Source organism: Vitis riparia, chromosome 12, assembly GCF_004353265.1.
Source record: "Vitis riparia cultivar Riparia Gloire de Montpellier isolate 1030 chromosome 12, EGFV_Vit.rip_1.0, whole genome shotgun sequence".
In the NCBI taxonomy this organism is placed as follows: Eukaryota; Viridiplantae; Streptophyta; class Magnoliopsida; order Vitales; family Vitaceae; genus Vitis; species Vitis riparia.
This window is the reverse complement of record NC_048442.1, coordinates 4,625,368-4,679,115: the sequence shown is the minus strand read 5'-3', so window position 1 is coordinate 4,679,115 and position 53,748 is coordinate 4,625,368. Positions and strand designations below refer to the sequence as shown.

General features: G+C 33.0%; 5 protein-coding genes across 13 annotated transcripts; 3 read left to right on the top strand and 2 right to left on the bottom strand.

Annotated features, from left to right (window-relative positions):
- Positions 1 to 6,076: 6,076 nt before the first annotated feature.
- Positions 6,077 to 7,072, bottom strand: LOC117925903 (mitogen-activated protein kinase kinase kinase 17-like). Its single transcript, XM_034845013.1, has one exon. The coding sequence runs from the start codon at positions 7,070 to 7,072 to the stop codon at positions 6,077 to 6,079; it is 996 nt and encodes a 331-aa protein (XP_034700904.1).
- A 5,284-nt stretch (positions 7,073 to 12,356) lies between these two features.
- LOC117926958 (magnesium transporter MRS2-4) lies at positions 12,357 to 23,032 on the top strand. Of its 2 annotated transcripts, XM_034846299.1 has the most exons (5): positions 12,357 to 12,937; positions 15,279 to 15,724; positions 19,537 to 19,818; positions 22,435 to 22,576; positions 22,679 to 23,032. In XM_034846299.1, exons 1-5 carry the CDS (start codon positions 12,583 to 12,585, stop codon positions 22,711 to 22,713), a joined length of 1,260 nt encoding a protein of 419 aa, XP_034702190.1. In that variant the 5' UTR covers positions 12,357 to 12,582; the 3' UTR covers positions 22,714 to 23,032. The 2 variants fall into 2 exon arrangements, with proteins under 2 accessions (XP_034702190.1, XP_034702189.1); XM_034846298.1 differs by having other exon boundaries at positions 22,435 to 23,032.
- Positions 23,033 to 26,134: 3,102 nt separating this feature from the next.
- Positions 26,135 to 26,956, top strand: LOC117925902 (mitogen-activated protein kinase kinase kinase 17-like). The gene has a single exon (XM_034845011.1). It carries the CDS (start codon positions 26,135 to 26,137, stop codon positions 26,954 to 26,956), a length of 822 nt encoding a protein of 273 aa, XP_034700902.1.
- A 3,017-nt stretch (positions 26,957 to 29,973) lies between these two features.
- On the top strand, positions 29,974 to 30,804 carry LOC117925901 (mitogen-activated protein kinase kinase kinase 17-like). Its single transcript, XM_034845010.1, has one exon. The coding sequence runs from the start codon at positions 29,974 to 29,976 to the stop codon at positions 30,802 to 30,804; it is 831 nt and encodes a 276-aa protein (XP_034700901.1).
- Positions 30,805 to 45,927: 15,123 nt separating this feature from the next.
- LOC117927279 (MDIS1-interacting receptor like kinase 2-like) lies at positions 45,928 to 50,126 on the bottom strand. Of its 8 annotated transcripts, none has more exons than XM_034846744.1 (7): positions 47,537 to 50,126; positions 47,342 to 47,449; positions 46,705 to 47,236; positions 46,499 to 46,608; positions 46,288 to 46,390; positions 46,088 to 46,206; positions 45,928 to 46,018 (listed from the first exon to the last, which is right to left on the bottom strand). In XM_034846744.1, the coding sequence occupies exons 1-3, from the start codon at positions 50,103 to 50,105 to the stop codon at positions 46,839 to 46,841; spliced, it is 3,075 nt and encodes a 1,024-aa protein (XP_034702635.1). In that variant the 5' UTR covers positions 50,106 to 50,126; the 3' UTR covers positions 45,928 to 46,018; positions 46,088 to 46,206; positions 46,288 to 46,390; positions 46,499 to 46,608; positions 46,705 to 46,838. The 8 variants fall into 8 exon arrangements, with proteins under 8 accessions (XP_034702635.1, XP_034702636.1, XP_034702637.1 ...); XM_034846745.1 differs by having other exon boundaries at positions 47,342 to 47,443; XM_034846746.1 differs by having other exon boundaries at positions 47,342 to 47,650; positions 47,750 to 50,126.
- Between the last annotated feature and the right edge of the window lie 3,622 nt (positions 50,127 to 53,748).

Below are 53,748 nucleotides of genomic sequence, written 5' to 3'. Positions count from 1 at the left end.
GGCTGACCGAAACAATTCGCCTGATATTTCAGTCAAAGCTATGGAAGATAAACAATTTGTGCCATTCATTTCTTGCCCGATATTGGCTTCTGCTTCATTTTCAGCAAGTTAGCCTTACACAAAAAAGCCACATGTCGATCATCACAACTCACTAAGAGATTCTGATGGTGCTTCAAATCCCCTGGATGCCCATCAAGACCTTGAGAATTACCAAGCATTAGAGGCGTTAAATCTTCCCTCATACGACATAGATAAGGTGGGGATTGATTCCTCACCTTCCGATGATCACGTGATTGATGACAAACCTGCTCATCACCAGCTATAAAGACTGCTCTCTAGGAGACTGTATTTTTCAGATTGAATAGAAGAATGAAGCCATCATCTTGCCTATCTATGGATAACACAAACGTTCTCTCGGACAAACGCCATGACCTTAATGCTTTAAATGAACATTTGTTAAAAGAGACTACAGAACATCGTTCAGAAATGGCTGAAAGCAGGGAACTAGACATGCCCTCTAACCCAACAAGTCATATCTCACACTATGCTTACTCCCAATCACTTGATCCAAGAAATGATATCACAATGGTGCAAGAGCCATGGGATTGAATTGACAGACCCGGATCAGTACAATAATGAGGACTAGATAATGGATGCAGATCGAAGGCATTTTATTGATTTGTTTGAGAAGATGTCTTCTTCAGCTCTTGAGTAGAAAGAAGTTGCAAAGGAGCTTTGATTGTTGACAAAGAGAACGCCATCATTCAGGGCACTTTTTGGCAAGTCTCTTGATGTCATCCCTCAATTGCTTAATCCATTCTCACAAAACAAAAGTGGAATTCACCTTGACCTCTAAGAAGGCTTGATCACGACGCTCTTGAATCTATCAATCCATGACAACAACAAAAAAAGGCTTTGTGGCACCTTTGGGACCCATTTTCTCTTTCTAGCATGGCATGCATCGCCACCTTTAGTGGGCCACTCTTAAAATCTACATGTCTCACCCTTATATTTTCATGCATGCCTTCAAAAATGGATTTTCCAAAATCTTACTTTCAAATAGTTTTAATTCTTCGATTTTTCTCTCTTGATTTTAAATAAATCCAATTTTAATAAATCAATTCTTACATTTTTTTTTTCTTTTCTACTAGGCATGAATCTTTATTTATTTGTTTATTTTTAATTTTTTTTTATTTTCTTGATTTTAAATACTTTCCATTTTTTATAAAATTGGCTGCCATATTTATTTCCAACAAGCATCTTTCATAAATTCTCCTTGATTTTTAATAATTTTTTTATTTTCAAATAATTTCAAATAATGGAATTTATGGGATTGATTCATGCAAAATAAATCGGGTTTTGGTGGGGCCCGACATATGAGATTTTCTCATTAATTTATTGATTGATTGTTATGCTGGATTGGCTTGCCTTACTTTATGACATGCATGCGATTATTCTATATTTGTGCACTAACTTGGTCTCTTATGATAGCGCTCAGCTTGTGACTAAGGTACACCTCGTACTCAATTGTGTTTATCGATTTATTTGTCATATGCGTGTCTTGCTTTTACACCTTATCAGAGTAAGCTTTTAAAGAGTAAACCGATGTCTTTTTAAAAAGCCTAGCATCTAGGATTGAAACTAGGTCCCTTCTTCGAGTCTGCTAGAGGAGCTAAAAAAAAAAAAGGAATGTAGAGAAGAATACCCAGATAATATAGTTTTCCCAACTGGCCAACGATCCTTCCTGTGTGCTAATCTTGGATAAGACACTCAGAAGAAGAAAAGATGACATTGAGGAATGAGGGAAAGAACTAATAGAGAAAGGCTAAGTTTAGTACTTCTCGGGACTTCTCATTCTGCAAACATGGCAAATCAGGTATATGGATCTGATGCTTCTTCTTCCATTCCCAGTGATTGGATTCATCGATTCCGGAGCTACCAGTCACATACCTTACATTAAGTGATTTCATTGTCGATGTTCATGCAGCAGATGGAGGGAGGGAAGGATTCATAGATGGCATCCATCGAATTAGTACTAATCCATTTTGAAAGGCTAGAAGGGCTAATAGGGCATTAAGGGCTAGAGCTTCAAGCAAAAAGGGCTTGTGCAAAAGAGGGGAATATCTGGCTTAAATAAACTGACACTAGGAATGGGCAGCTTTAGTCTCTGTTTGTGGTGACATAAGTCCCTCTCTACAACTCACGAATTAAGAATTCTCACAACAACAAAACAAGGTCTACTCGACATGAATTAGGTGTTAATGAAACCTTTCAGAGGAATCTATCACAAAATTCTCAACTTGTCTAGTATTCATGTTTAACCAATCAATTGTCATACTTGTTTCATCTTATTAGTAGAGACCCGATTTTAGGGACTTAGAGAGGTGCTACGGTCTTTATCATACCTTCTCGATAAGTAACCTGACCCCTAAACCTAGATCGGGTTTTTCGCATGCCACCTTTTCCAAATAAGGAGTCACACTTAGGGTTTTCTTTTTTATTTTGTTTATCCTTTAAAAATAAAACAAAAATAAGTGGCGACTCCAAGTCATTTTCTAAAAAAATTAATCATTTTTCAAAATAAAAAGCTAGCTCGCCATCGAGTGGAAGCGCATGAGCGGAAATAAGGGGTCCACATTGTGGTTTTAGTATCATTTGCTTGATTTATATTTTACGAAAAATTAATAATTGAAGTGTATTTCAAATTTACTTTCTATCTGGATGCAATTTGGACGGGTTAGACGATTCAACTTGAATCTAATTTGATGTTGGGTTGTGTTTGGGCAATCATTTTTAATAGTCAAATTGAATTTGAATTTAGTTTTTCCAACTCAAGTTAATTTGAATTGAGTTTGGGTCAAGATTGAGACTATTCAAAATTAATTTCAATTTAATTTAATATTTTTATAATATATATGATCTTATATTATAGTATTATTATTTTTTTAGAATTTTAAGAAAAATACCAAGCTATTACATCATAAGCTTTTTCAAATTTTTAGAAAGATATAAAATTTATTTTTATTTTTTTGTTATTATTTTGAAATTCTGTCAAATTTTTTTTTTGTTTAAAAAAAGATTGAATGTGCATTGAATCATACAACCTAATCAACTTAGGTGTAACCTGACCAACCCAAACTCAATCGAAATTATGATATTGAACAAAATAACTCTTAAGTTGAGTATCTCGAATTCAAAGTCAAGTTGGGTTAAGATTGAATTGATTGATTCTTAATTTGGGTTGGGTTAATGGGTTAGCCATCAAGCCACTCTCAAAAATCAATTTTTAAAAAACATTTGTTAAAAATAAAAATAGAATTGTTTTTATATTTTTAGTATGTCTTCTCAAAAAATACTATAAATAATTTTTCAACGCCACAAATGATTTTTAATTTTTTTTAAATGTTTACTAAATTTTATCTAACACCTTTTTTTTCCCTGATTTTTTTTTAAAAAAAAACACTACCAGTGTAACGCCCAAGTTTTTCTTTAAAGGGTAATTTAGGAAATTCATAATAATGATATTAAATTAATTAATTAATTAATTTAATAAAATGGAAGATGGGTGAAAAGGTAATTTTACGAATAATGTCCTAGGTATAAATAGAAAATTCTCTTCTTCTTGTTCTTTTCTGAATCGCGTTCCTGTTCGCAAAGAGTTTCCAGAAAACGTGAAGTTAAGGTCAGATTTCAAGGTTTGAAGAACAAACCTCTATAGGTAAGATTCTAACCCCTAGATTATTATTTTAGATTCATTAGTTAATTTCAAGCACATTAGATATTTTTTTTTTTTTTGGAAAACCCCAAATCTAGATTAGGGTTAGTTTATTTTTTTTAATTCGCTTTAATATCAAAATAGTGAAAATTTAAGATTTTGATTTATTGTTGGAACTTGAAAATTCTTAAGTTTTTAGAAAAAAAAAATGACTCTTTGGAATATTTCACTTTAGACTAGGGTTAATTCAAAAAAAAAAAAAAAACATATAGGACGCATGTGCACACTGATGGAATTGGAGAATGACTTAAGGATTAAAAAAAAAAAAAAAACATGGAGGACATGTGTGCACACCGGTAGAATTGGAGAATGGAAATATATATATATATATATATATATATTATTTTGTTGGCAATAATGGAGTATTGTTGGGAATGAAGTTTATGTTTAAAAAATATATATACGAGAGAATAGAAGTTTTAAATAAAAAGGAAGTAAAGTTTTTTTTTATATTATAATTATGAGTGTAAGTTAATAAATAACATAGAAATTAATTATTTGAATAAATTATAGTTTAATTAAGTTGTGTCCCAAGAAATAAATTTAAAAAATAAATAAATAAATAAATTCAGTTTTATATGAATTAGAAATTTATTAATTTTTAAAATATGAATAGATTAAATTACCTTTTATAATTAAAAAAAATATTAATTTGAATACCTAAAATTTTAGGATTGTCAAACCTATAATTTTAGATAAATAATAATAATTATTCCTCTTATATTTGGTTAGGTGAAAAGTAGATTTTCAAGATTATTTCTCTCCAAAGTTTTTGAGGACTTCTTTTGAGGTAAGGGAAATTAATGCAGTTGTTAAATTTTTTTTGAAATAATTTATATATATATATATATATATATATATATATATATATATATATAGTATTTGAAAACGTTTGAGTTATATTCCGTTTTATGCATGGATCAAACCTGTTTTGCATGAAAAGTATGTTAGAATTTTATATTTTGTTTTTGACAAATAAATGTGGAGATATTATATGTTGTAAATTTGAATAAATGAAATAAATATTTGACTCTGGTTTGTTTGACCATTGTCAACGGGATATAATAGTTGACTTTTGACTTTTGACCCTTGTCAATGAGATATAATAGTTGACCTTTACATTTCTTGGTGGGGAATGTAATTGATTTGAACCCAGCCTCTAGGGGTTTCGGTTAAAGGTTACTAGTACTAGTAGTGTTTGGTTCCGTCCACCTTAAAGGAACAATTTGAGGCTAGCCACCCATTTGAAAAGTCCTACCTAACTGGGCACCCTTTGATGTTTGATGATCAGAGTAAATAAATTATTAGAATGTTTTAACTGAATTTGATATGAAATTGTTTGAATAAAAAATAAATGCATACAGGTTTATGAAAATGATTGATTACAATATCTCCTATTTTGCAAGTGAGTTTGAAATATTTGATCCATGGACTGCATTAATGTTCCTTATTGGGCTGTGAGCTCATTCCTATTTGTTGACTATTTTTCAAGTACCCTTAGTTCGGGTGAGGAGTGATGGTTAGGCTGAGGAATGGTCATAATTAGGATTTGACTTAGGATTTTATGTTGGATTTTGTTTAACTGTTAGTTATGTTCATTTGAATCTTTTGGTATTTGGAAGTTATTTGGATATTGATTCTTTAAATTTTCTGTTAGTTCAAAGTTGAGTTTTGGAGATTTTGAAATTTGTTTTAGTACTTGAATTGTTTAAGTTTGCAAATATTTGGACAATGGATTTTGGATAGTGAATGTTTTAGTGTTGAAATCGAATTTTGAGGATTTTAGATTTTGTTCCGCTACTTTGAACAGGTGTTTGGTAATTGGTAATTTTTTATTACAAGATAATTATTTGGGTCAGGTTACACTGTAAGCTTTCGGGTTTGAAATGTGAAATGACCGTCATGCCCTTGGAGTGGGTCTTGGGGCGTGATAACCAGACATATAAAATTATTTTGAAAAGTTCTAAAAACCTTCACTACAAATTAAAGAATCTTAACTTAAATAATTTTATATGCATGCTTATCTCCAAAAAAGTAATGATTTTAAAATTATTTAAGAAAAATTAAGATATCAAAAAAAATTATTATCTCAAGTTTCAAAAATATAAAATAAATTTATAATTTTGTAGAAAGTATTTCACTTTCATATAAAAAAAATATTTTAAAAACATAATATATATATATATATATATATATATATATATATATATATATATCCAAATAGACACTAAGCAAGTAATTAATTCTTCTAATACAATATTTCATTGTTATGAAAAAAAAAAAACCTTAAATAAATCCAACTCAACCCAAATATGTATGAAAAAGAACCAAGGAAATCTTAAAAAGAGACTGCATTGAAGAGCAAAACCGATTGAAGAAAGAATTAGAACGTGACCTCGGAGAAGAAGACGAGCCAGTTGACGCCAGTGGATCCCGCAACTTCAACTGCCTCCAATCAAAATGGCTTGTTTCCATAGCCATGGACGAGGGTTCTTCAGTAATGAAAGGGTGGTTCAGCAGCATTCTCGCTGTCCATCTCTCTTTAGCCTCCCTTCTGAAACACCTCCTCAGAAAATCCTTCCCCTCTTCCGACACGCTTTCTGGGATTTCAGGCTCTCCAAAAACTATACTGAACAGCAGGTCCTCCTTTCCTAACCTCCTCCAAACCAGTTTCCCAGTAAGCATCTCCACCACAGTGATACCCAGAGACCATACATCCAAGGGTGGCTCGTCTTCACCGTAAAGAACCGACTCCGGCGACATGTAAGCCGGCGTCCCGCTGAACTGAGGCAGCTGCAGAGCTCTCTCTTCTCCGACCCTTTTCGCCAATCCGAAATCCGCAATCTTAACCTTGTTCCCACCATCTTCCAACGGAAAAACAAGTATGTTACTGGGCTTGATATCGCAGTGTACGTACCCTTTTTCATGGATGTGACAGAGACCCTTGAGTATCATTTTGGTGTAGAGTTGGACGTCGGATTCCGGCAACGTGCCTACACTGTTGCGAATCAAGTCTGCTAGACTTCCTCCTGGGGCATACTCGAGGAATAAGTTGTAAGTCTCCACGCCCTCTTCCATGGTGGAATCGTCTCCATAACAGTGAACGATCTCCGGGCAGTGTTGGAGTTCGGAAAGGATGCGTTTCTCCTTGGCAAGTAAAGATGAATGCGAAGAAAATGCGGATTTGACAGCGAGATGGTCAGGAGTGTGGTTGAAAGAGAATGCTGAGTAAACCCTGCCATGGCGTCCTCGGCCTAGCAAATTGCCTTTCACTGTAGGCTTCGTCTCCATCTCCATGGCCAAAAAAAAATCTGTACAGAAGCCAATTATGGATGATAGTGTATTTATTTGTTTATATATTTGAATTTGAATTGGAATTCTTATTTCTAAATTTCAAGAACCCAATTTGAGTAGGATTGAAAAACCCTCATCTTTTGGCCATCTATAGAATTTTAATCCTAATGAATTACCTTAAATTTTAGATTTAATCACTTTCAAACTTGTTCATAATTTTTTAAATTATCTTAATTTTCTTTATCTTTTATTCAAATATACACTAAATAAAATAAAATGCTTTATTTGATAATTATTTTTTAAAAGTATTATACTTTTCTGTTTGCTAGAATAGAAAAAGTTTTCCAATTTAAAAAATAATTTAGCGAGCAAAAAAGGTTTTTTAATTCAGAAAATAATTTTTTAACTTTAAAAATAAGTTTTACAACTTACTATCAAAAACAGTTTTTTGAAAATCTGTTCTGTTGTTATTTATTTTTATCAGGGTATTCTAACAACCGAAAATATAGATATTTATATTATATACAAATAAATATTGTCTTCATGAAAAAGAAGTTAAAAAAAATGTTTTTCGTATAGGAGTTCTCGAGTAAAATTTTATTTTTTAAAATAATTAAAAATTATTTGTAGCAAAAATCTTCCTTCAACACCCGTAAATATTATCTATTTTAAATTCAAAAAGACTCTCATAACACTCTCATAACTTTAAAAAATATCTACATAATTAAGAAAATTTCATACTTATTTTGCATTAAGATTTTTTTTTTTTTTCTGTCCGATGTGTACATCACACTCTTTAGTTTTAGTTACCTTTTATAGTTATGTATTTTTTAAATTGCGAGTGATTGGTGTTAATGATCACAAGAACCACCATTGTAATTATAATTATTTTGTCCCTTCCACTTTGGGGTGCTTGGATCATAACCAAACACAACTTTTCTTTAAAACTAGGGTTGATATTGTAATAAAAAGATTTATATTTAAATTGTTTTTTAAACTTACACATGAATAATTTAATCCACATTATGAATACAAAATTTGTATTACTAAAATATTTAATGGAAAAGGATAAAATAATATTTTTTTTTAAAAAAAACATATCTTACGTTTTAAAACATAGAAGGAAAAAAAATATAGAAGGCATGTCTAAGAATTCATTTGTCAATGATTTAAGGAAGTGCTCTTTAGCTTACAAAGTGTTTATTTAAAATAAAAAATAAAAAATTAAGTGCTTGAAAATGTTTAGAAAACACTTTTAAAGATTTCAAAAATCATTTATATTTGTAGTGTTTTTTAAAAACACTTCGAGAGAAATACTTCTACTAAAAAAATTTTAATTAAAAATACTGTTAAACACACTCTAAAGTTATATTATTAATTTTAAAAATGAAAATTATTTTTTTTGGAGTGGGATTATTTTGACTCTTCACCCAAATATTCCTCAATTTAAAGGACTAAACCAACATCATAAAATTTAGTTAATATATCATTCTCCTATTAATATTAAGGCAAACTTTACTTATTTTTTTAATAATTTTTTTATTATTTAAAGAAAAAACTTATTAAAAAAAACAATGAATTACCCCTCCTATTAAAAATGCTTTTAAGGAGAATTACTAAATGTTTGAATATAAACCAAAAAGAAAAATATTGCTTTTTGTGAATGACTTACGTAAGAAGTTTTTCACGTTCGATAAAATTTTTATAATACCAATATTGTTGTTTAAAAATTGTGACTTTGATTTTAGCTTCACATCTAACTAAATCACAAAAAAAAAAGAAAAAAAGAAAAAAAAAAGTTATTCCAAATAAGGCCTAAGTGAGTATCTAATAATAACTTCAAATGATCTTTATAAATTACTTTTGGATTTTTAAAGAGGAATTTTAAATATTTGTCAAATACCTAACTTTTATGATTTCAAGCATTGTAAAGCATTTCTAGTTTTATCAAACTAATTTTGAGTCAGATTCTTAATTTAAGGGTACCTTAACGGATCGGTGGAAAATGGATAGTGGTAGAAATATCAATTTGGTCTGTAAGTCTCACATCCAATTTGAGCCTAACCTAAGCCCAACTTGATCCCTTTGGGTTAGGCTTGGGCTGGTTTCTAAGCCCAAGTCAAGGGAGACCAAAACCTTACCAAAAAAAACAAAAAAAACTATTCCAAAAAAAGGGAAATTTTGTTGTAAATGCATTAATAAATACAATCAATAGGCCACCTTCCACCCCCTTTTTGCTCCATTTATTACATTTATTATTTTTTTTATTTTCAACTTTATTTATGGCCTTATTAAATGAAGTATCAATTAATATGATTTTATAAACCAATAAAAATGCATCTCAAGATCTTTTACATATGAAAAGAAATTAGAAGATATTTCAACATTCAACAGAGATTAATGTCACCATTGGGCAATTAACAAATAAATTTAAAATAGGTCTGAAGTATGATAAATTTGTGGATTCAAAGGATACAATTCCTTGAAAGAGGAGAATACGAAAAAAAGTTGGCACTTTAGAAAAACCATAAAAATAACTAAAAGGACGCATATTAAACAAGAAATTTATGAAAAAGCTACGAATTGAATAAGTAACTCTTGAAGAGGCACAAGTACTAATAAGTTGTGAGTTCTCAATACACTTTCTAAGTGGCCTCTAACGTTAAAAGAAATGATGAAAATCACAAACCATAAAATATGGAAGAAAAATTAAATTTGTTAATAAACCTAAATATATAAAGCTTGTTGGGTACAAATGGATATTTATATGAAAATACAATGATAGAAATGATATAATAAAATATAAAACATGATTAGTAACATGAGGTTTCCTATATAGGTCATCTATCAACTCCCATAGTAATTTAAATATATGACTAATATTCTTTGAAGGACTTAACTAAATTTTATAACGTAATTACAATATTTAGATGGATTTATGAATATGCTAATCCTTGAAGAATTTAAAATTTCTTAAGTAAATAAATCCTTAAAAGATTAAAAATGTTTGAAGCAAATAATTCCTAGAATGATTTAAAATATCTGAAGCAAATAATTCCCTGAAGGATTAAAATGCTAGAAACTAATAATTTCTTGAAGAATTTAAATCGCCTGAAACAAATAATAAAAAGTCTTGTAGCATGTATTTAATCAAGTAACAATGATTTTTGTAGGAACTCCAATGCATGTAATCAATTGTCTTAGTGAATACATATGAAAAGAATGGTATGTAAATAACTCTATATGTTCATACATTTTTATTAAAGAAATGAAGAATCATATTTGCAATTATTGCAATATATGTTGATGATTTAAATCTTATTGGGACTTTTGAAGAGTTCATGAAAACAACAAATTATTTGAAAAAGACAATTACTCGATGTAAAAAATGACTCATTTAACCCTTGCAAAAATGGTGAAAAATTACTAAGTCTTGAAGTAGTATATCTTAGTGCTATTGGTGTATTATGTATATTGTCAATTATATATGCCTAGACATGCGAATGATATCAAATATATATTTTATACTATGTTCATGGAACTACTAATATGATTTTATTTTATTGAAGAAAACCAAAGCTACAATTATTTGAATATGTAAACGTAGGATATCTTTCAGACCTATATAAAACTAGGTGACAAATAATGTATGTATTTAATTATAATAATATTGTTATTTCATGGAGATTTTTCAAACAAACAATGATGATCACATCATCACATCATTCATAAATTCTTGCAATTCATAAAACAATGATGAATGTATATGATTAAGATCTATGATCTAATGTATTAAAAAATCTTATGGACTATCATCGATCAAAGGGAATGCAATCATATTATATGAAGATAATGTTGCATGCATTGCATAGATTAAAGAGCGGTATATTAAAGGAGATAAAACCATAAATAGTTCATCAAAGTTCTTTTATATACATGACTCTAAAAGAGTCGTGAAGTTGATATTCACCAAATACATTCAAGTGATAAACCTATCAGGTTAATTCACAAAGTTATTGCCAATCTTCACATTCAAAAGACTAAGAAGCCGTTTGTTTTTTTTTTAACTTTTTATTGAAAATAATTTGCTTTTAGATTTTGGGTTATTTGTTTTTTACTTTTTTCATAACTTATTATAAACTTTTTACCGAATAAAAAAAAACCAAAATATTTGACTTTTTCTAAATGGAAAAAATAACATATTAATTTTTTTTAATATTTAATAGAAAGAAAATATTAAAAAAATAAACAACCTAATACTTAATACTATTACGTATTAAAGTGTTATTTAGAATTACGTAAAAAACAAACATCACCTAATACACAATATTACAATGCACCAACTCATGGGTCTTTGACGACAAATTATTTCGAGGATATAAGCATGAGAAAATGTATGTTTATACAACGATTTTAGTGTATCGTATTCTTTTTTCCTTTGTTTAGATTTTGCTGTACAAAGTTTTTTTTTGACAAGATCTTTATGAGGTAGTCATCATAGATAGAGAGTAACTAAGGAATTTTAAGAATATTATAATTTTTTTCCATATGATTTTTCATTGGTAAGACTTTAATTAGACATATTCATCTTAGCATAGTGAACATCTAGGGAGGAGTGAAATAAATGCATTTAATATGATGGTGGATGACCACCACCTTATGCCCCCTTCCCTTTTTTCTATTTGTCCCATTTTTTACATTTATTGCATCCTTTATTTTAAAGAAAAAAAATGAGTTTCCACATGCTCATATAAAAATAATTATAAAATATAAACCCTCTAAAAATAATTCAAGTTTCATACCATCATCGGTTAAAGGTAATATTTAAAATGATCAGAACTAATACTTATATCATTAAAAGTAGTACCTGAATGGTCAAATATACTATTTTTAATAAAAAAATATATAAAATACTAATTATTTTTAAATAGTTGCTTGAAATTTTTGTTTTATAAACTTGAGTTCCTATTTTGTGGTTTTTTTTCGTATAAGTATATAAAAACTTTAGTTTGTTTCTAGCTTTATAATAAAATTATTTTTATTACTAAACCTAATTTTATTTGTCAAAGATTTTACCTGCCTAGATTAGGGCTCGAAATTAAATTCATAGCTTGGCTGAGCCCAGCCCAAATGATTGCCTGGGCCTAGGAATTAATAGTCCAAGCCCGGCCCGAGCCAACACTTTTTCATGTCCAGGTTTTGGCAGAGGCCAATTTACGAACATACCATCGGGGTCCAAAAAAATATGAGAAGTATCAGGGGCCAAAGTAGAATTTCCGAAAAAGGCCGTATCTGCTTCTGGTTCTCATTTCTCAAGAGGCAAATCTCTGAAACTGAAGGAGTAAAAGATCGGTGAAAATTTGAAGACTCGTTTATGGAAGAAGACGCAGAGGAGGACGAAAATGACGACGTTTCGCATGGTCTAGAACGAGAAATCTAGACGCAGAGAAACAATCAACCAAACAAACCCTAAGATAGAGAGACAAACCTAGAGAGAGAAAGAGAGTGGGAGAATGGGGAAGGGGCCGTTCTCATTTCGCCGGACCTCCAGTCGCCGCCGCCTCAAGAAGGCGCCAGAGGGCCCCTCTCCCCCGGCGCCTCCGCCTCCGATGATGATCGAGGCATCCTTGTCGCCCAATAATCAGACCGCGAACACCTCGATCGCGGCCGCGTCTGGCAGTGGTGGTGGAGCAGGGGGAAAGGCGAAAAAGAAGACCGGTGGAGCAAGGTTGTGGATGCGGTTCGACCGGTGCGGGCAGTCGGAGTTGCTGGAATGTGATAAGAGCACGATCATCAGGCGGGCGGCGATTCCGGCAAGGGATTTGAGAATTCTCGGCCCTGTCTTCTCTCATTCCTCTAATATTCTTGGTAAGGAATGGTTAGCGGTGTTTTGGTTAAGGTTTGTTTGGTGAATTTAAATTTACTGTCTTTGACTTCTGCAAACTGCAAGGAATTGCATGATTTGATTTGATGTTACTTTTCTGAAATTTGTTACTATTTTTTCATAATAGCTTCATTTTATTTTTCTGGTTTGAGGATAATATCATGCCAACTTAATTGTGTAGAATTACAACTAATGTATTAGAAATTTGCATAGATGTGATGATTAGTAAACGTAATGAACTTCCTTTCATGAAGAGAAAGGTCTAAATTCAGGATAAGTGAGTTTAGATTCATGCCTTTCATTTTACAATTTAGCTTCTTTTTGTTGAAATGTATGAATATCATGAGATGCTGCATTGAGGAATTTTCTGGTGATCTAATCATCTATGACTAATGTTGTTTTTGGGAACTTCAAAATCTGTAAGTGCATTGGATGTGTTGGCCAAAATGGATATGGGATTATAGGTATTGGATGTATGTATGATAGGCTGTAATTGAGTGTTTATCAGATAGTAAGTGTCCAAGAAAGGAAGATAGTAATGCTACATTGATTCTTAGAATGAAAATATTAATGTTCAACATTGTTTGATATACTGAAACTTGATCTTATGGTAGCCAAAAGCTTTGGTAATTTGGAAGTTTCCCTTAGTCCTAAGATTCAGGGATTACTTGAATCTGCTTCCTGCATTAACTCACCACGCCTGACATGAGTATTTAGGTGAGTCCATATGAATATGTAACATGGGTTCCGTGCATGATTTGGTAAGCTTGATTTAATAAATGATATATGTTAAGAACTGACCTTTGAGGGATGGATAAAGAGGCTTCTATCATTTCTTATTCTCTAGAAAATAGCCCTGTACACAATGTGTGTGTTTATATATATATATATATAAATGTTGGAAGCAATTGTCCAAGAAAAGTTTTGTTTCAGCACCATTACAGTGGCATGTAGTCAAACCTCTCTGATTCATGCTGGAAGAAGCCTTAATTCAATTAAATGAATAAGATGCCCTTGTGGCTTGGCTCTAGTGGTAAAGGGTTGGGGTGGGTTTATGGGAGGTTCTAGGTTCAAAGCCCAATAGGGACAAAAAATGCAAAAAGAAAAAAAAAATTGCCTATCAAAAAAAAAAAAAAAGAAAAAATGAATAAGATTTGAATTTATGCTCCATACTGATACAAATTTATACATTTTGCTCTATTCTTATTCTCATGCCACTGACTTGGGAGTGATCAGTAAGGAGAGAAAGCATGTTCAAAAAAGGGAATGAAATCTGCACTATGAATGGGTGATAGAACTCCATAGAAGAGTGTTTTTCTTTAAAATTGGAATCCTATAAGGAATTACCTTACCCTCCTTTAGGCAGATGTTTAACTCTTCGCATCTGTGTAACAACAATTTTCTGATATTTGTTTGATGTATAGCTTTTTCCTTTCTTCAAGGACATCTTTCTAGCTCTTTTTTAATCATTATTTTATTTTATTTTATTTTATTTTAAAATTTTAATAATTCTTTAATAAAGTTATCATTTCTTTACAAAGTTTAAACTACCTCGAATTAAAATTTGAGCTCTAAAAAGGCTGAAAGTTTTATTTCTATTCTCTAAAGAGAATGCTTAAGAATGTATAAGTTTGTAACTTTCATTATACTTTATTTTCCTTAGTATTTTTCATGGAAAACCAACGAGGTTTCCTTCATATTTTTTTTTTCCTTGTATGGTTGTAACTTGATTTCAATATTTCACTTTAAACATGTGCAAGGTCTTGAGTCACTTATCTAGAAGAAGAGCTATCTTGTACAAATTCTTCATGCAAAAAATTAGGATTTCCTTCATATTAAAAATTTAGGTTTGTAGATACTGTTTTCATAAAATTTAACATCGGCCTGGACCAGTGTTGGTCAGGTAGAGATTGACTGCCACCATTAGATGGGCTGATGTTAGATGGTTACAGTTAATGTCATTAGGCATGTTCTGAGAAGATATATGTCAACTGATGAAACAGGGCAGCCACTTGCATGGACCTTAATGCAATTCTGGTAACTTTACCTGGTGTAAATGGCAATATTGTGTATGTTTCATTTGCTTGTTTGTATTTTTCATTGTTTGGACCAAAATCTTAACTTCAATGGCCTTACAATATAAAAGTGAAAAGTGTGAGAGGTAATTGCTTTATCGTCTCCTCTAATCATTATTACCTGAGTGAAATATTTGCTTTTCAGTTTGTTGCTAGTGTTCCTACTGTTAAATAATCACACACATGTTGTGCATATACTGGTTCATTATTGTCAACCAGTAAAGTCAAATTTTATTCCTTTCCTATGCAGCTAGGGAAAAGGCCATGGTTGTCAATCTAGAGTTCATAAAGGCTATAGTTACAGCTGAAGAAGTGTTGTTGCTAGATCCTCTTCGACAGGAGGTTCTTCCATTTGTGGATCAGCTAAGACAACAACTTCCTCATAAAAGCCCATTTAGAATGCATGGGGCAAGCCCTCTGGATACACAAGAGAATGAAATGCAGTTTTCGACGGGTGGTCAATGGTTACCTGTTCCTGACTCTGAAGGGTTGCAGAATGAGCTTCCGTTTGAGTTTCAGGTTCTGGAGATTGCATTAGAGGTTGTCTGTACATATCTTGACACCAATGTGGCAGAACTGGAGAGAGATGCTTACCCTGTCCTGGATGAGCTGGCCAGGAACGTTAGCACCAAGAATCTTGAACATGTCCGGAGTTTAAAAAGCAATCTTACACGCCTTCTCGCCCGAGTGCAAAAGGTATTCTTGAATGCTATTCCCTTCTTGCATTTGGTTCTTATTTTTGCATACCTCATCATGAAGAAGTTAGAGGAACAGAAGAAGACAACAAATCTGATTGCTCTAATTTCTTGCTAACATTCATGTTCATATGGGAAAAAAAAACAACTTTAAAAAATGACAGAAAAACAGAGTACTCACATAAATGTCAATCAATTAGCCTTGAGTTGGATTATTGAGATTAATACTAGGTTTAGTCAAAATTCCATTGACATCGAACTGTTTCCTTCTCCATTTCTATCATTGGCTCTTCTGGGTTGTTAAAATCTTGAGAGAGCTTTGACAGGAAGATACTTTCTCCCATAGTCTTGATTTTGTTCTGTTAATGAGCAATTGAATATCTTTGTTTGTATGTCTATTTGCATCTGCATACATAGCAACCTACATATGTAATGAATTTTATTCTGATTTCTTTGCATCTGCATACATAACCACCTACATATATAATGAATTTTATTCTGATTTCCAGTAACTATTATTATTGTTATTGTTATTATTCTTATTTTTATTGTTATCGTTATTGTTTTATTGTTATTGTTATTGTTATTCTCGTTCTTATTCTTATTCTTATTATGTTTTGACTCATCTGTTTATGCTATGGATGGTTGCAAATATCCCTGGCATTTCTCTCTTATGTAATAACAATATAATCTTATTCCTGGAGTTATTTCCTGCTATGATAGTTTTTATGCTCATAACAAGCATATTTGACCTATGTAAACTGGATTTAGAAAAGACTTATGACCACATAAATTGGAATTTTTTGCTGACTGTGATGCATAAAATGGGCTTAGGGGAGAAGTGGGCAGGTTGGATAAGTTGGTGTATCTCCTCTGCATCGTTTTCGGTCTTGGTTAATGGCACTCGTTCGGGTTTCTTTCAAAGCACTAGGGGATTGAGACAGGGGGATCCCTTATTGCTCTTGCTCTTTGTGATTAGGATGGAGGCCTTAAGCTGCCTCATTAATAAAGCTGTGAGTGGGGGTTTCTTATCAGTCTGGGAAGGGGAGGAAATGGGGTTCAAGTTACCCACTTTCTGTTTGCTGATGATACTATGGTATTTTGTGAAGCTTCCTGCAAATGGTCTTCTTGAGCTGGATTTTAATGTGGTTTGAAGCCATTTCAGGGCTGAAAATCAACTTGGACAAGAGTGAAATATTTCCAGTAGGAAGGGTTGAGAATGTAGAGGATTTGACCTTTGAACTTGGTTGGGCGTTGCCTTCCTCTTACTTGAGGCTCCCCTTGGGGGTTGCTCATAAATTAGTGGTGGTTTGGGATGGGGTGGAGGAAAGATTCCGGAAGAGGCTTGCCATGTGGAAAAGACAATTTATTTCCAAAGGAGGGAGGATCACCCTCATTCGGAGCACTTTGTCAAGTATGCCCATATATCTCATGTCCCTTGTGCGTTTGCCACGAGTGGTTAGATTGTGATTAGAGAAAATTCAAAGGGACTTTCTTTGGGGTGGGGGAGGGTTGGAGAAGAAGCCTTATTTGGTAAAGTGGGAGGTTGTTTGTTTTGATAAAAGGAAGGGTGGTTTGGGTGTTAGAAGCCTATCCAATCTTAATAGAGCTCTATTGGGTAATTGGAGTTGGCGCTTTGCGGAAGAAAAGGGGACTCTTTGGAAACAAGTGATAAGTAGGAAGTATGGGGTAGAAGAAGGGGGGTGGTGTACCCGAGAAGTGAGGGAGGGGTACGGTGTGGGGTTTTGGAAGGAAATTAGGAAGGAATGACCTTTAATGAGGAGCAATTTCATTTTCTCCGTGGGGGATGGAAGAAGAGTGAGATTTTGGGAGGATACGTGGTGTGGTGACGACACTTTAAGCCGTTCCTTCCCTTCGTTGTTTGAGCTGGCTGCTTCTAAAGAGGAATGGGTGGCTGAGGTGTGGGTTGCTTCGGGGGAGGAGGGGGGTTGGAACCCACGTTTTTCTAGGCCGTTTAATGATTGGGAGATGGAAATAGTGGAGAGATTCCTTGTCACCTTACAAGGGAAGAAGGTGGTCACCAACATGGAGGATAGGGTTCAGTGGAAAGTGGCCAAGGATGGTTTGTTTTCTGTTAAATCCTTTTATAGCACTTTAGAGGGCAGCAGTGCAGTCCCGTTTCCGTACAACATTATTTGGAGCTTTTGTGCTTCCCCTAAGGTTGGTTTTTTTGCTTGGGAAGCTTTTTAGGGGGTGTCTGGTACACGGGAATAGGGAGTGGGAATAGACATTTCATTCATTTTCTCCCTTATTCCTATGTTTGGATAAATGTTAAGAAGACAGAAATGAAATAAAAAATTATTCAGGTAGAAATCAAATTCAACTTATAAGTCGGATTTGAATTCATAAAAAATAGGTGGTATTCTGATTCATTAAACCCATTTGATAATATAAAATAACTTAAATTTACTATTTTACCCTCTTATCTCATTCTTCAAGCCCGATGCTTATCTTCTTTGCAAAGTTAGAGACCCATTCATCATCCACTTCTATGCAATAAGTGATTCTCCCAAACTGAATCAGTCAAACCTTCCACGACATTTAGAAAAAAAAATTTAATTTCTAATTTCTAGGGTTTTGAATGAAATTTGAATTCTTTTATATCCTCTTTTGGAAATAGGAAAAACATTTGCTAGCTTTGAAAATTTAAATATTATAATAAATATTTTTTTTTCCTTTTTTTTTGATAAAATATAATTTTATAACTACTTAAGCATGACAAATTATTCAAATTTTTAATAAAAATGATAATTGAATATTTGTACATTAGAGTTATATGATTTTTTATGATTAATTTTTTATTTATTGAGTATATATATTTTTTTAGTCTTATTATTTAATAACAAAAAAAACTCTCAAAATTTATTTTTTTAAATAAAAAAAATTATTTTAAATTATATGGAAGGATATTATTGTAAATTTATTTCTTTTTCATTTCCATTCCTATTATTATCAAACATCGGAATGGAAACAAATAATCATTCCAATCTTGCATTCCTAAGTTCATCCAAATGCTAGAAATGGAATCATGAAATTCATTTCTATCTACTAAGAAATAGGAATGGAAACAAAATATTCATTTTTATTCCTTATTTCGACATACTAAACACCCCCTTAGGGTAAAGTTTTAACCTTGGATCAACTAAAGAAGAGGAGATGGTCACTCATGAATAGATGCTTCCTCTGTGTGCAGCTGAGAGACCATTGATCACCTTCTAATTCATTGCACCAAGTCTAAGGTTTTGTGGGATTTGTTGTTTACCCTTTTTAGTGTGCTGTGGGTTCTTCCTTCGTTAGTTAAAGAGGTCCTTCTTGGGTGGCATGGCTCGTTAGTGGGCAAGAAGAGAAGAAAGGTTTGGAGAGCAGCCCCTTTGTGTCTCTTTTGGACGGTTTGGAATGAAAGAAATAGAATTGTTTTTGAAAATGATGAGTTCTCGATTCAAAGATTGAAATATTCTTTTGTTAGTAATTTTTGGTCTTGGGCTAAGCCGTGTATAGTGGAAGGGCCTAATTTTTTAATCAATTTTTTTCATTGGTTGGGTTCTAGATGAGGGCGGGTTTGGTTTTTTGATTTCCCGCTCTTTTGTCTGTTGTTTTTGGCGCTTGTTGTATTTTTCCTATATGCTTTGAGTTGGCCATTAAGCGCCCTCTTCTTTTAATATTTACTTTTTCTGTGCTTTTGCCTATCAAAAAAAAAACAAGCATATTTGACCTTAGAATATTGCAAATTTTGCTGCTGCATCGTCTACATATTGTAACTTTATTGAGGAAGGAATATCTGTTCAATGTCAGGTGAGGGATGAACTTGAACACCTTTTAGATGACAATGAGGACATGGCAGATTTATACTTAACAAGGAAGTGGATCCAGAATCAGCAAAATGAGGCTTTGTTGGGAGCTGCAGTATCCAATAGTCTCATCACTCCGGCACCCTATCTTCCAAGACTCAGTTCTCACAGGAGTGTGAGTTTGGCAACTAGCAACTTTGTGGATGATGATGATGTGGAGGATCTGGAGATGTTGCTTGAGGCATACTTCATGCAGCTGGACGGGACTCGTAACAAGATATTGTCTGTAAGTATTACCATTATTGATTATAGTTGAGCCTAGTTAAAGTTAATGATGAAGATAAACCATATTTTGCTTCATGTTGCTCCACTGAGTTCCTTAAATTGGCAGATTATCTGGATAACCTATATATTCTACTTCATGCTGGAACTAATTTCATCTTCTTTTATTTTAATTTCTTTTCTTTCTTTTTTCATTGCAAAAAATTGATGCAAGACAGCTTAGCACATAGAATAACGTTGTCTACAATCAGGTGTGAGGATCGAAGAGTATGGATTGCAATTTTAGGGTTATCAATAGTGGAAAACAGACAGAAATCTTTGTAGATATGGTCAAAATAAGTCAGGTATATAGGCCTTGAGTCTGGGCTTACTGGAGCTGGAATGTATGGGGAGCAACTATTTATGGTTTGGACTGCTGCCCTTGAGGCCTGGCTCAAGTAGCAAGGGGTTAGGATGGGAATGTTGGGAGTTCCAGGTTGGACTCCAGCAAGGACCCAAAAAAAATTGTTACCTATAAAGAACTTTATGGTTTGAGCTGCTAGGTTATGGCTCAAAGATAAGAGGGTTAGGACTAAAACAAGCGGACTCTCCCTGTTTTCAAGATGGGAAAGGGTTTATATGTGAGGAAACTATTGCAGGAGATGGGTGAAAATATGGAAGTATTCTAAGCCTCCCACCATGCATTGGGGTTATACGACACAGCCTTTCAAGGGCATTAGCCACTGCTGGAAATTTCTCTAGATTGATTTACCCCAAATTATAGGAATGGATATATGCTGCTGGGATTGGCTGACTGAGTTTAGTGAAAATAAAGAAACTTAATGAGTAGCACTGAAGGGGATGCAACCATGTATACAGGGAAAAGAATGAAATAGAAAAGGAGAAACAGGAAAAAGGATGATAGTATAAGGCCTCAAGATTGCATCAAGTACAACTTCTTTGAGCTGTGGAACAACTAACTCAATTCTCTCAAAAGTTCCTCCCTTTTCTTTCTTTTTAGATGTAAATGGGACAACCATGCTAACTAAGAAGCACCTCTTTTAAAGATTGATGAAGCATCCAAAATTAAAATTAGAAATAAGGAAAACGTCAGAAGCCCCAACTCTTGAGCAACTGAGCAGTGGATCACCAAATGGTTCTGTAATCCCTCATCCCATCTACACAGACAACTCCAACTAACCTTGCTCCAGTCTCTCATCTTGAGATGATCTAGAATTTGGAATTCTCCTTAATGCTGTCGTCCACACAAATATTTTGTTTAATTGATATATTTGTAGATGTGGTCATTATTGTGATTTGTAGTCACAGAAACCCATATCATGTAATAATAGAAATAGGTGTACTATACATGGCAACCCTCGTTAATGTCCTACAATGCAGCCATACATGAGCCAGTCTTTTTTGGGATTAACATGCTTGTTGAAAGCTGTTGTTTTATTTTGGTATATATCATAATTAGGGAAGCATAAGTTTGTGAAGTTTTGTGGTAAATGAGGAAGTATATCAATAAACAAGAACTAGGGGTCAGTGGGATAATGCATCAGAACTAAGGATGCTTAAAAGAGGAGCTACTTTGGACTGTAGATATCATGAATTATGCCTTATTCTCCTATTTGTCCAAAAGAGGAGCTCTCAAGTTGGCATAGGTCTTTTGTAGGTAGGAAAAGGAAAAAGGTGTGACAACTGCTCCTTTGTGCCTTTTTTGGGTAATCTGGAAGGAAAGGAACAGTAAGTCATTCAAAAACAAGGAGCATGGGCCAAGGGATTAAGCTTAATTTTCTTTGTAATCTTTAGGCGTGGTCCAGTTTGTTAATAGCTCTTGACCCTCCTATTGTAGATTCTGTGAATTGGATAGGGTCTTGTTAAGGGGTGCCTTTTTTATTTTTTTATTTGTTTTGATAAATAAAACCAAATTCATTAAAAAATAAAAATGCTACGAAGTCTACAAATAATGCCTTTTTTTTTTATTGATAAATTTTTTGTCCTGACTTGAACTTGGAACCTCCCACAAACCGTCCCCAACCCTTTACCACTTGAGCTAGGCCTCAAGGGCCAAATAGTGCCTTTTTTTGTTGTCCCTCTTTCATTTTTTGGTGGCACTTGACGCACCTGTAGTATAGTCCCTTTGTACTTTGGGGCATTTTTCTGGTGTTTCTCTTTTTAATATATGTTTTCTTTACCTATCAAAGAGAAAAAAAAAACTTGATCTGCGGGTAGGTTCATGAAATTGTGTGGAGGGTTGGAACCTGATTTAAGATTTGACTGCCTTGGAATCTAACATCTGGTGTATTAACTTGGTTATGGGTGATGAATGATCTGTTTCTTGCCAAATAAGGAATTTCTGACCTCAAGACAAGTTTACTGTTCTCATAATTTTGTTGAACAAATAAAGTAGACCGTTTCTCATAAATATGTTTGGAACTAATGGTAGAAAATTTTTGGCAATGGTCATGCAATCTGATCCTTGGCATCCGTAAGAAAAGGAACTAAACAGGTACCGAGTAGTGTCTTGTAGTGAATTCTACAGGAGATGTTCTGGCTTGGCAATTATCCCATTCATTTTCCTTCCAAATAATTGTGTTTGATTTCTTTTCTTTTTTTTCCTATATGGGTTTTGTAGGTTCGGGAGTATATTGATGATACAGAAGACTATGTTAACATCCAACTGGACAACCAGCGAAACGAACTCATTCAACTCCAATTGACCTTGACCATTGCATCATTTGCTATAGCCGTTGAAACTCTGATTGCTGGGTTATTTGGTATGAACATCCCTTGTCCATTATACGAAATGCATGGGGTCTTCAACCCCTTCGTTGGATGTGTCACAGCTGGTTGTATATTGCTATTCCTGCTTGTTCTAGGGTACGCCAGATGGAAGAAGCTGCTGGGTTCATGATCCACTGCTGGTGCCCCCGGGTTTCTTATATTTACAGAAATTGGTAAGTAATATTTTTGCCAGCTCAAGTTAAAATCCTTGAGTTACACTATATTGGAAGTGTTCTGTGAAGTTTATTGCAAGCGACATGGCAATTAAAACTCTCTCTGCCATTGTAATTCTCCCTTGTGGTTCTGAAATGTAGTTGCTAATCCTGGATAAGGACTTTGTCACTGGAAGATGTCTTCTCCAACCCTCAGCCCTCTACATTTTGAATAGAACTGGGGGGGCCATAGATTGATTCTGGTTTCTCTTTATCAAAGATGGTTTTTATTTCATATGTTACATTATCACTAGCCAAAAAAGATGAAAAGACATTCTCTCTTATGGTCCAATATATTTTACAATAATTTTATTACAATTGAAAGGATGTGGGATCGACTACCAAAGTTTTAAAGCCTTTTAACCATTTATCTAGTTTATATGATCCTAAAAACTAATTCTTTCTTATGAAAGAAAGTTTTGGCTAATTATAAATAAATTATTTGTTATTGGTCAAAATATTTCCCATTTTATGAAGGATTATTTTATTAAAAAGGTCTTTGAAAATCCAAAATCTGAAATTTAATCCTTCATCAATTTTTTTTTTTTGCCTCATTTTGATAAAAATGTCATCACTTAGTTTTTGTAAAAATAATAATTTTTTTTTAAAACCCATATTATTTGAAATAGCAAAGAGTATTTATTTCTAAAAGATGTCATTTTTTGAATAAAAACATGGGAAGAATTAAATTCACAGTATGAGGTTATTTCATCATTTTTAATCAATTAATTTTTTTTAATAAAATTAATCTTTATATTTTATTAAATTATAAATATAACCTTAAATTGATAAAAAATTTCCTAAGTCATTTTTTTTTTCGAAATATGAATTATTTTAACCCATTTAATCAAATATCTCTAGGTAACTAATACCAACAATAATTAATTATTGTTAATTTTTAGCCTCTTATTAATAAGAGCTTCATAAGAAGGATTTCAATATTTTTAACCATTATTTCAGTAAGTGATTTTTTTTGATTGAAATTATTACTATCGTATGGTAGTTTTAAAACCCATTTGACAATTATTTTAGAGATTTTTTTTTTTTTAATTTCAAAAATATTTTTGAAAAAAATTTAGGTATTTGATAAATTTTAAGAAATATTTTAAAATTTTAAAAAATCACTTACAATGTTGAAAAATTATGTACTTTGGTTTTTTTTTTAAAAAAACTCTCAAAGAATGTATGTGATAATGTTTTTACTTGAAGTGTTCCTAACGGAAGTGTTTATTTCAAAAGTGCTTTAAAGAGCATCACTTATCAAGGATTTTTTTTTTTTTTTTTCAGAAAATACTATCAATAATTTTTCAAAATTTTAAAAGTGTTTTCTAAATTTTTTCAAACACCTAATTTGTTTTCAAAAACACGTTTTAGGTTAAAAGCGCTTCAAACAAACTCTTAGAAAATATTTATAATATAAAATCATTTAAAGAAAAATTAAATGTTTCACAAAATTTTAAAAATAAACCCCACGAATCAAACTCTAAATTTAATAAATCAACCCATTCAGAGATTCCTCCAATATTATAAGGGGCTAAAAAACTAGACCTATGGCTATGCCTTAATGTTTATGTGGGTTGGGCCTCTTGAATTTCCATGGTCTGTTTAAAATCTCAAATACAAAATTCTCTCTTTTAAAATAAAACTAAAATATTTTTTTTTTCCTTTAAAATAAAATTTTGGCCTAACTAATCGTAAGAGTCCATTAATTTTAAAATATTTTTAACAAAATATTATAATATTAAAATATTTAAAAACAAAACAAAAAGATAAGGTAAGATTCATCATCTTCTTTAGATAATCATACAATTTCCGGCCTTTATTTCCTTATAATTAAATTTTAGTGTATTTTTATTATCTTCACTCTTCTCATTTTTAAAGTGTATATTCAAGAGAATAATTAAGATAATTTTTAAGGTAACGAATTACCTAAAAGGTAAGAAGGTGTTTTAAAGAAGTTAGGATTAGTGATAGGGAAATTACATTAAGAGTCCATTAGGGATTGTGATTATTAGAGATTTTGAAACAAATTCTAATCCAAAATTATTATTATTATTTTTTTATCATTTATCATATCACTAAAAATAAAAATAAATAAATTGTTTTTTATTGTTGGATACACGGAAGCGTTGATACCAATTTGGTTGGATTAACGAGATTGACAGATAGAAACCCACATGATTAGAAAAGGAAGATAAATTTGAGATAATAAATTTTATTATTTTCTACCAATTTTTGTTTTTGTTTTGTTTTGTTTTGTTTTGTTTTTTTTTTAAGGCTTTGACTCACTAATTTTAAAAATATAGATTTTTTTTTTTTTTTTTGTAAATCAATCTCATCTTCATGCATTTAAAAATGTTTTGAAATATATACATTTTTTTCATAAGTTAAATAATTATTTTCTAAAATGATCTTTTACTTGTCAAGTTAATAATACCAATTGACAATTTTATGATTGATGTCAAGTAACTAAAGTATTCATTTTTAAGTATTTTATTTTTAATTTTTAAAATTTCTTATTTTATTATTAATGTCAACTAACAAATTTTTTAATTCAAATTTATTTAAAAAAAAGGAGAAGATAAGTGAATTTATATAATACAAAATATAAAATCATTATTAATTAAAAAACTAAAAAGATTTTATTATCACTTAAGGATCCTAGAGAATATTTTTAAAATATACATATTATTTAATAAAAAAATTATAATATATTTATTTGTAAGATACATTTATCAAATTAAAATAATCAATTATTTTTTTGATAATTTTATTTAATATTTTCAAGTGAAAGGTTAGGAAATAATTATTTGACTTGTATATATATTTTAAAATATTTTGAAATAGACGAAGATAAAACTGATTTAGAAATTATTTTCTCTATATTTTTTCAAATTAGTGAATGAAAACTCTTTTTTTTCTTTTTCCCTTTTTTTTATCAATCCGCTATTTGTTTATTTACACTAAATAAAATAGAGACTCCTAATTTTAAGATATAGAAACCTTCATAGAATTACACTCAAAAATAAAAACTAAAATAACTAGTCAAAAATAAAATATTCTTCTTTAACTTTTTAGAAATTAAATCTAATTTTAATATTCGGAAAGATCTTATTTCTAAGTTCACTTTCCATCGGATATCAATGGAAGCCATTTCGAATCAAGATGAAGGGAGAGCCCAACCCCTAGTTAGGATGAAGAAATCCAACCCGAACGTCACTCCAATTCCTCGTGGAAGCAAATGCTGGTAATTTTGTTTTCCTTGTAATGCATGCATATCTATTTCCTTGCCCTTCTTCTCACCTTGTCTCTATTTTTGTACGCTAAAGAAAATCAGCCATGGAAAATATAATGGTTAAGGGACGTCTTCTTGGCATGGGAAATTTCGCCCATGTGCACTTGGCATACTGCAGGCCCTTTGGCGGCCAATTTGCTGTGAAATCTGTAAATTCTTCTCTTTCTTCTTCACTTCTAATGGAGGAAACGATTCTTCGACGCCTTCGATGCTCCCCAGATGTTGTTTACTGCTTTGGAGGTTACTCTACCCAGGAAGCTAATGGCGATTCGGCCTACAATCTAGTTCTTGAGTATGCAGCCGGAGGAAGTCTTGGGCGTTTGATGTTTAGCAGGACGAGTGGATCGCCGGAGAGTGAAGTTCAGTGGTATACAAGAATGATTGTTAGGGGTCTCCATGCTGTCCACCGGGAAGGGTTCGTCCACTGTGATCTGAAGCTCAGTAATATGCTTCTCTTCCCTACTGAAGATGGTAGGTGGAGGGTTAAGATCGCTGATTTTGGACTGTCTAAAAGGTTTGGAAGGGAGGAGTTCTGCCGGCCGCTCACGTTTCGGGGCACTGCAAATTACATGTCGCCGGAATCTATTGTGTACAGTGAAAACGAGGCGCCTCTGGATATATGGTGTCTTGGGTGCATGGTGATCGAGATGTTTACTGGTAAACCAACTTGGGAGAATTGCCAGGACGAGAATGACTTGATTCTTCATATAGTGTTTTGGAGACAAGTTCCTCTGATACCTGAAAATATATCAGAAGAGGCTAAGGATTTTTTGAAGAAGTGTCTGGCAAGGGATCCGTCCCAAAGATGGACTGCTGAAATGCTGTTGACTCATCCGTTTATTGACTCAGTTCTGCTGCCTTTATAGATTCTATAAGCCGATCTTGGGTGATGTTCTTACTCTCGATCAAGGGGAACGAGGATATGGAGATAGGTTTGAATGAGAATTTTGTTATACTTTTGGTTTCGAAGAGTACTAATGTAAGGAAAAAAAAATGGTTTTTCTTGGTTCTATCAAACATAGTAGGTACTTCTTCCACATCTATAGAAAAGAAATTTGGATTCAAGCTGTAATAGAACCAATCAATGGCCGAAGGGAAGAACTAATCAAACCTTCTGACCTGAAAGGTGGTTGGAACGAGAAGGTCGATAGCAGATCAAGGTAAGCTCTGAGAGGTTGATTGAAGATTAGTAGTCAATAAAATCAAATATAATTAAAATTAGTTAAAAATGTATACGTTTTTAAATTATTGACTTTAATTTTATTTTTTAATTTTTCTTAGCTTTTTCTTTCGTTCTACTTTTCTTTTCCATTTTTTTCTTGACATTTTCTCTCAAATTTTCTTTCTCTATGTGATGGATGGAGTTGTAGTTAGGTGTCCGGCCGTCCTTCCTAATGTGCTAGAGGGGAAGATTGTTTGGAGGGTTGAGATTCTTTAAGCCTATTTTGGAATATTGCTTTTTAAGTCATTGCTTAAGCCTGTTTATGGGGCATATAAAGCCGAGTTGTGGGTGTGATGTTTTGTGGAGGCAATAGTTTTTGCAAACTTAAGAGAGAAAGATACCATGTTAGGTTGCTTTGGAGGGTAAAAATTGGTAGAGAAGGGAGCATTTTTCTCTCTCCCAAGGATATTGATCGGCTTTCTGTCAACTTTTGGTAAGGTTCTCTTCCGTGGAATCCTCGTGTTACTCTCTTGCATGGCTGGAATTTTTTTTTTTTAATTTTTTTTTTCAATGTGTTGATATACTCAACTAAGTGTAATGAAACCTTGTATTACTTATATAAAAATATTTCTTTTGTATTCTTTAAAATACATTGTTTCCTTCAATATATATCAATTATATATAATAGGGAGAGAGAGAGAGAGAGAGAGAGATGCATTTTATGAAACTAAAAGCATTGTAGGTCAAGTGACTTAAAATTCATACAAAAGTGCGATTGGGTTTGTGATTTTTCATATCTTTGTGAAAGGAATTCCACTTCGGATATTTTCATCCTTCGTCTTTCCATGTTGTACTTGGTCTCCTTGTGAGCTATTTTTGGTTTATTATTGCTTTTCTTGTTGGGTTACTGTTTGGAGAATTTTAATTAATATTTATCCTCACTAATTTTAATTAATAAATATATTTTTTAACATCCATATTTAAAACATACAATATAGACACATAAAATAAATTATAATATATTTACTATAAAAAATTTGTTGTGGATTTTACTAGATGTGAAGTCATTAGACAAATAGGATCCATAAGATAATTATTTTGATTTAATATTTTAAAATAATTTTTAACTTATAACTGACATATTAATGGAGTGTTTGGTAAAACTTAATACTTAATACTTAATAACTTACATTGACTTTAAATTAAACTATATTTTAATTGTTGACTTAAAACTTATTACTTAAATCTTATTTTAAGTATTAAGATTGTATAATAAATTTAACTTAAATTTTATTTTAAATAATTAAATTAACATATTTGTCCTTATAAATTATAATTAAAGCAAAGGAAGTAGAGTAATAGTGGAGGTCGTGGAATAGTAAAAGAGATCATAGAAGTAATTAAGGCAAATGAGAGTAAAAAGGTAAAATAAATATATGAACTTAAGAATAAATTAACTATTTTTACTTATTTCTTAAAGTTGTTTTTAACTTTAACTCATACCATTAAGTTATTTTATCAAATATACTTAATTTACTTCATGACTTAAATTAAATTATTAAGTCTCATTAAGTTATTAAATTGGTTTACCAAACATCTACTAAGTTTTTTCACTAAAAATACTTAATCTACTCAAGAACTTAAATTAAATTACTAAGTGCCCATTCGAATAAACTTACTGCTTTTTGTTTTTAAAAATAAAATTAGTAACTTTTATATAATATAGAAGATTAAAATATTGAGATATTAAAAAAAAAAAAATTGTACTCTAAATTTTTAAAATTCATAAAGTAATTTTTGAGGATATATATATAAAGTTTTTATTTTTAGAAAATAAAAAATAAATATTATTATATTAAGGGGGTGTTTGGTAAAACTTAATACTTATTACTTAATAACTTAAGTTGACTTTAAGTTAAATTATACTTAATTTATTGACTTATAACTTATTACTTAATTCTTACTTTAAACGTTAAGGTTGTTTGATAAAATTAACTTAAAATTTATTCTAAATCACCACATTAATATATTTATTATCATAAATTTTAATTAGGGTAAATGATGTGAAGTTATAATGGAGTAGTAAAAGAGCTCGTGGAGGTAAGTACAACAAATTAGGGTAAAGGTAAAATGAAAATGTGAACTTAAGAAAGAATAAATAGTTTTTACTTATTACTTTAAAAAGTAAAATGAAAATATGAACTTACGAATAAATTAATTGTTTTTACTTATTACTTAAAATTATTTTATTAAATATATTTAATTTTACTTAATGACTTAAATTGAGTTATAAGTCACTTTTAAGTTATTAAGTTGTTTGCCAAACACCCTACTAAGTTATTTAATTAATTCGCCTTCTTTTAAGAACTTAGAACTAATGATGGAAAAATTATATTCAAAGATATTTGGGATTGTGATTATCAGATCATGATTAATAAATATGGTTTCTATATACACTTAAAAATATTTATCACATAAAAATCAGCCATTTTATAAAAATTATTATTTTCTTTGGCTTTCTCTAAATTCGTTTTTAAGTAGAAGTGCTATCAAAGGGTCTCCTACCTTGTTGGGATGAAAAGAAACCAAACCGGAAAGTGACCCTAATTCTACGTGGAATCTAATACTACTAACTTTGTTTTCCTTTTAATTCATGCATATCCATTTTCTTTCCCTGATTTTCACCTTGTTTTCATTCTTGTACGTTAAAGAAAATCGGCCATGGAACATATGATAACCAAGGGAATTCTTGTTGGCGTGGGAAGTTCCGGCAAGGTGCACATGGCATTCTCCAATGGCCGCCTACTAGCTCTGAAATCTTCGTGTTCTTCTTCTTATTCTTCACTTCAAAAGGAGGAAGAGATTCTTCATAGCCTTGGACACTGCCCAGATATTGTTGACTGCTTTGGAGGTTACTCAACCCAGGAAGGCAATGGGGTTTTGGTCTATAATTTAGTTCTTGAGTATGCACCCGTAGGAAGTCTTGAAAGTTTGATGATACGGAGGAAGAGCGGATTGCTGGAGAGTGAAGTTCAGCGTTTTACGAGAATGATTGTTAGGGGTCTCCGTGATGTCCACAAGGAAGGCTTCGTCCACTGTGACCTGAAGGTCGATAACATACTCGTGTTTCATTCTGAAAATGGCGGGCATAAAGTTAAGATCGCTGATTTTGGACACGCTAAGAGGTCTGGAAGGGAGGAGTTCAGTGGGGCGCTGGGCTCCCAGCATACTTCAGATGACACCCCGCCGGAATGTAGTGGAAACGGAGAAAACGAGGCACCTAAGGATATATGGTCTCTTGGGTGCATGGTGGTCGAGATGTTTACTGGGAAACCAGCTTGGATGAATTGCAAGGATGTAAATGAGTTGGCTGTCCGTATAGTTTCTTGGAGGCAAGTGCCTAAAGTACTCGGAAATATATCAGAAGACGCCAAGGATTTTCTGAGAAGGTGTCTGGAGAAGGATCCAACAGAGAGATGGACGGCTGAAAGGCTGTTGAGTCATCCCTTTATCGCCCAAGTTCCGGCTTCAGAAGTTCCGGCAAGTCAATAAGTTCCATGAGAATCAGTGGCTTCGTCTTCCTTGGGACCTCCTGGGAAGTGTTGGGTCCGTTCATTGCTTCCGAATATATGTCCTTCTGCTTCTTCATATAGGTTTGACAGTGGAGAATATGGAGGTGGCTACATTGCTCAAGAATGAGAATTCCTTTTTACATGGTGCATATATTTGTTATCACTTTGTCTTCTCTCTTGGATTAACAGATGAATGAATGATAATTGAGAGTGATTTTTAAGCCTAGAGGAATAACAAAAATCATAGAGGAAAATCTCTTGAGCTTTTTACCAAATTAAAGATACATGAAAGAAACAGTTGCTAAGCGTCATCTAGCTTGGGACTGAGGTGGATCAGTGTTGAATATTTTCCTATATACTCAGACTGATACCTTTTCTGCTTTCTTCCCATTTTCTTTTTCAGTTTTTATGGCCTCTGATTCAACTTACTTCAGGGATCTCATTACTGATATTTAAAACTAGAGCCACAATGGATTCAGAGGCCATGCCACTAATGAGATCTGATGTCCAAATCTAATGAAATATGCTCTCTGATTCATGCTTCACTGTCACCCGTTCATGAACTCAAAAATCTGGAATATCAGATTCTTCGTGTGCCAAAGACTCCACTCTCATATTGTTGAGATGATGACAACCCATGCTAGGACACAAAGCATTATTCTATGTATAAACCTAATCTACAGATGCTCCAATCTAAAGGTATGCAACAATGAAACCCAGCAAGCCAAAATGAAACAAGAGGCAATATTCTAATGCGTGCAAGGAAAAATAAATTAATACAAAGAACACAAAATTTTAAAGTAGAAAACCCCTCCCACAGGAGGTAAGAAAAACCCACTATCTTCCTTCCATTTCAACTAACACAAAATGGGAATGCAAAGTCTGTTAGCTTCTCTCCCGAGAGTTAGTGAAAATACATAATCTTGAGATGAAGACAACTACCTCAACAATACCAAAGGAACAAGAGGAGAATGTAGGGATTTTACAGAATAAAATGAGCCAAAATAGGGGAGGAAACTTTTTCCCTTCATTGTATTTGAAGATGGTTTTAAGAATCTCTATCAATGTGGCTTGTGTAGGATGCCCTAAACCACTAGCCCCACGGCTTTTCTTCCTTTGTTTCTTCACACCACGAGGGTTTCTTTAGCTCTAAAGACCGGCTACAAAAAAGCATTTAAAGTGTTGCTCAAGCAAGAAATAAATGGGCCCATGTTTTGGGCTTCAAATGGGCTGTCAGGATGCAACAATAAGAGTCCATATGGGCTGGAAAAAGTAGTGGCTATGGGACCCAACACAACAATCACCCCCTCCAACGCATGAGGGAGGAATACCTTCATGCCTGCCATGTTGACACACAACTCAAGCTTTTGCTTAGGAACAACCTTTTCAACACACACGAGTATGGATCTTCTTTGGTTGAATGTATTTACCTTCAACCGCTTCTTTTGACCAATGGTATCTCACATTAATATCATTTGTATGAGAGTGGTACATGGTGTTTTTTTAATATCCGTCACACTTTCACTTTGACTGTCATAATACACCACATACTCACCATCCATGCTTCAGTCTTTAGTCACAACAACTTCTGCGTTGCTTATATACTTAGCTTCTGTTGTGACCAAGGCAACAAACTCTTGCAACTTAGACGACCATGACACATCTCCCACTATAAAAGTTATCAAATAAAAAAATCTAGACCTCTTATTGTCAATGTCACTAACCATATCTGCATGTAAACCTCTCCAAGACTATTTGAGCTCCCTCGAAACACAAGCAACTCAACTACTTGAAGATCCATTTCACTACTTCTCAATGCTCTTTCTTATTAATGATTATGGCTCATTTTATTATCCTTTTTGTATTAATTAGTTATCTAAATATTTATATATTTATCATTGCATTATATATGACTTAGAGTACATTAAGAGTTGTATAAAAGATCCAAGTCATGAATTTCTTATAAAATTATAAGTTGTTTACAATTTATTTATAGATTTGGATAATTCAATAGAGACTGGAGTGCACTATACCTCCTACGTGAAGGGATAACTTGTCTTGGTCATTATTATAATTTTCCCATGGTAAGTGCACTTATATGGTTACGCATTGGATAGAATAACTGAATTCCTTATTTTAAGAGTTTAGGAATAACTGTGATAATGCTAGGTAACCTAGTTTATTTTTTTCCTCTTTAAAAAGTAAAATTTATAAAAAAAATTTAAGGCATATGACTATTTAAATCACAAGTGTAACATGTTTTCATGTAAATATATAAGATGTCACACCGTCCCCACTAATAATTCTTTTTTTTTTTTTTAAATATATATATGTAGAACTCAAAGCTATTGTCTTTACAAGGTTAGGTATAGGGACATTTCCTTAACAATGCTAGTTGATATATTTCTACTCTAAATTTTATATGATACTAAATTTGGATTTAACAATCATTGAGATTTTTTTTCTTTTTACATTTTTTTTAATTTTAATTTAATTTTAATTTTTTATTTTTCAAATATATATAATATAAGAAAATTTATATTATGATTTTTTTTTATAGGTATAAAAGAAATAAATACAATAAAAATTGAATAATTGAATAGATAAATGACAATTCAATCACTTTTAAGAAGCTTAAGCTTTTGAATAGATGTGACTTGGTTTACTCCTCTTCACCAAAAGGTAGGATAGACTAATTCAAGAGGGAAAAATGGTTTCATAGTTGTTAACTGAAATTTTCCTATATATTAATATATAAATATAAGGCTTCCTTTTTCAGTTGTACACATAATTAAGATGCTTGTCATGTTCAATGGGGAAAAAAAATTCACTTTATGGCTAAATTCTTGTCATAATTTGTTATCAAGGGTTCTTCACCAAACATTGTATTGTTAGTGATTACCCGTGTCAAGGATCCTATCGATGTAAATGCTCCAATTGAAGTGAACCATTTATAGGCTCTATTTATTAAATTTTAGTGTGAAATATATGATAAAAGAATAAAGAAAGTGACAATAATTTTATATAAGTGGTATTATTGATGTAAACCAAATGTATGCATGTGGACCCCGCATTTCGGCTAATGCATTTCCCACTTGATGGCGAGCTCAATTTTAATTTGAAAAATGATCTTTTATTGATTAAGAAAATGACTTGGAGTCGTCACTTATTTTTGTTTTATTTTTAAAAGGGTAAACAAAATAAGAAAGAAAACCCTAAGTGCGACTCCTTATTTTGGAAAAGGTGATCTACGAGAAACCGGATCGGGCTCGGGGGTCGGGTTACTTATCGGGAAGGTACGGTAAAAGACCATAGCACCCCTCTAAGTCCCTAAAATTGGGTCTCTACTAATAAAATGAAGCTGACGTGGCAATTTACGAGTAAATCAGTGAATATCCTTAATGATCATGTACATATAAGAGTCGAGACATGCATAGACAATGATTAGAGGGAAAATGGGTACATACTTGGGCAACGAACCGCCATGCGCTATCAATAGAGAGGGTTAGTACACCATATAGAGCACAAAACATACCACATGCATCACTAAGCAGGGATTAAAATTGTTCGAAGGAAAGCTGGATTTTTGAAATTCATTTGAGAATCGAAATCTTAGAGATTATTTGAAAATTGGATTCTTAGGAATTAAATGTAAGAATGAGAACTTTTAGAAATTAAATTTGAAAGAAGATTGGAATTTTGAAGAATCATTTGAAAGTTCGGGATTTTTAAGAAAAATTAAGTTACAAAAATTGGGATTATGGGAGTTAAATTTCGAAAGGGATCAGAATCGTAAGTTATTTGAGGCGTAGAAATTATGAAAGTTGATGTGTAAAAATTGGAAATCTTAGAAATCATTCAAAGGCAAAATTTATAGAAATAATGAATAAGATGATAATAATAATGATAATAATAAGTAGCGGGGTAAATATGAAAATTGGAGCATGGGAAACTGGAAATTAAGTTCGGAGATAGGACAATTGGAATTTCAAATAGCTAAATTTAGGAATCGGAATTTTGAAGAATTAGACTCTAATGATTGAAATTTTTAAGAGAAATAAATGGGTAAGTATGGAGTAATGTTACTGATTAATCAAAACGATATTTGGGCGGATGAATAGTGAATAGTGGGATTTCGAAAATTAAATTTTGAAAGTCGGGCCTTTGAATAATTGAACTCTAATTATTGGAATTTTTAGAAGAAAGAAACAAGTAAACGTGGAATTTATAATAATAATAACAAAGATGATATTTAAATGAATAAAAGTGAATGGAGGAATTTTTTTAGTCTAAAGGTTAAATTTGGAAATCCGGTTTTGAAGAGTTGAATTTTAATGATTGAAATAAATAAATGAACGAATATGGAATAACGATACTTATTAACAAAAATAATGTTCAAACGAATAAAATAGTGGAATTTTTCTAATTGAAAATTTGAATTAGGGCGTTGGATTTTTAAAGGATATGACTTTGAATAAATAGGTAGGTATGGGATTATAATACTAATTAACGAGAATAATATTTAGGCAAATAAAGATGGATAGTAGAATTTTTGGGATTGAAGGTTTAATTAAGGCATGGGGTTTTCGGAAGATTGGACTTTGAATAGACATGGAAATAATGATTCTAATTGATGAGGATAAAATTTAGACGAACTGTAGAATTTTTAGGATTGAAAAATTGAGTTAAGAAAAGAGATTTTTGAAGAACTAGGTTTTAAATAAATAGACGAATACGAGATAATAATCCTAATTGATGAAAATAAGATTTAAACGAATTACTGAGAAACTAAATTAAGACAGGGGATTTTTGAAGGATTAGATTTTTAATAACTAAATAAACATGGGATAATAATTCGATTTATGAAAATATGATTTAAACAAGTATTTGAAGAATTAAATTAAAAACATGGGATTTTTGAAGGGTTAGGCTAGATAAATAAATGAATGTATAAGATAATAATTCCCATTGATGGACATAAGATTTAAACGAGTATTTGAAGAATTAAATTACGGAATGGGATTTTCTCAATGGATTAGACTTCGAACAACTAATAATACGGGATGATGATTCGATTTATGAGAATAAGATTTAAACAAGTACTTGAAGAATTAAATTAAAGCATGAGATTTTTGAAGGATTGGTATAAATAAATAAATGAATATATAGGATAATAATTCCCATTGATGAACATAAGATTTAAACGAGTATTTGAAGAATTAAATTACGGCATGGGATTTTTTTAATGGATTAGAATTCAAACAACTAATAATACGGGATGACGATTCGATTTATGAAAATAAGATTTAAACAAGTATTTGAAGAATTAAATTAAAACTTAGGATTTTTGAAGGATTGGCATAGATAGATAGGAGAATATATAGGATAATAATTCTAGTTGATAAATATGAGATTTAAAAAAAGTATTTGAAGAATTAAATTAAAACATGTGACTTTTTTGATAGATTGGACTTTGAATAAATAATAAATACGGGATAATGATTTGATTTATGAAAATATGATTTAAACAAGAATTAAATTAAAACTTAGGATTTTTGAAGGATTGACATAGATAGATAGGAGAATATAGGATAGTAATTCTAGTTGATAAATATGAGATTTAAAAGAGTATTTGAAGAATTAAATTGAAACATGTGATTCTTTTATGGATTAGAACTTTGAATAAATAATAAATACGGGATAATGATTTGATTTATGAAAATATGATTTAAACAAGAATTAAATTAAAACTTAGGATTTTTGAAGGATTGACATAGATAGATAGGAGAATATAGGATAGTAATTCTAGTTGATAAATATGAGATTTAAAAGAGTATTTGAAGAATTAAATTAAAACATGTGATTTTTTCATGGATTAGAATTCGAACAACTAATAATACGGGATGACGATTCGATTTATGAAAATAAGATTTAAACAAGTATTTGAAGAATTAAATTAAAACTTAGGATTTTTGAAGGATTGGCATAGAGCCTTTCATCCACACGAACTGGGCCTGGGCTCCAACCCAAGCCCAAGTCTAATGTTTTCATGGGCAAGCCCAAAGCAATCATCCATCATAAATTTAGGCCTAGTGCCACAACTTAAGCCCAAGTCTAAAGACATTAGTGGGCAAGCCCAAAGCACTCACTACCAGCAAAACAAACCTGGACCTTTTCAACTGGTCCAGCCGACTAAGGCCCAAGTCAATCCTCATCTCTCCTTAGGCCCTTCATCACATGTTCCTCTTCCTCACCTCCGGAGACAACGACGGAGGAAATGGAGGTGAGAGAGGCAACGCCGGAGGTCCTCGAAATTGGTCCAGGCTGCCCGTTTTCCGCGCCGCTGCCTCGATTATCGCCACCCATGCCGCTTTCGCCGTCGTGTTCTAGCGTCGGCGTTCGGGAGTGGAGCCTGCAGTTGCGGCTTGGTGTCTGTGTCCGAGGACGGAGCCACCAGCTGCGGCCTTTACAGGTGCGTGAGGGGCTTCCTCGGTCGAACTTGGCTGTCTGGGGGGAGTTCGCCACATGTGTCGCTGACAATGCTGCTGCCACCGAGTTCCTGTAGCGAGTGGGCTGGGTAAAGTGGCTTCAAGGGGCGGCGACGATGAGGGGAGAGTTGATGGCGACACCTTCACGTAGAACGCGAGGTGCATGGGACTCGCCGGAGCGCCGTAAGAGAGCCTCGTGCTCCCATAACTGCATCCGGGGCTCTCCATTTGCTAGGATTTTGGAGCTTTGGCGTTAGGCTCGAAATGGAGTTGGAGTTTTGAGCATCTCCGGCTGCTGTCCTGGTTGACGTCTTCTTCTGGTGTTTTGAGGAGTGAGGAAACAGGAGGAAAATGAGGAGGAAAAATAGAGGGTAGGAGTGGATGCAGTTCACGTGTGCATGGGGGATGAAATAGCTAAAAAAAGGGAATAAAAATGAAAACAGAGCAAGGATGAGATTTAGAGGACTATATGGCAAAACCACGTCCAATGAGTGATGAACGGGTTTCCAATTGATGGGGCAAGTTAGGATTCCATGATTTAATCATCAAACATCCAATCCAATCTAAGAAAATGCAGTCACTTATGGAGAAGAGCAGGGAGTATTAGGAAGAACCAACAATGAAAAAAAACAGAGCATGTTACCCACAATAATCATGCTACACCCAAGCAAACAACAAAACAATACGTATAAATTGGCAAATGGTGAAGCAGGGTCTTAGAAAACGAATGCTTACCAAGCTCAAGGTGGCGCCGCCCTCCTTGTTTTTCCCTCAGCTGATAAAATAAACTGAGCAAAAGTAAAACCAGAACAGAGAAGCAATTCCACACTTTATTTGTACTGAGACAACCAATAAATAGGCAATACAATCAACTGGCTTGACAAAGCCATAACAACAAAGGCATAAAAATAGGACCATGAAACCATGTTTCAATAAATCTGCTGCCACCATCACCAAAAATCAAGAGATAATAAAGAGACTCAATAAACAATTTCCTATAGACCAGGACAACATAACAGATATAAGACTCAACATAAAACAATTTAATATTATTAAAGACTTGGTCAAATGACCCATTGCACGAAGATATTTTATCACCCTCCCTTAAATTGATATCTGCAGAAATCAGTTTAGGAATCAATTTGCAAAGCCTTTCCTGAAGCAGCCACAACCTCCTTTGAAGAACAAACTCCAAGCATACTTCGAAGTTTCATAAAAACAGCAGGCTTGAGGGGCTTAGTCAAGATATCTGCAATTTGATCTTCACTTTTGCAAAACACCAAATCAATAACTCCATCTTTACATAAATCACGCAAGAAGTGGTACCTCACATCAATGTGTTTGCTTCTCCCATGTAAGACTAGATTCTTTGAGAGTTTTATTGCAGAAAGGTTATCACAGTAAATCACTGTTGGACCTTGCTGCTGGTTGTACAAAACTTCAAGTAACCTTCTCAGCCAAATAGCTTGACATGAGCTTGATGCTGCAGCAACGAACTCAGCTTCCGTAGTTGACAAAGTCACAATTTGTTGCTTCTTTGATGACCAAGTAATAACTCCAGAATTCAACATAAACACTGCTCCAGAAGTGCTCTTTCTATCATCAAGATCTCCAGCATAATCACTATCTGAAAAACCAATCAAACTTGATTTTTCACCCCTTTTGTATAGAATCCCAAAGTCTACAGTACCTTTCAAATAGCGAAAAATTCTTTTTGCAGCCAAAAGATGAACTTCAGTTGGATTCTCGATGTATCTACTGATTAAATTGACTGCGTGCATAATGTCTGGTCTTGTAGATGTCAGATACATAAGACTTCCAACGATCTGCTTGTAAAGAGTACTATCCACCCTCTTTCCTGCTCCACTCTTTGAGAGTTTCAAGCCAACTTCACTTGGGGTGATGACTGAATTACAATCCTTCAACATAAACTTGTCCAAAATCTCTAGAGCATATTTCTTTTGAGAAATGAAAACACCAGCAGATGATTGCACTACCTCAATGCCAAGAAAATAGTGCATTAATCCCATATCAGTCATATCAAATTCTTTCATCATACACTTCTTAAAATCAGCAAGCATGGTTTTATTATTACTAGTATAAATGAGATCATCAACATATAAACACACAATTAAAATCTTCTTATCAACACCATATTTAGTGTAAAGAGTGTGCTCATATGGACATTTAATAAAACCTTCCTCAGTAAAATAAGCATCTATACGCTTGTTTCAATCCGTATAGTGCTTTCTTTAACTTATATACCTGATTCTCATAACCTTGCTTCACATACCCAGGGGGTTGATCAATATAGACTTCTTCTTCCAACTCTCCATGCAAAAATGCTGACTTCACATCTAACTGATGGATAGACCATGAGTTTTGGGCAACCATGGATAACACCAAGCGAATAGTGTCAAGCTTTGCTACTGGAGCAAACACCTCTTTGTAATCCACTCTGAATTCTTGCTTGTACCCTTTTGCAACAAGCCGAGCTTTGTAGTTATCAACTCCACCATCTTTGTTCAACTTTGTTTTATAAACCCATTTAACACCAATGGATTTCTTCCCTTTTGGAAGTTCAACTAGCTTCCAACTATTATTTTTCTCTATAGACCCGATCTCCTCATTCATAGCCTTATGCCACTTTAAATCCTTGATAGCTTCTTGGAATGTAATGGGATCACAATCTGATAACAAAGCATAATGGGCAATTGTATCATAGTTATCAGATTGAACTCCAGTTACCTCAAAATCTTGCATCCATGCGGGCCTTTTTCGAACACGGCGAAGTCGTGATTCAACAACTACATTACTCTCTGTTGCTGTTGATGAAGTTTTAGCGGCTGTTGGAGCATCATTTGGTGGACTTTCAGGTATAGAAACCGTAGGAATTTGTTGTTGTAGAAGCTGCTTTTCTTCTTCAGCATCATTGTCAAAAATGACTTGAGTAGGCTGCCGCCCATTCCAATTCCAGGTGCTCTCCTCATAAAAAATAACATCTCTACTGGTCACAATCTTCTTCGTGAGTGGATTGAACAATTTATATGCTTTGGATGCTTCACTTACGCCAAGAAAAACACATTTTTCACCCTTATCATCAAGTTTCTTCCTTTTCTTGTCTGGGACATGTGCATAGGCGATGCAACCGAAAATTTTGAAGTGATCTACAACTGGTTTCTGTCCACTCCAAGCCTCCTCCGGTGTCATGTTTTGAACAGAAATCTAGGACTTCTGTTCAACACATGAATACTCCAATTCACTGCCTCCGGCCAAAAACTCTTTGGAATTTTGCCCCTTGCAAGCAAGCTTCTCACCATGTTGAGGATGGTTCTATTTTTTCTCTCCGATACACCATTCTGTTGCGGTGTAGAAGCAGTTGTGAGTTCTCTTCGTATGCCTTGATCATCACAAAAATGTTCAAATTCATTTGAACAATATTCTCCACCACGATCAGTGCGGAGAATTTTGATGGATCTCTCTGTTTCTTTTTCAACGCATGCCTTGAAGCTTTTAAATGCACTAAAAGCTTCTGATTTTTCTTGCAAAAAAGAAACCCACGTTTTTCGACTATAATCATCAATAAAGATAATTAGATATTTTTTACCCCTATTAGAAGTTGGATTAATTGGACCGCAAATGTCAGAGTGAACTAGTTCCAAGACATTCTTTGCTCTTCGCGACTTTCCTTGAGGGAATTGAGAACGATGTTGTTTGCCAACAACACATCCTTCACAAACTTGAGAAGGAATGGAAATTTGAGGAAGACCTGTCACCATATGTTTCTGTTGGAGAGTTTTTAATCCACCAAAATTTAAATGGCCATAGCGTAAATGCCAAAGCCATGAAAGATCTTTCACTTCAGCCATTAAGAAAGACTGGACACTATCAATCTTCAATGGAAACAACCTGTTTGAAGCCATTTGAACAACAGTAATAGCACCTCTCGAAGGATCATATATCTCACAAGCACCCTTCTGAATTGTTATTATGTAACCCTTTTCTTGCAATTGACCAACACTTAACAAATTACTTTTCAAGTCTGGAACATAAAAAACATTGGAAATTGTTTCTACAAAACCATTCTTGGTTCTAATATTAATATCACCCTTTCCCATTACATTCACAGTAGAACAATCACCAAAGCTCACTGTAGAACGAAAACCTTCATTTAGAAAACAAAAAGAAGACTTACTACCACACATGTGGTTGCTGCAGCTTGTGTCCACATTCCACACTTCTGCCCGAGGTTGTTAATTGACTTGAACAGCCATCAACAAGGTTTCAACTTCTTTCTTTTCTGCATAATTAGATTTATCTCATTTTTCTTTGTCGTTAGGTAATTTAGTATAACATTCAGAACGATAATGGCCAAATTTATGACATCTAAAACACTCTACCTTGGATTTGTCAAATTGTTGATTTCGGCCTCTGCCTCTATTTTGGAAATCTGGTTGATCTTCATCAACTCTAAAATTGCCTCGTCCACCTCTTCCTCTACCTCCATCTCTAACTCCTCGAACTCCTCTTCCTTTGCCTCTACCTCGATCTGCTGATCTATTCGTTGTCAAAGCATTGTTGTTAGTTGAAGCCTTTAAAGCTTGCTCCTTCTTGTCCTCCTGGATGATTTTCTGCTCATGAACTAACAAAGATCCTTGCAACTCGTCAATTGATAGTTCATCAAGGTCTTTCGATTCCTCAATAGAACAAACAACATAGTTAAATTTTGGCGTCATTGACCGAAGGATTTTCTCAATAACAGTCACGTCCTCCATCTTCTCGCCATGAATTCGCATTTTGTTGATGATTGCCATTGTTCTTGAGAAGTAATCAGAAACTGACTCTCCCAGCTTCATTCGAAGCGTTTCGAACTCAGATCGAAGTACTTGAAGCTGCTGCCTCTTGGTCCTCGTTGATCCCTGGTACTTCTTCTTCATGGAGTCCCAAATCTGCTGGGAGGTGTCCTTGCACAGAATAGTTTCCAAGATTGAGCGATCAATAGCTTGGAACAAATAATTCTTTGCCTTTAGATCTTTTAATCTCTATTCTTCAATCTCTGTTTTCTGCACATCCGTCATTGGTGAGTTCGTTGCTGGTTCTGCTATCCCTCCAGAGACTACTTGATAGTACTCTTTAGATCGTAAGAAATTCTCCATCAACATGCTCCAATAGTCATAGTGACCATCAAAACGTGGAATTGCAAGTTGCACAAAATTTTCAGAGGCCATTGTTTTTTTTTTTTTTTTTTTTTCTGCTGTTGAAAGAAAATAAACAAAGCTGTTGCTATATGACTCTCTGTCTCACAAACTCTCTCTCTGTTTTGGCACTCTCAATTCTCACTTTCTGGTTTTAACCCACTTTTCTAATGTTAACCGGGCTCTGATACCACTGATAAAATAAACTGAGCAAAAGTAAAACCAGAACAGAGAAGCAATTCCACACTTTATTTGTACTGAGACAACCAATAAATAGGCAATACAATCAACTGGCTTGACAAAGCCATAACAACAAAGGCATAAAAATAGGACCATGAAACCATGTTTCAATAAATTTGTTGCCACCATCACCAAAAATCAGGAGATAATAAAGAGACTCAATAAACAATTTCCTATAGACCAGGACAACATAACATAGATAAGACTCAACATAAAACAATTTAATATTATTAAAGACTTGGTCAAATGACCCATTGCACGAAGATATTTTATCATCAGCCGCTCTCCTTTCAGCTTCCCTCTTTCTTCCTCTAATCCCCATTTTTCTTCCCTCCTCCTCTTTGTGGCAGCAGGTACTATCTTCCCCGAGCAAGCCATTACCTCCCTTTGCTGTTCATCACATCAGCAGCATGGCTTCTCTCCCATCATCAGCATGGCCGACCATCACGTCTTGCTACACATCCAATTTGGCTTTCTCCAGCAGCAAAGCGCCCCCCCACCCCACACTTATCCTAGGTGTCGCCAGCTCCTCCAGGTGGCGAGACATCATCCTTGTCTTTTCTCTCTTAAGGGGTCTACAATGCACTATATATTAAATTTTAGTTTTAAATATCTTATAAAAGAACAAAGAAAGTGGTACCTGATTTTAACATGTCAAGGTTGAAGACACAAGTTATGGTTTCGTATAATGATCATAAATTTCTTTTAATTATATATATATATATATATATATATATCAGAGAATTCATATTATGATTTTTTTTTTATAGGTTTAAAACAAATAAATACAATAAAAATTGAATAACTAAATAGATAAATAAAATTCAATCACTTTAAGAAGCTTAAGCTTTTAAATGGTTGTGACTTAGTTTACACCTATTCACCAAAAAATAGAAAATGACTAAATAATAAATACAAAAAATTAGATAAATTCAATTACTCATGAAAATGATGACCAACCATAGTTCATAGGATTTTAAATCTTTAACCAAACTTGATATCATTTTAAAGTATCAATGAATGAAAAAAAAAAAAATCAAGTGGCTTAGGTTATAAATTTTATTTTCAAATCATTTAATATGTAAATTAATTAAAACTGAATTTTTAAGTTTATTAATTTTAAATTCCTCCCTTATTCTTTATTTGGATTAAATTCTTTTAACTATTTTTCCTTGTCAGAAGTAAACTTTTTTAACTCTATCATTTCTTTCTTCATTTTTATCCTTAGAACATAAGTCTTATTATTTCTCTTAATATTTTTTAAATCATTCATGTTAAATTTTAAAATCAAATTAGCTGTCATTTCTTCTACTTCTTTCTCAATCAAATGCATGGTTTTGTTGTCGATGCTTATCTTAGTTCACCTGTAAGTGAGATTGATCACCTATGAGCAAAATAGACATGCTTTTTTCCATTTGGAAGTCTTAAGGAATCGATATTTGGACCATAAGAAGGACTACCAAATCAATCATTTATAGTCCACAATAAAATAGAATGCATATTAAGAGGGTCCTAGACTCGCTCCCAACAATGAATATATTGTTTGTTTTAGGCTCAAGGGCCCTCACAATTTTAAAAGGTGTCTATAAAATTAAGAGAAGTTCATACATAAATAGTATATATGTAAAATTGCAAGGTTAAATGTTATCGGAGAAAAGCTTCAACTAAAGGCTCTTCATCTAAAAACACTTTCAAATGGACATTAATTATCTTTGGTTAGTTATCATCAATTCCTAAATATATATTTACTCTCCTTATCGGGGTTTTACTTAAATACTCTTTTTATCAAATTGAACTATGCAAGTGTATGAAGTAGTTCTATTTAATATGTTCATCTGCTCTTTGAATCATTTTCTCCTTGAGTTACTTGTTTCATCTTAGCAAAAAAATACGGTTTGTCACCCATTTTGAGGGGAGATAATAACAAAAAACTCATAGTTCATGCTGATAAGCATAAAAAAAAAAAAAAAAATGTAATTTCAACAGTTTTGGAAATTATCACTCTCTCAATAATCTATTGAAAAAAATGAAAAGATTACTTGTTAGGGTCCTAAAAAAGGTGCAGACACATGAACAAAAAACCTAATTACATCCAAAAACACGAGTCATCTGCCTTCTTGGACCTCCGCAGCCCCAACGATACGTTCAAAACGGTGACTGTCACAAGAATGAAGGATACAAGAAACCCATATCCTATTTTTCCGCCCCGAGCCTGCTTCTGCCACTCAAAGTCCAATCACAATATTCAGAGCTCCCAAGAAGAGAGCAAGTTTCCCTACCCAGTGATGTTTTCAGCATTACCTGAAGTAAACTTAGATTCAATGCCACTACCTGAGAAGAAGTAAACTCAGTTTTCAGCATGCTTGAAGAAATATATTTAGTTAATGTCGAGTGAAGGCCTAGCCCGAGCCCAAACAAACCTGAAGAATGCTAAGGACAAGCATTAAGGATTCGAGGGGTCTGAATCTTGAATTTGCCAATGCGATCGGATTCCAGTCCATTGTAGAGTGTCCTTCCTACGACAACAGTAGCAAGACCCAGAAGAAAACCCACAATCTGGATCAAGATATGAAGATAAAACAATTGAGGATCATGATGCTTGAAAGTATCTTGGGATGATTGCCCCAAATGGAAGGAGCACGCCCCATGCAATTGGGGCCATGGCTCCCTGACGCGCCTTCAAACCTCCAGAGTTATTGACACCAGAGGTATATCCTGTGAGACACAAACAGAAAGTTTCCATATCAGGCTTAAAAGAGTATTATCTGAAGCTCCCACTTTATTTTCCTAGATATAAGCCCCTCACGTCTAGAACGTAAAATCCTCTGTTCTCCGTTCAAATTTCAGCTTTGCAATTGGAGTCAATACATCTCGTATTCAATTCAATCCTCATCTTTTACTGGCCTCCTAAATTCTAAACCCTGTCTGGGTTTTCCAGTTTTGTGAAAAATTACAAAGGATGGGATTTGATTCAATGTGAGAGACAAAATTTTGGAAAAATCTGCAAAACCCTCAACAGTTGTGGCCATAGCTCAAGACCAAGATGGGAATTTACAATGTCGTAATGCTGATGAATGCTTCATAGACTGCTCTACCATACTAGAGTTTGACGGAATGCCTGTCCTTTGTTGAAAGACATGAAGTTCCTCACATGCTCGAGCAGGAAGAACCTTGGCTGAAAGTAATCGGCAAAGGATAAGAAGGCCAGGATCATTTCACACTGAACTTTACGCCAGTTACTTCGGTTAAACGGATTCATCCCAGAGAAACCCTGTGAAGATGGCAGCCTTGGTTTAGCTCCTAGAATAGAGTAAAAAAACAGAGCAGAAGCTGATCAAACCTGGCATGGAGGCCCCCCATTATTAAAATCAACTTGTCCATGCATCCGGTGATGCAGATTATTTGGCAGTCTCAGAAGTAGAGACACAGTCATCGACATTCCCACACTCCACGACAGCCCTGCATCACAACCAATTTACGGGTCTGTTACAAATTGAGAGACAGAGGAAAAGAGATTTTCATGTTAACGAAATCATTCACCTCAGGATCGAACTGTAATCGTTAACACACATCAATGATTGTGGATGATCGAATTTAAGTGCATCCCCAGTAAGCTCTTCATATTCAGTAGCCCACTTGGCTACTGATACACATGCAAAGTTGGAAGCAACAGGAGGTAAAATAATAACGTTCTTTAACATAAATGTCATCAAATTCGATTTTTTGGCTGATATAGATACAAATGAACTACCTGCTTGAGGGACCCTTCAAACAAAAATACGTTCCAAAGGTTGCAAGGACATCACATTTCCCCTCTGTCATCTCAGCAGGAACAGAATGGGTCTCTTCACGGTAGTACACCTGCACATTCCACCCTTCAAATATCTTAAGAAAATAATATAATTGTAGTTTTATATTATAATAGAAGTAAAAACAAGACATTATGCTTGCACCCACCCCATGGATGTCATAACAGTATGCCTTATCTGCTGAAACTTCCTCAGACCTGAGATACCTTCTTACTTTACCCAATATAAGCTTTTACAGTAATAATCAATTGATAACAAATTAACATGGAGAAGTGAGGACCCTCAGCCAGTTTCACCCCCATGACCATGACCCTGCAGCTCACCCAATGTAATCATGGAGAACGGTTTCGACAATGGTGGCCACTGTGTTGAGAGTGCTCGAGCAACTTGTTGCATAGTTGGCCGAGATTGGGGATTAACACGCAAGCATGCAAATGCCAACTTCACTGCAACCACTACTTCCTTTGCCACTTGATTCACAGGAGGTGAGAGGCGCTGGTCCATCACATCATTCAACAGGAATTGGTCGGCAGTTGATGGTGATGTAGATGAGGAGGACGCTGAAGATAACAGGGATGAGATGAGTTCTCCAGGATGCCTCCCCATAATTACTTCCAATGTTACAACACCGAAACTATAAACATCGGTTCTATTATCCACCTTCATCGTGTATGCAAGTTCTGCAAAGAAGTTTAGATCATTCTCTGCTCTGCTAAGCATTATAAAAGTTACATATGATGTGTAGAGGCCGTTTAGAGATAAGCAAGGCACTAAGAAAAATGTACCTGGAGCAGTATAACCAAAAGTTCCTGCAAATGAAGTCCAATTAGATGAGTCGGACTTTAAAAGCCTAGCTGTGCCGAAGTCTGATACATGAGCTTCATATTCTGAATCTAACAAAACATTATTACTCGATATGTCTCGATGAATTATGGGAGGTGAGCAATCATGGTGCATATAAGATAAAGCTTTAGCCACACCTTTAACAATGTTTAGCCTCGCAATCCAATCTAATTTTTCTGCTTCTTCGTCGTTTCTTAGAATGTTTCGCAAGCTTCCTTTTTCCATAAACTCATAAACCAAAAATGAGTTCTCTGCAAATGAACTGAAGCCATAAAGCTTGGCAATATTGCGATGCCTTATTTGTGTTAAAGCATGAATCTCGCTTTTGAAAGCTTTCAAATCAGCCATACCTCCATCTTGTGATGAGTGAAGTCTTTTCACAGCAACAACCCGACCTATTGGCAACTCAGCCTTGTAAACAGTACCATATCCTCCAGTGCCAATACACTGTTTCGAATTGAAATTGTCGGTCCCCTGTATGATGTGTTCATACAACAATTCCCCATCATGGCCCCATATTGCAAATAGATCTTCAACATCTGCTTCTGGAGACTTGGTTTTTCTCTTCCTCAATTTTTGGAAAAGAAAATAAATGCCAATAACAAAAGCAAATAAGAACAATAGACTGCTCACAATGAGGAGTATTATGATCAAAACAGAAAACTTGTTGGCCTTCTTTCGACTAGCACTACATGGCTTGAGATGAGTGACATTATTACCACACAGATCTTTATTATTTTTGAATGCCTCAAATGGGGCAAATGCTTTGATGTTCGGGAGAGGACCTTCCAACTGATTGTAGGATATGTCAGCAACTGTCAGGCTTATTAGATCATAAAACGTGTGTGGGATGGTGCCAGAGAGCCCGTTATGGGAGAGATTCAACGTTTCCAGGTACTGTAATTCTCCAAGCAGCGGTGGTGTCTCTCCTGTCAACATATTTTGACTAAGATCGAGATTTTCAAGATGATGCATCTTTCCAATTTCATCGGGAATGCTATCCACAAATCTATTCTTGCTCAAGTTGAAGGACCGTAATTTCCAGAAGTTTCCCAGTTGTTTGGGAATTGGACCGCTTATGTTGTTTGATGCCAAGTCAAGAATTTCAAGATTGGATAAGTTTCCCAATTCCAAAGGAATACTTCCTGAAAGATTGTTGTTGCCTAGCAACAATTTGAACAATAATGGCAACATACCCAACTGTTTTGGGATCTTCCCACTTAGATGATTGGCGGAGAGATCGAGTTGGTGTAGTCGAATTGCTTTCCCAAGTTGAGGCGGAATAGCACCAGAAATATTGTTGTTGGAGATGTTCAGGTTTGTGAGCATGTGGCACTGCCCCCATTTCTCAGAAAGCTCACCAAAAAAATTGTTATTACTTAGATCAATAAAATTTAGGTTCGGGTATACACCCAAACTTTCGGCTATGTCTCCCGTAAGTTGGTTTCTGTCAAGCCGAACTCTGACTAAGCTAGTGCAATTTTTCAAGCTCTTTGGAATAGGACCAGTAAAATGGTTTCCAATGGCGGAAAAGTTTTCAAGAACACTACCACGACAAATCTCCTGTGGTAGTTGTCCAATGAAGTTGTTGTCACCTAACTGCAAATTTTTCAAATGAGTGATATTATTCATTTGAAGAGGAATGGCACCACTGAGCTTGTTGTAAAGAAGACCCAAATGGGTTAAGCCAGACAAGTTTCCTATGGAAGCTGGTATTGAACCATTGAGATTGTTAAATGATAATTGAAGACTATCAAGACACCTCAACAATCCAATTTCTTGAGGGATAGAACCAGAAAGCTCATTCTTTGAAAGGTACAAAGTGATTAAGTTCCTCAAGTTACCTATGGAAGGAGGGATTGGACCAGTGAGATTGTTCGTTGACAAATCAAGAACACTAAGAGATCTCAACAATCCAATTTCTTGAGGGATGGAACCAAAAAGCTCATTCTTTGAAAGGTACAAAGTGGTTAAGTTCCTCAAGTTACCTATGGAAGGAGGGATTGGACCAGTGAGATTGTTCGTTGACAAATCAAGAACACTAAGAGCTCTCAACAATCCAATTTCTTGAGGGATGGAACCAGAAAGCTCATTCTTAAAAAGGTGCAAAGTGGTTAAGTTCCTCAAGTTTCCTATGGAAGGTGGAATTGGGCCTTTGAAATTATTAGAAGCCAATGCTAGAAAGCTAAGAGATGTTAGAAATCCAAGTTGGTGAGATATTACACCAGTGAAATGATTGAAACCAAAGTCAAGAAATGTCATTAGTTTGGAAAGATTACCAATGTTGAGTGGAATGGTTCCATAGAGGGAGTTGTTATAAAGATTAAGAGTAAGGAGGTTGGGGAGTGATGAGAAATTGAGATTGTGGAGTGTACCTCTTAAATTGCAATTATGAAGGTCTAAATTGGAGACACTTCCTGACCTGTGACAAGTCACTCCGAACCAATGATGGCAAGAATTGCGTCCAGACCAAGAAGAGAGGAAAGATTGGGTTTGATTATCAAGACTGGCCTTCCATGTTAGAAGAGCGAGTGCTTCTTGATCTTGTTCAACTTTCAAAAAAGAAGTGGTAGGTGTAGAGGCAGATGTAAAAGTGACATGGAATGATGTTATTGAATATAGAAGGAAAATGAGAAATATGGAGAAGCAAGGAGTAATGATGAGTTGGGAGAGCAAGGAGTACGATGAAGAATATTGAAAGGGCATTGTTGAATTGGCAGAAATGAAGTTATTAGGGGGTTTACTTGGAAACGAGGATGAAGATGAAACACTTATTTATAAACTTAAATGTGATACATCCAACGTTTCCATTAGTTGGTGTTCACATCCAACTACCTCTTTCATCTACAATTAATGGAATTGAAAAGGAGAATATACATGAGCTCAATTCCACACTTATTTTATTTTATTTTATCAAAATACTCTTAATTTTCTAATTAAAATTTATGCCTACAATTACATATATGAATATAAAGTTTTCTTTCCAATTGCATGTTTTTAGTCAAGACTTTTGTCGTCTTTAATAGGGTGGAAAAGTTGTTGCATTCCTAATTCATATCAACAATTGTGTGGAAAATTCATTGCATTCTTAATTCATATCAACAATTGTGTGGAAAATTCGTTGCATTCCTAATTCTTGTCAACAATTGTGGAATAGTCTTTGCAATTGAATACATTATATCAAGGCTTGAGGAACTACATTATTAATGCTAGGAATCTAAATCAATTGAAAAGATTTCTTATTTATCAATTTAAATTACATATTTATATATGAATATAAAGTTTCCTTTCCAACTGCATGTTTTTAGTCAAGACTTTTGTTGGCTTTAATAGGGTGGAAAAGTCATTGCATTCATAATTCATATCAATAATTGTGTGGAAAAGTGGTTGCATTCCCCAATTCTTGTCAACAATTGTGTGGAAGAGTTATTGCATTCTTAATTCTTATCAACAATTTTTTTCAAGGAATCTATACCTAATATTCACATTATTAGTGGTAGCCATCAATTGCAAATAATTTCTTTTGCGTCCTGATTTGCAAGACTCAAGAACTTGAAGATTTTTGCTTTATAATGTTGAGCAAAGATGCATCTATTTAAGAGTGGTTTGTGCTTTTTATAATAGGTATTATGAAAAAGGACATGTTCAAAATGTAAATTTTGTTAATTTTTTCAAATAATATTGCATTATTTTAATTCAATTTTCAAGTTAATTAAAAGTGAAACTTAGATCATTGATTGGACATAATGACAACATTTCCTATTAAATTATGTTATGCTTTTTTTTTAAATACATATACATCAAAGAGAATTTATGTTATGCTTTTCTTACAAATATAAAGGAAATAATAAAAAGAAAAGTTTCATGACTGAATATACCACTCAATTCAATTCAAAAAACTTAGTTTTGAATATCTATGGTTTAGTTCAATTTCATGAATAAATAATTGACCGTGTTTATTGGATTTTAAAATCTTGGTCAAACTTGATGTAATATTTTAACTACCAATGGAAAATACATAAAGTGATAAATCGACTAAGAGCTCATTTGGAAAGTAGGGTAAAAAATGGCTTCAAATTCCTAAAGAGTATGTTGTACTAAAAATTAATCATTTGAAAAAAAAAAAAAACTGTAATCATTTTAAAGTTATAAAACAATCGAGGGTATTCTTAAATAAAAACTTGATAAATACTTCTTCTAAAAGACATTATAGAAAACTCGTAAAAAATATTAGAATTTCAAATAAATGTTCTTGTTAAAAAAAAAAAAACATTTTTCAAGCATTTTTATTAAAAAGACTTTCAAATATATATTTACTTGATATCCTTGTTGAATTGTTAATATGATTGTAAACTCCATTTAATTTTTTTCTTTAAAAAGTTGGGCAAATCATAAAAAATGGTAGGTCATGTGTGATAATTCTTTTTGAGGATCACCATGTTTACAAGTTCATGTTAGTCCTCAAGTAATGATTTAAAAGTTGACAATTTCATAATTCTAATTATACCTTTTTTTATCTTTCCTCTTATTCCCATCCAACTTTACTTTTTTTTTTCTTTTATAATTTTTTTACTCATTTTTGTTATTACGTATTAACAAAAATATTCTTTTAATTTTGTTTATTAAAATATTCTTTTAATGTTTTGTTTTTATGATGCATTTTAGTTTTTTTTTTGGGTGCACTAAGTATAATAAAAGGGCAGGTTTGCCCAGTGGTGAACCAAGGTTACTTTTGGACGTTTAAATACTTAAATTAAATATAATAAATAATGACATTTTACTTAAACCAATAATTAAAAGTGATAATAAAAAACTTATAAATAAAAAATTATACTTAATAAAGAGATTTAAGAGTAATTAACTCCAAAGAAATTTGAAACAAAGACCAAGTCATGTCATTCGTGGGATCCGACACATTTTTAGTACTGTCAAATTATTGTCGACTCAACAACTCTCTGATTACAAAAAACAATGGAAATAATTTGTCCTTGCTTGGCCCATTTTTAAAGTCTTTGGCCAGCGTCAGTCAACTCGAAAAGAGTGTAATCTTGTTCCTATATTTGCTTCTCAAAAATATGAAGGAAAAAAAAATTACAATGAAATAATTTTCTCATATTTTATTATACTATAAAAAAAATATATGATAATTATATTTTTATCTTATTCAATAATAATATTATATACATCAATAAAAAAATATATAAATTTTATAAATATACATTAATTATTAAATTAAATATTATTAGACAATAATATGTATAACTTTAAAATATAATTAATATTAAAATTATGATCCATTTAATTTAATTATATTTAATGATATAAAATAAATGAAAATATATGTATATATATTTTTTAATATTTATGTTTTTTATATTTAATTAATATATAAATGATATAAAAAAATTTCTTAAAAAAATTATCACGATAGTTTTAAAAAAATCTCTTAAAAAATCAGTTTAAGGAAACAAAGACAAACAATTGAAAATAATTAAAATATGTTACCTAAAATATCATATTTTGTGTTTTTTTTAAGAATAAAAAACTATTTTCTTTTCTTAAAAACATAAAAAAGAAAAAATATATGATATTATATTTTAAGAGAACATCTTTTGGTTATTTTTAATTGTTTTCACTTGCTTTTTGAAATATATTTTAAAAAATAATTATATAAATATGGGGAATGATTAAAAATAAAACATTATAAATAAAAAGTTATTTTAAAACTATATTAAAAAATATAGAAAATATGTTAAAAACATTTCAGATTTTCAAACCAACTTTGTTCTATAAAACATTAAAGAATAATTTTCTAAAAATTGTTTTTCAGAATTATTTTAAAAAAATACTTTCCAAACAAAACCTTAACAATTCTCTTTATCAAATTTTAATTCAAACTCTAATCCTAATCATAATTATTTTCCTTGTCTTTCCTTTCCTTTCTTTTCCTTCCCTTTTATTCCCTTATTATATATAAGTATTTAAATTAAGACATTAAATCAGTTTATCATAAGCACCATGTCAAAGACTTTTAAACCACTTGGTGGATCCACTCATCCATCATTCATGATGGATTAATCCACGGAAAGATAACAATATCTTCTATGCGTAAATTAAATCATCTCACCCTAGACTTGTACATGTGAATAGCTATTAGAAAAAAAACAAAATTTAATGCACAATAATTGGGATGAAGGAATAAAAGAAACTCATCAATGGTTACAGCTGGCATATGAATGAATAGATGGAAGAGAACACAACAGTCAATCACAAATAATAGATGAAAAACAATTATTATAGCAATAATGAAGTTGTCCTTTTGTTTAATTAATCAACTATTCAAGTTGGG

Excerpts from the sequence above, each read along its gene's own strand:
- LOC117925901 (XM_034845010.1), top strand. The coding sequence starts at position 29,974 with ATGGAACATATGATAACCAAGGGAATTCTTGTTGGCGTGGGAAGTTCC.
- LOC117925902 (XM_034845011.1), top strand. The coding sequence starts at position 26,135 with ATGGAAAATATAATGGTTAAGGGACGTCTTCTTGGCATGGGAAATTTC.
- LOC117925903 (XM_034845013.1), bottom strand. The coding sequence starts at position 7,072 with ATGGAGATGGAGACGAAGCCTACAGTGAAAGGCAATTTGCTAGGCCGA.
- LOC117926958 (XM_034846298.1), top strand. The coding sequence starts at position 12,583 with ATGGGGAAGGGGCCGTTCTCATTTCGCCGGACCTCCAGTCGCCGCCGC. Across the intron at positions 12,938-15,278 it reads TCATTCCTCTAATATTCTTG|CTAGGGAAAAGGCCATGGTT; the intron begins GTAAGGAATGGT and ends TTTCCTATGCAG. Across the intron at positions 19,819-22,434 it reads CTCGTAACAAGATATTGTCT|GTTCGGGAGTATATTGATGA; the intron begins GTAAGTATTACC and ends TGGGTTTTGTAG.
- LOC117927279 (XM_034846742.1), bottom strand. The coding sequence starts at position 50,105 with ATGCCCTTTCAATATTCTTCATCGTACTCCTTGCTCTCCCAACTCATC. Across the intron at positions 47,237-47,341 it reads TTTTGGTTATACTGCTCCAG|AACTTGCATACACGATGAAG; the intron begins GTACATTTTTCT and ends ACTTCTTTGCAG.